Raw genomic sequence first — 72,089 nt, 5'->3', positions numbered from 1 at the left:
TGTTTTGAGGACAGATTTGGAGTCTGCAACTTTTACAATGTGGGTTCTGTCAGTGAGCCGGTTGGCAACCCATCTTGTGACATAGGGATTTATACCTAGTTTAGTGAGTTTAGCTATAATTCCAGAATGGGGAATAGTGTCAAAAGCCTTGGCGAGGTCAAGATAGGCTGTGTGAATCACCTTACCCTCATCTATGGCTTTGGTGACTGCCTCAAAGAAGTCGATCAGGTTCAGGAGGCATGATCTGCCCTTCACAAACCCGAACTGGGTGGGATCCAGAGTTTAGAGGTTACCAATGTCTTTGTTTATGAGTTCCATGATGATACGTTCCATGGCCTTGCAGATCAGGCTCATCAGGCTAATAGGTCGATAGTTCAGTGATTGATCAGTGGTGGCTCCCCCTTTGTGGAGTGGGATAACTGTTGCTGTGCACCATTCAGTGGGCAGAAAGCCTGATGCAAGGCTATTATTGAATATGGTGCTTAAGTGGGGAGCCAGTTCATTTTGAAGTTCATGTAAAACGCACCCTGGGATGTTGTCCAGTCCCATGGATGCTGTGTTTTTGGCTTTAGTGAATGCAGCTTTTACCTGTGTAGTTGTGATTACAGGGACTCTGCATTCTTCCTGTATAGATATGGGCCCTTTAGGGGGTGGGGGGGTAAAGTTAGCACTGAACCTATCTGCCAGGATGTTGGCAATGTCAGTTGGTTCTGTAATTTTTGTGCCGTTGTGCTGTACTCAGAGCAAATCTGGGTGTTGCCATCGAGATTCTTGACATAGCTATAGAATGCTTTGTGGTTGTCCTTAGAATTAGTGGCACGTTTATTTTCATAGCTAGCTTTGGAGGATCTTATAAGGGATCTCAGCTTCTTACTGAGGCTGACCAGGGAGCTCATCCACTCATGGGATTTTGTTCTCTTTTGCAACAATTTCTTCCTTCTGTTGTAGAGTTTGCTTATGGCAGGGGACCACCAGATTGGCTTCCTTTTTTGGAGGATAACGTCTTGGTTCTGTTTGGGATAGCATGATCCATGCACTCGTGTAAGTGCCTATAGAGTGCATTTGTGTAGGATTCAACATTTGTAACTGTATTGTCCATCTGAATGGGTGTCATGAAGTTCACCACTTCTGTCTTAAGAAGCATGAAATTGGCTTTGAAGAATTTTTTTACTGTGGTTTCCTTAATGGGGGCAGTGGGCAGGATGTGGATATCAAGGGTGATTAGCTTATGGTCGGATCGGAACAACGAGGAGTTGACTTCCGGTTTAGAACACCGGTCACTCATGTTGGTAATGACTAGGTCTCGGATATTGTTGCCCTTGGTGGGGGTGTGGATAAGTTGATCCAGGGCATTGGAGTTTATGAATTCCAGAAAGCGTTGCGCTAAGGAGTTGGTACACGAGTAGTTTTCCCAGTTAATGGTTGGGTAGTTGAAGTCACCCATTATTAGGGTGTTTGGTTGAACCCTAATATTTTCCAGTACATCAAGAAAAGAGGAGTGGGAATCCTGGAGCATGGTGGGGGATCTGTAGCAAGCTACAATTTGGATTGCAGTTTTGCCCAGAGTTAGTTGCACTTGGATAACCTCAGATGCATTATGCTGAGCAACTAGCCTGGAGGTGTGGATGTCCTTAATGAATATGGACACACCTCTGCCTTTGGTGTTTTGGTCCAGGTTACATGGTGTGGTATGAGTTATAGCCTGGTAGTGCAGGGGTGCTCTCTGGAGCCTTGAACCAGGTCTCTGTCACTGCACAGATATCAATGTTCTCCATTTTAAGGAGTGCCTCGACTGAGCGCATTTTGAGATTTAGACTTCTAGCATTGAGTAGCATTACCCTCAGTTTTTGCTTGCCTGTTCCTGTTATGGTGGTGAATTTGTTATCTGAACCTTGCCTAAGAAAGGCACTATAGGGGCAGCAAGAGCCTTAGCCAGTATCCGGAATCCCAGGGGTGACAGGTGCAGGCCATCTGTGGCAAAGCATCGTGGTCTGTCAACCATGTCATCCCAAGCAGACAGATACTGGATCCCCTTAGAATGACACCAGAAGCTTAGCCAATTGTTGAAGTCAATCATTTTGTCCTTGTACTGTGGTATCATTCTGGGGGATGGCAGAATGCTACTCAGTGCTAGGGTCATACCTGCCTGGGCTACAAGATCAGAGAGCTCTTCCATGTCTCTTTTCATGTAGTCCAGGGAGGTACATCTCAGGTCATTCACACCAACATGGACAATGACAGAGTCATATTTGTACTTGTTGTGGAGTAACCTGAGTGCGTGGGTTATGTGGCACCCGGACAGGTAGCTGACAGTAACCTTCTCCTTGTTTAGCCTGGTGAGTGGGACATCAGTGTGCCTGACTATAGAGTCACCTATGACTAGTGTGTTGGGTACGTTGTTTTGCCTTATTGGCTGTGGTTGAGTGGCACACTGAGTCTGTGGGCTATGTGTCATTTGGGTTGTGTTGGGGGATGGAGGTTGCTTGCATTTCTGTTTTGGAGGTCTCTGTTGCTTAGACAGATTATTATTGAGAGCCTCTGTGAATGTTTTTGTGTTACTATGTGTGGATTTTGGTGGTGGAGATTTAATGAGACTATGTGATGAGTGTGGTGTGGTGCAAATGTTTACCTTCTCCTCATGACTGTCAAGTTCAGTCTTGGTTGGAGAGAGCTTTACCTCCAGTTTGGCTGGATAAGTGCATCTCTCTCAGGTTGTAGTGTTGGGTGGTAGGAGGAGAGAGTTGTCTGTGTACATGAGGCAATTTTTACATTGCCTCAAGATGCCCAGATTCATCAGATAGACAGGAGAGAACACTGTGAGCTGACCCTTGGACATACCTGAATAAAAAACTATTTTCCTCTAGATAAGTGAGTACAAGAGCTGTTTTTCTCTAAGCAAGTGAGGAAAAGTAAGTACAACTGTTTTCCTCTAGGTAATGAGGAAGGTTGTGTGCTGTAGTAATTAGTAGCTTATTTAGTGCTTACAAGTTCTGAACAAGTGCTGAGCATGAATAAGCAAATTTGTATGCTAAAACTAAGAATCTGTATCTGCACTAGACAAGTTACAGGACATAAACAAGTGCAAATGCAGGCTTTCAAATCAGAAATTTGAGAGAGATGGAAGAGATTGCCCAAATGGCCAAAAACTACAATTTCTGGGCCAGAACCACTCCTTATGTGGTAGACATGTTACCTAGTGCTTACCACTCACACTGATAAGCTAGAAGGATTCCCTCCAACAGAGAAAGACTTGGGGGGCTCAGAAGCTTACATACAGTCCCAGATACGGCAAATCTGTATCTGGAACACTAGTTACAGGAAAAGTAGGAAAACAGGCTTGCAGTTTTTTTTACAGAAAAGTAGCAAAACAGTAGTAAAAACAATTCACATGCAGTGCAAGCTAGCACATTTGAGTATGTAGCAATATTAGAGCAAAAATATTTTTAAAAATGCAATTAAATTAAAAATGACTAAAAGCAAGTGCAGAAAGAGTTTATTAGATAGAATGTGGTAAATAGATGGGACTGGGGGAGTGTCCCAGATCAAATCTACAGTGGGGCGGGCAACTGCAAAAGCCACCAAATTTAAACTACAAGCCAGAAATAGGGAGGGTGGGTAGGACAAAACAGTGTCAACAGAGATCTAAGCAACAATTAACAAACTCTAAAACCAAAAAAAAAATACTCATCTCTGTATATTTGCAGCTAGATTGGAAAGCAGTCTCTCAGAACAGGGAGACAATAGTTTCCACAGAAATCTAAGCAACAATTAAACTCTAAAACCAAAAAAATATACTCAGCTCTGTATATTTGCAGATAGATTGGAAAGCAGTCTCTCAGAACAGGGAGACAATAGTTTCAACACAGATCTAAGCAACAATTAACAAACTCTAAAACCAAAAAATATACTCAGCTCTGTATATTAGCGTGTATATAAAGACAATGTCAGTTTAGATGTTATGAGAGATCTGATGAAGCTACTTGCGAAAGCGCTTATCTGTGTCACAATAAATATTCCTGGATTTTCTGGATGTGGATCTACTTGACTTTTATTTTCACAAACGTGGAATACTTGTCTTTGCTTTGTTCCGTTCATTTTAATTTTACATTTGTTATTATATTTCAAGGTAACGAGCATATTCCAGGTCAGCAGCAGTTCTTTTGGATTGTTTTTTACTCTGTATATTTGCAGATAGATTGGAAAACAGTCTCTCAGAACAGGGAGACAATAGTTTCAACGGAGATCTAAGCAACAATTAAACCCTAAAACCAAAAAATATACTCAGCTCTGTATATTTGCAGATAGATTAGAAAGCAGTCTCTCAGAACAGGGAGACAATGGTTTCAACAGAGATCTAAGCAACAATTAAACTCTAAAACCCCCAAAAAAAAAATACTCAGCTCTGTATATTTGCAGATAGATTGATTGGAAAGCAGTCTCTTAGAACAGGGAGACAATAGTTTCAACAGAGATCTAAGCAACAATTAAACTCTAAAACCAAAAAATATACTCAGCTCTGTATATTTGCAGATAGATTGGAAAGCAGTCTCTCAGAACAGGGAGCCAATAGTTTCAACAGAGATCTAAGCAACAATTAACAAACTCTAAAACCAAAAAAATATACTGAACTCTGTATATTTGCAGATAGATTGGAAAGCAGTCTCTCAGAACATGGAGACAGTAGTTTCCACAGAGATCTAACAACAATTAAACTCTAAAACCAAAAAAATATATACTCAGCTCTGTATATTTGCAGATAGATTGGAAAGCAGTCTCTCAGAACAGGGAGACAATAGTTTCAACACAGATCTAAGCAACAATTAACAAACTCTAAAACCAAAAAATATATACTCAGCTCTGTATATTTGAAGATAGATTGGAAAGCAGTCTCTCAGAACAGGGAGACAATAGTTTCAACAGAGATCTAAACAACAATTAACAGACTCTAAAACCAAAAAAGTATACTCAGCTGTGTATATTTGCAGATAGATTGGAAAGCAGTCTCTCAGATCAGAGAGAAAATAGTTTCAACAGAGCACTAAGCAACAATTAACAAACTCTAAAACCAAAAAAATATACTCAAATCTGTATATTTGCAGATAGATTATAAAGCAGTCTCTCAGAACAGGTAGGCAACAGTTTCAACAGAGATCTAAGCAACAATTAAAAAACTCTAAAACCAAAATGATATACTCAGTTCTGTATATTTGCAGATAGATTCAAAAGCAGTCTCTCAGAACAGGGAGACAATAGTTTCAACAGTGATCTAAGCAACAATTAAACTCTAAAACCAAAAAATATACTCAGCTCTGTATATTTGCAGATAGATTGGAAAGCAGTCGCTCAGAATAGGGAGACAATAGTTTCAACAGAGATCTAAGCAACAGTTTAACTCTAAAACCAAAACAATATACTCAGCTCTGTATATTTGCAGATAGATTGGAAAGCAGTCTCTCAGAACAGGGAGGCAATAGTTTCAACAGAGCTCTAAGCAACAATTAACAAACTCTAAAACCAAAAAAATATACTCAGTTCTGTATATTTGCAGATAGATTGGAAAGCAGTATCTCAGAACAGGGAGACAAATGTTTCAACAGAGATCTAAGCAACAGTTAAACTCTAAAACCAAAAAATATACTCAGTTATGTATATTTGCAGATAGATTGGAAAGCAGTCTCTCAGAACAGGGAAACATTTTTTTTCAACAGAGATCTAAGCCACATTTAAATTCTAAAACCAAAAAATATATACTGAGCTCTGTATATTTGCAGATAGATTAGAAATCAGTCTCTCAGAACAGGGAGACAATAGTTTTAACAGAGATCTAAGCAAAAATTAACAAACTCTAAAACTAAAATATATATATATATATATATACTCAGCTCTGTATATTTGCTGATAGACTGGAAAGTACTCTCTCAGAACAGGGAGACAATAGTTTCAGCAGAGATCTAAGCAACAATTAAACTCTAAAATAAAAAAATATACTCAGCTCTGTATATTTGCAGATAGATTGGAAAGCAGTCGCTCAGAACAGGGAAACAATAGTTTTAACAGAGATCTAAGCAACAATTAACAAACTCTAAAACCAAAAAAATATACTGAACTCTGTATATTTGCAGATAGATTGGAAAGCAGTCTCTCAGAACATGGAGACAATAGTTTCCACAGAGATCTAACAACAATTAAACTCTAAAACCAAAAAAATATATATACTCAGCTCTGTATATTTGCAGATAGATTGGAAAGCAGTCTCTCAGAACAGGGAGACAGCAGTTTCAACACAGATCTAAGCAACAATTAACAAACTCTAAAACCAAAAAATATATACTCAGCTCTGTATATTTGAAGATAGATTGGAAAGCAGTCTCTCAGAACAAGGAGACAATAGTGTCAACAGAGATCTAAGCAACAATTAACAAACTCTAAAACCAAAAAAGTATACTCAGCTGTGTATATTTGCAGATAGATTGGAAAGCAGTCTCTCAGATCAGAGAGAAAATAGTTTCAACAGAGCGCTAAGCAACAATTAACAAACTCTAAAATCAAAAAAATATACTCAACTCTGTATATTTGCAGATAGATTATAAAGCAGTCTCTCAGAACAGGTAGGCAACAGTTTCAACAGAGATCTAAGCAACAATTAAGAAACTCTAAAACCAAAATGATATACTCAGTTCTGTATATTTGCAGATAGACTGGAAAGTACTCTCTCAGAACAGGGAGCCAATAGTTTCAGCAGAGATCTAAGCAACAATTAAACTCTAAAATAAAAAAATATACTCAGCTCTGTATATTTGCAGATAGATTGGAAAGCAGTCGCTCAGAACAGGGAGACAATAGTTTCAACAGTGATCTAAGCAACAATTAAACTCTAAAATCAAAAAATATACTCAGCTCTGTATATTTGCAGATAGATTGGAAAGCAGTCTCTCAGAACAGGGAGACAATAGTTTCAACAGAGATCTAAGCAACAGTTTAACTCTAAAACCAAAACAATATACTCAGCTCTGTATATTTGCAGATAGATTGGAAAGCAGTCTCTCAGAACAGGGAGGCAATAGTTTCAAAAGAGATCTAAGCAACAATTAACAAACTCTAAAACCAAAAAAATATGCTCAGTTCTGTATATTTGCAGATAGATGGGAAAACAGTCTCTCAGAACAGGGAGACAAAAGTTTCAACAGAGATCTAAGCAACAATTAAACTCTAAAACCAAAAAATATACTCAGTTCTGTATATTTGCAGATAGAGTGGAAAGCAGTCTCTCAGAACAGGGAGACATTTTTTTTCAACAGAGATCTAAGCCGCATTTAAATTCTAAAACCAAAAAATATATACTCAGCTCTGTATATTTGCAGATAGATTAGAAAGCAGTCTCTCAGAACAGGGAAACAATAGTTTAAACAGTGATCTAAGCAACAATTAACAAACTCTAAAACCAAAATATATATATATACTCAGCTCTGTATATTTGCTGATAGATTGGAAAGTACTCTCTCAGAACAGGGAGATAATAGTTTCAGCAGAGATCTAAGCAACCATTAAACTCTAAAATAAAAAAATATACTCAGCTCTGTATATTTGCAGATAGATTGGAAAGCAGTCTCTCAGAACAGGAAAGCAATAGTTTCAACAGAGCTCTAAGCAACAATTAACAAACTCTAAAACCAAAAAAATATATACTCAGCTCGGCATATTTACAGATAGTTTGGAAAGCAGTCTCTCAGAACAGGAAGACAATAGTTTCAACAGAGATCTAAGCAAGAATTAAACTCTAAATCCAAAAAAATATACTCAGCTCTGTATATTTACAGATAGATTGGAAAGCAGTCTCTCAGAACAGGGAGACAACAGCTTCAACAGAGATCTAAGCAACAATTAACAAATTCTAAAACCAAAAAAATATACTCAGCTTTGTATATTTGCAGATAGATTGGAAGGCAGTCTCTCAGAACACAGCTTCAAGCAATCATAATCATGATCCCGTATACCATAGCTGCATCATTCAGCCAATCATTCGCTAGGTTTCAGTCTTATGAAATTTATTTTATCTCTTCTGAAATGAGACTCAGCCACTAAGGAAAAAATATAAAACATCAAAATGATCCACCCTCTCAAAACACTCAGTTTGGAAAATTGCTTTTAATGTTCAAAATGTAGGTAATACATTAAAATATATTTAATCTTATTATCAAAGAGCTTCAATTTTCCAATTACTAATTTATTAAAAATGATGCAGCCATCTCTTTGGTTTAAAGGGTAAAACTCTGTCTGTAGCACTAACACTCCATGTTCAATTACCTATGTGGAAATATCTGAGAACTGCAGAAGCAAGAAGGTGGGAAGAATGGTGAACCTTCACCTCATTGTTTCGCTCATGGAAAAGGGATGGTTTGCATGTGTTCAGGGTGTTCTCCCAGTAGGGCAATCCATAGCGGAGACTGGAAATGACAAGAACACCTGTGCAAGGTTTGGGCAGACCTCAAGAGGAAGTCAAATGCAAAGGAAGGCAATATCCTTCACAAGGGCTTAATGCACATCCCACCCCCTTGAATCATAGTCTGTATGCTGAGGGATGAAGGGACATATCAGCAGTGTCTCTGCCTTACACCAACAGCAGTAACAGCTCTCAGGCTATCTCTTCTATCTGTCTCCTGAACCTGAGACAGACCTACCCAGCAACCCTCGAGTAGGGCAAGGTTAAGCTGAACACAAAGACTCAGTATGGAGGTAGAGTAAAGGCTTAGAGAGCAACATGTTATTGAGAAAGTAACTCAATGAATGGCTTCTAAGTGGTGAAAAAAGTAACTAATTTGTAAAGACGGTAACTTGAAGCTAATTTTCTCCAATACTTATGTATATATACTGGGACTTAGGAAAATCACTACAAGAGTTAAAAGCAAAAATTAGTCAAGCTCTTATTTCATGCGCAAGTCACATAAGCAACAAATCTTTTAACAACTTTTTAAACTAATATAAGTTACATTTCCAATGTACCAACATTTTAGTTTATATTAGAACTGCTTAACCTGTTCAGTCCTGAGCAGCAGGATGTTAATTCATTCCCTTTTTTCCTGAGGTCTTCTAAGCTATGAAACCATTTGCTTCCTATTGCTTTCTAAGAACTTTTCTTCAAAATCCTCTCCTGAAAACATACTTGATAAGATCTTAACGTCTGGTAAATGATGCGTGTCACAAACAAAATTAAAATGTGAAAACAAAAGCTTTTCTACAAACAACAGGCTACACACTGTTGTTAGTATAAAAGGTCTGTCTGTGGATGCTCATTTTATATCGCAGATTTATGACACATATATTAAAAAGTCTGTAATGTTATGGTCAGACAAAGGGTTATATATCTGTAAGTGTGCAAGAAAGATTCAAAATATCAGCAGGAGAATTGTATGCCCATTCAAGAGCTTTCCAGTGACGAACAATAAGAGGAGGTAGCACATTGCTGATTTGTGATATTGTAGAATCTGTGCAAATTATGTATGTAATGTTTTCACAATATTTCAGAACATTGATCTATAAAACAATGCAGGATAAATGGCAAGTACCAGGGTCAGTATTGATTACCTTCTAAAACTGGCCATCTAAGACTGCTGAAGCATTTGTGCTCCTCTCACACCCTTTCGACTTATATAGACTAACTTTGAGATCAGTGTACCTTGGAGTAAGGAGAGTGCAACAAGGTATCAGACTGGTATGTATTTCACAGAATTGCATTTTTAGCCTTGTTTTTCAGAAGTTTGCAATAACAGTTCTTGGAATGTCAACAGCAACCCTGCAAAGCATAAGCAGGACACAGAGATCAACAAGATTCTTATATGGAAATGTGCCTGTGTAAAACAAGGAGAATCAATTTATGAAGACGCTTTCTGTTCCTGATTTTTATCCAAGGATTAGGATTTAATGAAATCTGTACAGATACACAGTAAAAGTAAGTCAAAAACCTTCCTTTATGCACATTTTACAGAGATGATGACTCCATTTTTTTAACTAAAAAAGTTGTGATTCGTTAGTATTTTTGTTTTCATTCATATGTAATATATAAAACTATCTTAAACATTAACAAATTGTTATGTTTGAGAATATAGTGTATAGAGATAAAGCCTTAACTCTAATCCAGACAAAATGAGTTTAAATAACAACTTGAGCACTGGAACAGCTGGGAAAGGAGGGTGGGATTGAGCAGCTTTTGCTGGCACGTCAATTATGGGTTAGGAGGGAGATGGTAAGCCCAATCAGACCCTCACCCACATACAGGCAGAGGCTTGCAAGTTACTACAGGCTATAAGATCAATTGATATATGCTTGTCAATCCCTAGACAGTGATATTAGCCCTAAAATGTCAAGTGTGTGGGAATGTGTACATGAAGGGGGAGCATGGGATGCTTCTGTGGTGATACAGGTGCACACACAAGTCACAAGGGCTAAGGTCATGTTTTAAAAAAATACCATCATTGCTAGGATGCGGGGGGAGCACAAAAACTGCCATAGCTGTCTGCATGAAGCCTAGTCCATTCTTGTCCTCTACAGGAAATACTTAGGATGGAAGAATGAATGAATAGGGCTGATAAGGGGAGGCATGAAATGCAGCAGTCACAGCAAGAAAAAATGCATAAAAAATAACAAAACTTTAATGCAGCTGCAAAGCCATAAAGCTATACACACAGGAAGCATGAACAGCACTGTGTACTCTAACAAATATAAAGCTATATTGGAGTATATTCATGTACAGAATAAACCTAAATCATTTCCAGTAATAAGAATCCGTTTTAAAGATAAACATCTCCACAAACTAAATAAAATAAGGCAGATAAACACTTTTAACTAAAAATTTCATACAAAGTGCAATAGTAATAATTCATCTGTGTGAGTGTATGTATGTGTGTGTGTTGCAAATATCTAATAATCCTTAAAGTAAACCAGCCATCATCTAAAGCATCTTTGTTCGACGTTAAATTTCATTTCCATTGATACATTAGATGCTGAGATACAAATAGTTCTATAAAAGTTGTAGTTTTGATGCTTTTGCTTCTCTTCTCTTATCTGCATAGCCTTTTTATGGCCACACCCATAACATTTTATTATGATTGCCTTAAGCAGTGATTTACATAAGATTAGCTTCTTGTCTAGAAGATCACTGATTTACTTACATTGTGGTTTCAGTGTTACTGCATCACCTATGCAAATTTTCAGTTAAATATATTCAACTTTCAAAATCTGACTGACAAATTTCCAAGGAATAAGTGCCTCCTCTCGCTGTAGTTATCTTAGAAGTAAATTAGCTTATACATTAATTTAAGTAGTGAAGTAAAGTGGATTCAGTTAAAATCTGAAATTCCTATTTTAAGAAAAGCTTCTGTGGTTTCCCTTACTAACAAAATTAAAAAAAAAAAATGTTTGCATTAAAAGATATATAATTAACTACCGTATATTGCAATGGCTCTACTTCATGAGCTTCTTGTTTGCAGTTTCTGCAAACACAACTGGTTAAGTCACTTCAAACTTTCAAATATCTTAAGCACTCATGAAAGAATACAGCATATTAAATAGAACCAAAAATGTTTCACAGGTGGTCAAATATATGGCAGCATATATTAAATACAAAGTAATATATCTTGGAAGAAAAACAAATGGAACTATTCTGTAATAGGTGACAGATGTGCAATCTTTCCAACACAAGTACAGAGGGCAATCATTTTTAGCTACACTGACTTGCATGTAGAGGAACTCATTGTGAAAGGTGTTACAATAAGTTGAAGGTATCATGGTATGCATGGAGGAGCATCACTAACAGAAAAAAAGGGGCAGATTTATGAGCACCTACTCTAAGTGCTGCTAGCATGTAAGTGTCACGGCACACTGGGCACATGAAAAGCACACTAGTTTGTAGTCATTAAACAGTTCTACACTTAGTGTAGGGCCTTAAAACAAGGGTACATGGCAGAATATGCTAACTAAAGGATAAATAGCTGCATTACATGATAATTAACCAATCCAGCATGGTGGAGCTATTCAGGAAGATATAAAATAATTGTGTACACTTAGTTTAGCCATTCGCTCTGAAATCCAAAACTCTTTGGAATACAGCCATGATTACACTTTGAAAAAAATAGGGGTTGCTGCTGCTATCATTAACTAGTATACACAAAAAAGTTTTAATGTTGGTGCTCCTCCCAGACCTTGGCTAAGAACTAGAAGAGTGTTTAGACCCTGTTTGACTTATCTTGGTCTGCATGACACAGAAATTGTACAGCAATGCTGGGTGGACAGGGGAACTCTAAAGGGAATATGCAACCTTTGCTGCCCTCACCTTATGCCCCAAGGGAATCATAGACATCCTATCCCAGTGGAAACAAAGGTACACGTACCATTATGTTTATTAACTACAGGTACTTTCCAGAGACCCACGGGGGATATATTAGGGGTGTCAAAAACCTCAGCTCCTAGAATATTACATAATTTTTACATACAATATGACAACATGCACAGAATCACATCTGTTTCCCTTGCACCCTGCATGAGAGAGCAAGAACCATACAGGAACTGCAATACCACACTTCTCTGAAGTTCTGAGAGCCATAGATTACACAAAGATAGAAATAAATGACCTTCCTGGTGAACAGGAATGGAAATACATTAACAGAAAAAGGATAGCGTTCCATAAACTGTCAGGTTGTCTGTAATGCCCACGGGAACATATACAATGTTTGTACAGGTAACCCAGGCTGTTTTCACAACTCACACATATATCACACCTTTGAGCTGTATATAAGGTTTGCTGGGGGAACTTTCCTCATATGCATCTAGTGGGGGGGATGCTGGCTATGTACTGGAAACCTGGCTCATGACACCTATGAGAAATCCATACAACCCAACTGGGCAAGGATACAGTGATGTCCATCTAAAACTAGGAATATTGCAGAAAGTATATTTGGCTTGCTCAAATTGAAGTTCTGGGGTCTAGACACATCAGGAGGTGCCCTGCAGTATACTCCAGCCACCTCTGCCCAGATATTCACAGTCTGTGCCATGTTGCACAATATAATTATCGAGAAACAGCTTCAAGAAGGGCAACAAGGGGCAAGACCAGTTTCTAGGACCACAGATAAGGCCAGCAGATACAGATGAGGAGTCTGAAGGAGAACCACCAGCTCTGGATGGTGCCAGTGGATGTAGGTGTACACAATATGCCATGGTTCTGGCTAAGAAGCAAAGCATAACACAAACAATTACTACCTACATGAAAACCTAACATCCTAAGCACATACAAATATTAAAACTGATGCCTGGAAAAGTCCATAACCTTTTCTTAGCTATGTAATGGTTGTGTTCTCTTAGCATCAGACAGAAAAAGAGAAAATTCCCAAGGACACATCTTGTAGCTACAGTAGTAAAGGAAAACTCCATCTTAGATCTAAAACATCTGTTTTCACTTTATCTCTGTTTTCTGAGTTATTTTAACATCTGAAAATCACTCTGATTGCTTCTTACAGAATTTTAATATGTTTTCTGCAAAATGGTTGTCAATGGGGCTTGACATATCAACGTAATCTTATTTTTCTTCAAGCCTTTCTCTTTCCCATAATCCATTTCAAGTTTGCTTTATATGAGTCATTGTAGACATAAGGAAGTGATGATGTATTCCTATTCCATTGACAAATAATGGGATTAGTGTCAGTCACTGTCATCTTATATACTGTCTCTAACAGGACTGCTTCTTTTATTTCTTCAATGGCCCTCATTTGTGTGTGTCTCAGGGCTTTTTTATAGTATACTAAGGAATTATACATCTGCAACCAAAATAGTTGCTAAATTGTAGGCCTTTGTTCAAAATATTTTTTTTGTAGTTCAAGATGAATTGACAACCCCTCTCCCTACACTTTGGTAAATGTGCTGATGCTTTGCAAGAATAGGTTCATAGGTGTTTATTAGGCTAACAACCACTAGAGCCTTTTTAAGCTTAGCCATGCATCCCAAATCTCTGACAAGTTCTGATACCCTTGATAAGTGTAAGCATGGGCCTGTGAGATGAATCATTTATAGGTTACATGTTTCCATTAGAGACACAGGTGCCAAGCCAGGGATGAATTACTAGTTTCCCATCCAATTGTCCAAGTTGCACTTGAATTGGGTTAGGGAGGGACTCTGCTTCACATGGATGGGGAACCTGTTGTGTAGACGGGGTAGTCTCTGGGATACATACCTATCTCTGCAGAAGGTCCTATTTATATCACAGGCAAGGTTTAAGTCTTTAGAATGGGTAATTCTGGTACTGTTTATTCTGTGTATTGCAGGATGCCCATCAGAGTGGGGTCAGACAATGACCTGTATGCCAGGCATAGATCTCCACTCAAAAGCCTGTAGGAGACAGAATACAGGGATAGAGCCTTGAGGCGGTCTGCATAAGACATATGACTTACTCCCTGTATTCTTTTAGTGAGGAACCTCTGTGGATCTTCCAATTGTGGGATATGCCTGGTTAGGTACATGCCAAAGAGGGCATTGTACTCAGTGATTGGTCTGATTAATGCCAAATATGGCGGAACAATGACTTCCTTGGACATAGATGCCATACCTTTTGTGATGCCCGTGCCCTGGCCCAGCAATCAAGGAGCCTCAATCATCACCACTAACACCAGTGAGGGGCATCTCATATAGGAGGAAAGGATAACAAATACACACAGTAAAGTGTAATTGCCTTTAAGAGCACACATAGATCACAGTCAGTCCGAGGCTGGTCACGGCCTTGCTCTCCAGGTCCCTGGTAAGACTCCCCACTGGCACAACTATAGGGTCCAGATCTCAGCCTAGTGGGTAAGCTAAAACCTCCAGCACCCTCTCTGTCCAGCCAGTGTTTTGTGTCCCAGCCTAAGTAGCTGACACACACACACACACACACACACACACACACACACACACACACACACACACACACACACACACATTTTGAGAAGAGGTTATATAACCACACAGACACTCCTGGGGAAGGCTGGCTCAGGTTCTCCAGCTGTGCCCCCTTTTCCCAGACTATACAGTAGTACCAGCTGCCACTACCCACTAATATTTATCAGCTAATCAAAGGACCTTAAAAGGGTGTCCAATTACTACTGTGCAATATTATTATCCAATTGGTAGTATAACACAGGGCTAAAGCTATTAGAGTGGCTTTGTACAATTTTACCAAAGGCATGCAAATACTCTAAAGAGCTTAAATTATCTCTACAAAAACAGCCACAGTTGGGAAGGTTTAAAAATATTTAATAACAAATAGTCAGAACACAAGACAATACTTTTTACTACACAGTGCTAGTCAAGAGTTCAGAGATCACAGAGAAATACTTAAAATAATTCAGTAGTACAGTTCTGACATCACAGAAAGACACTTAGTCTAATCTTTCTAGTTTCTAGCTATTTCTAAGAGAAAACAGAAATCTAAGATAAACTTACATATAGAGTAAGACAGTGCTGGTGAGCTGGATGGTCAAAACAAAAATGCTTAATGCTATCTGAGTCTCTCTGTTTTTTAAATCACATTCCTGGTTCACATTACATAATTCTTCACACCTGGGTTCCCAGGCTAACAGAAACTACATTTACATTCTTCACCTCTGGGCAGAAACCAGAGAATTAAAGGACATGTATGCATGCAAATTCTGGCCATTAACTCTGGCCTTAAAACAATAGCAAGAATTCCTTCATCTAGACTTTTCATCACTGTGTTTAGATCAAAGGGTCACAACAGGCTTTACTTGGTCAGCAGAGTGCACTGTTGTTACATTTTTGCAGTTCCACATGTAACACTATTTTTACCATTTAAGACAACAATCCTGTAGTTTACATTAGTATTTACAGATGACAGAATTATCTCCAAAATTCTATCTGGCTAGGCTGGCAGCCTTCATCTATCTTCACCCAATCTTCACATATTGTCACACATCTCCCCCTTGGAGAACTCAAGCTATATTTTCAAGTGACCCTTGAGAAATGCTGCTTGAGAGGGTTAGGTCTATCTGAGTATACCTTATCCCATTCCCTGTCTTGACAGCCTATCTGCATTGGCATTGCTAATCCCACTGTGGTGTTGCACTGACATATCATATGCTTGCAACCCCAGGCAGCTCCATCTTAGCAACTTGGCATTTTGCTGGCAGGCTCTGTTTAACCATGTTAGGGGGTTGTGATCTGTCATAACAGTGAATTTCCTTCCATACAGATAAGGCTGAAGTTTCTGCAGAGCCCACACTATAGCTAGACATTCCTTTTCTACAGCTGCATAGCATTCCTCCCTGGGTTGGAGCCTATCACTGAGATAAATCACTGGGTGTTCTTCCACTTCTGAAGAAATCTGACTAAGTACAACTCCCACCCCATGGTTCAAAGCATCCATCTGCACAACAGATTCTTTGCTGTAATTTGGACTGGCTAACATGGGGGGTCCTCCCAAAGTTTCTTTAAGCATCTGTACTGTCTGCTCACATGCTGGGGTCCACATTACCTTATCTGGCCTGTTCTTCCTTGTCAGGTTTGTGAAGGAAGCAGCTATGGTACTATAACTAGGGATGAACTTTCTGTAGTACCCTGCTGTCCCTAAAAATGCACTCACCTGCTTTTTAGTAACAGGTGCAGGCCACGCTTGAATGGCTTCCACTTTGGCAGGTTCTGGCTTTATCTTACCACTCCCCACTCTATGTCCTAGGTAGAAAATCTCTACAATACCCACCTGACATTTGCTCGGCTTAATGGTCAACCCTGCCCTCTGCAGTCTGCCCAGCACCTTCCTGACATGCTGAAAGTGCTTTGGCCTAGAATGGCTGTAGATGGCAATATCATCTAGGTAAGCAAGGGCAGACCCTCCTGCTCCTGCTAGGATATGATCTACCAGCCTCTGGAAAGTCACTGGGGCATTCTTCATCCCAAAGGGCATCTTTGTGAACTCATACAAGCCAAAAGGAGTCACAAAGGCTGACTTCTCTCTAGCACTGGAGTCAAGGTCACCTGCCAGTAACCCTTGGTAATATCAATGGCTGTAAGATACTTAGCCCCATCCAGCTGATCTAGGGCCTCATCTGTCCTAGGCAGGGGGGTAAGCATCCAACTCTGTGTACTATTTAATTTCATGTAGTCCACACAGAACCTGGTGCTGCCATTCTTCTTTGGCACCAGCACCACTGGGGAGGCCCCGGGACTGCTGGACTATTGAATCACCCTTAGTTCCAACATCTCCTGTACCTCCTCTCTCAGAGTCTGTTTGACTCTTTCAAGCACTCTATAAGGGGCCTGCCTAATAGACCTTTGGGGTCCTGTGTTCACCTGGTGCTGCCCCTAGTGGGTGCACCCAGGTTTCCCAGTGAACATATCCCCAAATTCCTGCAACACTGTTCGGATTTCTCAAACCTGGGTAGGAGTTAGCTGCTGGGACATTGCTACCCCTTCCACTGAAGTGTCAGCCCGTGTCTCACTGAGGAGATCAGTCCCCAGATCTCCCTCAGACTCCTCCTGCAATCCACTGCAAATGCTCAGCACAAGGGCCTCCCTAGCATGGTAAGGTTTCATCGTGTTAACATGGTACAATTTGTGCCCCTGCTGTCTGCCTAGCAGTTCCACCATGTAGTTAACCTCACTTATCCTTCTTAACCACCTTGAAGGGTCCCTCCCAAGCTGCATGCAGTTTGTTGTGTCTGACAGGAATGAGAACCATTACCTGCTGCCCCACAGCATACCCTCTAGCTCGAGCATTCCTTCATACCACACATTTTTCTGTTGTTGGGCTTCTGCCAGGTTCTCCTGGGCCAAGCCCATGAGTTCCCTGAGCCTTGTCCTGAGGTTTAGGATGTATGTCACAACAGACTCCTTGTGAGACTCACACTCACCTTCCCACTTATCTTGAATTAAATCTAGAGGTCCCCTCACCCTGTGCCCATACAGCAACTCAAAGGGTGAAAAAACTGTGGATTCCTGGGAAACCTCTTTGTAAGCAAACAACAGATGGGGCAAATATTTGTCCCACTCCCTCTTAAACTGATCTGCAAATGCCCATAGCATGGACTTGATTGTAGAGTTTAACCTCTGAACAAGACCATTAGTCTGGGGATGGTAGGGGTGGTCTTTATGTGCTTCACCCCACAGGACTTCCACAGACAAGCCATCAAGTCTAACATGAAATTGGCACCTCTGTCAGTTAGTATTTCTTTTGGGAAACCTACCCTGCTGAAAATCTCTAACAAAGCATTTGCCACCTTCTCTGCCTCAATGGAGGACAAAGCCTCCACCTCAGGGTATTGTGTAGCATAATCTACTACCACTAGGATATACTTTTTCCCTGTGGAACTTGGGGTACTCACAGGACCCACAATATCCATAGCTACCCTCTGAAATGGCTCCTCAATCACAGGCAAAGTCATCAAAGGAGCTCTCACCTTGTCTCCTACCTTGCCTACCTTTTGGCACTGCTCACAGGTCCTGCAGTACCCTGTTACATCTCTGGAAATTCCAAGCCAATGGAAGTTCTGCATAATACACCTCTTTGTACATTTTATGCCCATATGACCTGCAAAGGGAATATCATGGGCTATCGCTAGAAGCGCCAGATGGTAAGCTCTAGGAGCTATCAACTGCTGTACTCTCTCACCTTCCAGCCCTCGCTCAGGTGTCCACTCTCTGTATAGTAAACCTTTGTACCAGTATACAGATTCCCCCTTTCCTTGAGAATCAGGTACCTCCCTAGCTACCTGCCTCAGGTCTTGTAATATAGGGTCTGAGAGCTGAGCCTGTCTCAACTCTCTCCTTGTGACCCTTCCCAGCTCCCCTTCCACAGGATGTCTGGCATGCTCTGGCAGTGGTGCCTCACTGTCAGCTTGGGTATTACTACTCACCTCTACCTTTGCAGTCACTCTGTCCAAGGGACCATCAGTACCACCAAGCAGCTGTGGCTTACCTTCAGTCTCACTGCCACAGGGTAGTTCCCTTCCAGAAGTAACTACCTCACCAGTCTTGGCTGCAAGTATACAGTCTGTCTGGGTCTCCCCAGGCTACCAGACCCACATGCTTGTCTCCTAGCCTGATCGCGTGTAATTGCATAAGTACATGGTACTATCTCATCCAAATCCTTCCCTATCAGGACATCTGCAGGATGGTAGTTCAGTACCCCTGTTGTCTCAAGACAGCCTACTATTGGCATTATGTCTTTCCCACTTACTGGCTCCCTCATCTTTTGTTCCCCACCTTGCCTCCATGGACACCTGTATGCCACATGGCCCCACTGGTTGCATTCAAAACATTTAACCCTAGCTCCTGGATGTGCACCTGGACTAGTGGGTTCCCCTGCTACTGGCAGATTCTGTTGGGGCAGTCTGTACTGCCCACCATGGGTTCCTCTAGACCCATGAGCAGTACTGGGGGGGTCCCTTTCCTGTGCAGGGCTGCTCTGCTTGCCATGTATAGGTCTCCCTTCTTCCCCAACTCATCTGAGGTAGCACATTGTCTATCAGCTAACCAGATCCTCATGTCCTCAAGCAAAGTGCTAAGGCCTTGTTCCCTCATCAAAACATCTGCCAGCCCTTCAAAAGTGGTGACCTGACATCCACTCACCCACCTATGGAAATAAGTGAACAGTTCAGCAACATATTCACACACACTTTCATCTGCCTTGTGTCTATGCTCACGAAACTTTTCCCTATATGTTTCATGTGTTCGCTTAAACAATTCTAACAAGTGATTTTTAACAGCAGTATAATCAAAACATGCAATGTCAGAGACATTTTGACAAAACAGTTACAGCTTTTCCATGGAGTAAGGGGGTCAGGAACCATACCCAGAGCCTTTGGTCAACACCATACTGTTTGCATACCCTCTCAAACATATGAATGAAACTATCAAAATTATCCCCCTCTTTAAACTGTGGAAGAAATTTACTAACCTGTTGTGCTTCTGGGGTCCAGTTACTCCCTTCCCCATTACCTCCATGACTCTGGCAAAGAGTCAGCATCTCCTTCTCATGCTGCCTCTGGTTCTCCTTTTCCTCAGATTCTAGACGTAGCAGTTTCTCATTCTCCTCAGCCTGCAAACGTCTCAGTCTCTCATTGTCCTCACTCTCTAGATGCCTCAGTGTCTCAGTCGCTTCTATTTCCACACGCCTGGCCTCCAACTCAAGTCTCTTTAGGTCCAGATGGATTTTTAAGTCCTCTGCAAAAAGGCTGAGCTGTCCATTCTCTAAGGGTATTATATTTCCACTGCCAGTCTGATTGTCCTCCTTGTTGCTGTTTTCTGATGCAGCTGTAACCAAGGTTGCAATCAGGTCTGCCTTAGTCAGGTTTCCATGCACCAGTCCCCTAGCCTGGCACATCTCCGCCCGCTGGCTCCTTGTCAGCTTTCCATATCCCACCACTACCAAACAATTAATATGTGATGTCCATGCCCTGGCCCATCAATCAAGGAGCCTCAATCCTCACCAATAACACCAGTGAGGGACATCTCATATAGGAGGAAAGGATAACAAATACACACAGTAAAGTGTAATTGCCCTTAGGAGCACACAGAGATCACAGTCAGTCTGGGGCTGGTTGCTCCCTCAGTCTCCAGGTCCAGAGTAAGACTCCCCAGTGGCACAGCTATAGGGTCCAGATCTCAGCCTAGCGGTAAAGTTAAAACCGCCAGCACCCTCTTTGTCCAGCCAGTGCTTCATGTCTTTGCCTAAGTAGCTGACACACACACACACACACACACACACACACACACACACACACACACACACACACACACACACACACACACACACACACACACACGCACAAACACTTTGAGAATAAGTTATATAACCACACAGACACTCCTGGGGAAGGCTGGCACAGGTTCTCCAGCTGTGCCCTCTTTTCCCAGACTGTATGGTAGTACCAGCTGCCACCACACACTAATATCTATCAGCTACTCAAAGACCCTTAAAAGGGTGTCCAATTATTACTGTACAATAGTATTATCCAATTGGTAGTATAGCCCAGGACTAAAGCTATTAGAGTGGCTTTGTGCAATTGTACCAAAAGCATGCAAGTACTCTAAAGAGCTTAATCTGTCTCTAGACAAACAGCCACAGTTGAGAAGGTTAAAAATATTTAATAGCAAATAGTCAAAACACAAGACAATACTTTTTACTACACAGTGCTAGTCAAGAGTTCAGAGATCACAGAGAAATACTTAAAATAATTCATTAGTACAGTTCTGACATCACAGAAAAACACTTAGTCTAATCTTTCGAGTTTCTAGCTATTTCTATGAGAAAACACAAATCTAAGATAAACTTACATATAGAGCAAGACAGTGTTGGTGAGTTGGATGGTCAAGACAAAAATGCTTAATGCTCTCTGATTCTCTCTGTTTTTAAAAATCACATTCCTGGTTCACATTACATCATTCTTCACACTTCCCAGAAATTACATTTACATTTTTCACCTCTGGGCAGAATCCAGACCAATAAAGGACATTTATGCATGCAAATTCTGGCCATTAACTCTGGCCTTAAAACAATAGTAAGAATTCCTTCATCTAGACTTTTCAGCACTGTGTTTAGATCAAAGGGTCACAACAGGCTTTACTTGGTCAGCAGAGCGCACTGTTGTTATATTTTTGCAGTTTCACATGTAACACTATTTTTTATCATTTAAGACAACAAGCCTGTGGTTTATATTAATATTTACAGATGATAGAATTATCTCCAAAATTCTATCTGGTTAAGCTGGCAGCCTTCATCTATCTTCACCCAATCTTCACATATCGTCACACCTTTGTTTAAAAGTTGCGGAACACAGAATGATTTCCTCACCACTGTAGTCACATGATTATCAAAGGCTAGATTACTGTCTATGTGTGTCCCTAAGTCTCTGACTACTGGGTCAACTCTAATGATGTGTTGTCAATATGATAGTTACCAGGGATGGATGACTTCCCAAAGGATACTATTATGCCTTTCTTGTCATTACTAGCTATCAGTCCCAATACAGGTGTAGGCTAATTATCCCAAATAAAGCAACATCCCTCCACACACCCAACCACAAGCAACATACTCACTTATACCCATACCACTACCAATCCATCCTTATGTACCACTTACCTAAGGAGCTCCCAACTTATAGACACCTGCCCACTACTTTAAGATATATAAACATCATAAACAAGTTACTTAAACTTCAGTTACAACTGCAAACAACACTCTTATGTTGTGGGGACATACACCCCAACCCAGGTCCATCAATTCCAAGCCCACCAACCTCCAAAACAACTTTTACCCTCCCCCACAGACCCAATAACTCACTTCTAACCATCAATCTTAATGTTAGAAGCATCTTAAACAAAGTGCATGACCTCCATGCCCTACTAGGCTTCCATCAGTCAGACATAGTAATATTAACTGAAACCTGGCTAAACCAGAAATCCATGATAACAAAATTACTGCACCTGGCTACAATAAAATTTGCAATGACAGAATAGGAAAGAAGGGAGGGGGTGTTGCCATACTACATAAAAATCACCTCACCTTAGAAAAGCTAGACATCACATCCCCTGAACTAGGAAACATGGAATTCATCCCAACCAAACTAAAGCTTAGCCCAAACAAACATTTAAACATCATAGGATGCTATATTTCCCCAGGGAACAATATCCCCACCACCGAAAAACTACTTGACTGGACATCTAGTTTACTCTCCCAAGAAAACATAATATTAGGAGACCTGAATATTGACTGGCTCAACTGCTCCAGTCAAAACCCTCTATCTCACATCAACCTTCATGGCCTAACCCAACTCATTTCTTCCCCCACCAGAACAGACAAGAGAAGCAAACATCAATCCATACTAGACTGGATACTTGTATCTCACCCCTCCGAATAACCCAATAATGATGTCTGCCAGATGCCCTCAGTGACCACCAAGCAACATTCTTACTTAGAATCAAAACTTCCCAACTGTCCCAAGTAACTGTCCAAGACATTAGGAACAAAAAACAGTTTAACCCAACTAAATTTAACACTAATCTAAAGAAATGTAACTGATTCCCCCTATAAACATTACCCCTTGATGAATCAGTCCATCACTTTAATACCACCTTTATAAATATACTAAACCAACACACCCCCCAGAACCACTAGAATCAAGACCAAACATGCCCCATGGCTAACCATAGAAACTAAAACACTACTCAAAAATAGAAACAAAGCTTGGACAAACTATCACAAAACCAGGAGCCAGTTAGTTAAACAAAAGTACCTAGAACTATTCAAAGTATAATAGATTCATAGATTAGTACTAAGCTAACTGCCCTTGTGAGCCATTTAAGCCTAGCCAATTATCCCTTGTGAGACTCAAGCCTGCACCTTGTGTTTGTAAGGCAAACACCTTAACCATTAGGGCCACCCTCCCACAAAGCCAAACAGCATATTAAAACTGACAAAATCTCCTACTACCAAAAGATACAGAATAAACATATAAACCACCCAAAGAAATTCTGGGCTGCAATCAACTCTGTCTTTCAACCAGGGGAGACAACCACCCCCACTCCCAAAACAGGGAATAGCCAAACAATATACCCACACTGTTCAACAAATTTTTCACAGAAACTATACAAACCTTAGCTAGCAACCAACCAAACCACAATATCCCCACTCGAACAACATTATCTTTTCCAACTAAAACAAATAGCAAAACCCACAACTTTAGCTTTAACCCAGTCCCAACCAAAGTCATAGAAAAACTACTCTCGAAACTGAAACCAACATCCACAGCAGCTGACAACTTACCGTCTGAATATCTTCAAGTAGCTGCTGAAGCTATAGCCTACCCAGTGTCCATCCTAATAAACAGATCTATCTCTGAGAGCAAAGTACCCCAGCTTTGGAAAATATCACGTGTAACACCATTAAACAAAGGGGGCAGCTCTCTCGAACTCAATAACTACTGACCAATAGCCATACTACCACCCTTAGCAAAAATCCTAGAAAGAGCTGTCCACATGCAATTAATGAAGTACCCCCTAGATAACCAACTTCTAGCCCCACAGCAACATGGTTTTAGACCCTTCCACAGCACATCCACTGCCCTTACATGATTCACTAACACCGTTAATAACCATAGAAACAATGGATTACTCGTGTCTGCTACACTCTTAGATCTTTCTAAAGCCTTTGACATGGTTAATCACCAAAAATTGATTAACTCTCTGTCCACCCTAAACCTCAACCCCCCAGCTATCTCATGGTTCAAGAGTTATCTAGATGGCAGACAGCAAGCAGTAAAATGGCAAAACCAACTCTCTCTCCTACTACCTGTAACCTTAGGAGTTTCCCAAGTCTCCATCCTTGGGCCTTTGCTCTTTACCCTATTTTCTAACCAACTCCCAGCCAATATTCCCAGCGCATCAGTAGTCCAATACACAGATGATACCCCCATACTATGTACTGCCAACAGCCTTAACCTTCTCTACTCCCACACACAAGAATGTTTCTCTTTAGCTGAAGCCTGGATCACTAACCACAACCTCATTCTCAATCCCGCTAAAACCAAACTTCTAATCTTTAGCCCCCACAGAAACGCACCACCCTCGTATAACCTCACAATATCTTTACAAAACAACACTACCATATCCACCACCAATCAAGCCAAACTATTAGGTATGGAAATTGACAGTCACCTAAGATTTGACATACACATCTCCCAAACCATAAAAAAGTACATAAAAAATTAGGGCTACTCTATCGGAACAAACAATTCCTCTCTAACCACTCCAAAATCACTATAGCCAGAACACACTTATTATCCACATTGCTTTCTACATCCCCCATGCTGACCACCCTCTGCAAAACAGACCTAAACAAACTTATCAACTGTTATAACAAGATAGCTAGATTTGCCACATAATCCTCCCCAAGAACACACCATTGTGACAGCCTTATTAAATCACAATGGCTAGAATTCCCACTACTACTCCGGTACAACCAGCTAACACTCACCCATAAATTGCTCTACCATTCAGAAAAAAAAACATCCCTTCAACAACTTATTCAGCCCTATAACCCCACCACATCCTTAAGGTCAAGTACCCAACACCTCCTTAAGCTAACCAGGATTAACAATGAGGCAGGAAATCCATCTATAGTCATTGCATCTCCAAATCCTGGAACTCTCTCCCTGCCCAAATTACAGCTACAAACTCACTAACCCAATTTAAAAAAACTGCTCAAAACATATTTCTCCAATAACAGACTATGCTCTTGTAACAACCCAGGATAGCTGTATATTTTGTTTCTAAATGTATGGTTATAGTCATTTACTATCTATAGAAACTGTATTATGAATAATTAACTATGTTTATGTATAAAACAAAGACCTGGATTGTCACCTATGTCTAAATGAATTACATGTATGTCTTTAATGCAACTCTTATTGTTTTATCATTTACTGTAATGTTGTTCATGGAGCTTTTCTCCCCGGGCCTCCACTGAAAATGGACTTTTATCCAGTTGGACTCTCCCGGTTAACAAATGTAAAATAAAATAAAAATAAATAAATTTAGTTTTAGTCCATGGCTCTGACACCAGTTGTTTGTCTGTGTCAGCCCCTCCGGAGAATATCTTGTGTCAGTGTGAGATTCAATGACAGCTCCTAATTTGCAATCATCTGCAAATGTTGTCAGCCAGAGACCACTGACATTGCCCTTGACTTCTGAGAAGTAAATGCCAAAAAGGCGGGGTCCAAGGACTCATCCCTGAGGGACTCTACGTGTGACTGGCCTCTTTGTAGAGGTGTAATCCCCAAGTCTAACTTCCTGGGTCCTGTCTGTGAGTCAGTTGACTATTGGATTTGTACCTAACCTTTTGAGTTTGTCAACAATGCCCGAGTGAGGTATTGTGTCAAATGCCTTGGCCAGTCAAGATAGGCAGTATGAATGATTTTGCCCTCATCCGTTGCTTTGGTGGCTTTCTCAAAGAAGGCCACCAGGATAAGTAGGCATGATCTGCCCTTGATGAAGCCAAAATGGGTCGGGTCCAGTGTCTGGAGGTTTACTATATCTCTATTGATCATCTCCATGATATTTTTATTCCATGACTTTACATGTAAGACTAGTGAGACTTATGGGTCTGTAGTTTCCAGGGTCTATAGATGGCCCACCTTTCTGCAGAGGGATGACTGCTGCCTTTCTTCATTCATGAGGCATGAATCCTGTTTGGAGGATACAGTTAAATAGTAATTCCAAAGGACCTGATAGGTCATGTTTCATTCTATTTAGAAGGCATCCTGGGATATTGTCTGGGCCCATTGACACAGTGCTCTTGGTCTTAGAGAAAGCATTAAGCACCTGTTCCCTAGTGATAGTAGGGGGGAGTTATTTTTGATCATATTTCCTGAGGGAAGGTTGAGGCAGAGACAGGAGTAAAGTTGGAGCTGAATTTATCAACCAGGAGGTTTGCTATATCTTCTGACTCAGTATAGGTAGCTCCATTTACAATGAGCTCTGCACACAATTGTGTATTGCCTTCGAGGCAGTGGACATAGCTAAAGAATGCTTTGTGGTTGTCCTTCGCCTGGGAGGCTTTAAGCTTTAAATGTTTATTACAAGAAAAATATTTTCTGACTTTTCTCTAACTGTCACAGACATTTTTGGTAATACATTTAAGTAATCTTAAAATGTAAAGCAGTACTTTTGAGACTTTAAGTATTTTTCCTCTGTTTATTTGCTAAGTTTTTCTGCATAGCCGCCTATTTTGAGCATTTTCTGGCTTGTTACATTTGATTTCTGCATTAGTAACTGTATTTAGAGCACAACCTAGAGCTGTTTACTGAATTTCCTGTTTGCACTTATTTTTAAAATCGTTTTTTTCTCAAAACTTGCATTTTATCTGTCTTTGGCCTAGCACTCTTGTGTGGGGTCATTTACTGCACTGTTATAACTTGTTGATACTTGTTAATCACTGCTATCTCTGAAAAAACAAAAAAACAAAAAAAAAATCTTGCTTTTTTCCCCATTTTTCTGAGATTTAAAAAAGTTCAGTTACAGGCTTGCTGTTCTTGAACTGTTTGTAAGTTTCTGTGAGGCCATTTTTGCTTGGGCTAAAGGAAAGTCTCTCTGTTGATCAGTGGCAGTGAAAAACATTGAGCAGCCTGCCTGTCCCTGTGGGAGTGGTTACTGACTTGAAACTGTAGTTTTATTGGCCATTTTGGGTCAATTCCAAAACTCCTTCATCTTCCTCTCTTAAAACCTGGTTGCCTCGTGGTTTTGGCATCTTTTCAGGCTTGTTGGCTGTTGGTGAAGCACCCACCAAGAGGAGAAAACGCTGAGAGAAGAAAGGAGCCACTTTTGAGACTTTAAGTATTTTTCCTCTGTTTATTTGCTAAGTTTTTCTGCATAGCTGCCTATTTTGAGCATTTTCTGGCTTGTTAAATTTGATTTCTGCATTAGTAACTGTATTTAGAGCACAACCTAGAGCTGTTTACTGAATTTCCTGTTTGCACTTATTTTTAAAATCGTTTTTTTCTCAAAACTTGCATTTTATCTGTCTTTGGCCTAGCACTCTTGTGCGGGGTCATTTACTGCACTGTTATAACTTGTTGATACTTGTTAACCTCTGCTATCTCTGAAAAAACAAAAAAAAAACAAAAAAATCTGCCTTTTTCCCACTTTTCTGAGATTTAAAAAAGTTCAGTTACAGGCTTGCTGTTCTTGAACTGTTTGTAAGTTTCTGTGAGGCCATTTTTTGCTTGGGCTAAAGGAAAGTCTCTCTGTTGATCAGTGGCAGTGAAAAACATTGAGCAGCCTGCCCCTGTGGGAGTGGTTACTGACTTGAAACTGTAGTTTTATTGGCCATTTTGGGTCAATTCCAAAACTCCTTCATCTTCCTCTCTTGAAACCTGGTTGCCTCGTGGTTTTGGCATCTTTTCAGGCTTGTTGGCTGTTGGTGAAGCACCCACCAAGAGGAGAAAACGCTGAGAGAAGAAATGAGCCACTTTTGAGACTTTAAGTATTTTTCCTCTGTTTATTTGCTAAGTTTTTCTGCATAGCCGCCTATTTTGAGCATTTTCTGGCTTGTTAAATTTGATTTCTGCATTAGTAACTGTATTTAGAGCACAACCTAGAGCTGTTTACTGAATTTCCTGTTTGCACTTATTTTTAAAATTGTTTTTCTCAAAACTTGCATTTTATCTGTCTTTGGCCTAGCACTCTTGTGTGGGGTCATTTACTGCACTGTTATAACTTGTTGATACTTGTTAACCTCTGCTATCTCTGAAAAAATAAAAACAAAAAAAAAAAATCTTGCTTTTTTCCCACTTTTCTGAGATTTAAAAAAGTTCAGTTACAGGCTTGCTGTTCTTGAACTGTTTGTAAGTTTCTGTGAGGCCATTTTTGCTAGGGCTAAAGGAAAGTCTCTCTGTTGATCAGTGGCAGTGAAAACATTGAGCAGCCTGCCTGCCCCTGTGGGAGTGGTTACTGACTTGAAACTGTAGTTTTATTGGCCATTTTGGGTCAATTCCAAAACTCCTTCATCTTCCTCTCTTAAAACCCTCTTTTGCGCGGTTTTGCGTGTTTTTGAGCATAGCGCAACAGCGGGCAGCGCCACCTAATTGGGTTTAAACTATTCCTGGCTCCACAAAGTCTGATCTTCACTTTTTCCCTTAGAACTGCTCTATCTCTCAATTTAAACAACATATTCTCATTCTAAGGCCCTTCACTGGTCCAATTAAGTAATCCTACAAGTTAGCACTATTAAACCATACGCACTACTTACTCTTATACTCTCTACGATTACCCTGTCCTCTATTGATCTGTCTTAAATTCAGTTTCCCTATTACTCTAGCATGTCCAAAGGTCAGTCAAGGGTTTCCTCTCCAGTCCAGCTGGTGAATCTCGGAATTTTGAGGCAATGTTACAACTGTCTCATGTACACTGACAACCCTCTCCTCCTCCAAACAGGTTCAAATATATGTGAGAGATGCAACTATTTAGCCAAACTGGAGGCTGAGCTATCTCATCTCAAAACTGGTGTAACCAGTCAGGAGGAGAAGGTAACCTCACACAACACAATTCCAGTATCGCATAGTCCCACCACATCAGCGAACCAAACACATAAATACACAAAAACATACTCGGAGGCTCTAAATAAAAATCTACCTAAGCAACAGAGACCTCCAAAGCAGACATCCAAGCAAACGCTACCTCAAAACAAAACACACACAACACATAACCCACAAAGTCAGTGTGCCAAGCAGCCACAGCCCTTAAGGCTGAATCACACACCTGATACTCTTGTTATAGGTGACTCTACTGTCAGACACACTGATGTCCTGCTCACCAGGCTGAATAAAGAGAAGGTCACAGTGAGCTGCCTGTCGGGAGCTAGGATCCGACACATAACGCAAGCACTCAGGTCACTCCAAAGCAAATACAAATATGACTCAGTCATTGTACATGCTGGTGTGAATGACCTGAGACGTACCTCCCTGGACTACATGAAAAGAGACATAGAGGAGCTCTCTGATCATGTAGCCCAGGCTGGTATGACCCTGACCTTGAGCAGCATCTTACCCTCACCTAGAATGATGCCACAGTACAAAGACAAAATGATCGATTTTAACAATTGGCTAAAATTTTGGTGTCATTCAAAGGGGATCCAGTGTCTGTCAGCCTGGGATGACATGCTCGACAAGCCACGTTGCTTAGCTAGGGACGGCTTGCACCTGTCACCACTGGGCTTTTGGATATTGGCAAAGGCTCTTGCCACCCCCATAGTGCCTTTTTAGGCAAGGCTCAAAAGTCAAACCCACCCCACAGACAGCACAAGGAACAAGAAACCAAGGGTAATGCTGCTAAACGCCAGAAGTCTTAACCTCAAGATGCACGCACTTGAAGCTCTCCTCAGTATGGAGAATATCGATATCTGTGCAGTGACAGAAACCTGGTTCAAGGCTCCAGAGAGCACCCCAGCACTACCAGGCTATACCTCATATCATGCTTTTTGGCCCCAAAACCCGGACCGAACCACAAAGGAGGGGAGTTTCCATATTTATCAAGGATATCCACACCTCCAGGTTAGTGGCATTGCACGAAGTATCGGAGACCATCCATGTACAATTAACAGTGGGCAAGACTGCTTTTCAGTTTATAGCATCCTACAGACCACCCTCTCAAAGTCAGGAATCCCATTCGGCCTTCCTGAAAACATTGGAGAACATGAAGATCTCTCCGAACACCATTATATTGGGTGACTTCAACTACCCAAACATTGACTGGGAGCAATACTCAAGCCCCAGCACCTTAGCCCAAAGATTCCTGGAAATTATAAACTCAAATGCTATGGAACAACTAGTCACCACTCCCACAAGAGGGGACAACATACTAGACCTGATCATTACCAACATGGGGACTTTATGCTCCACACCAGAAGTATATCCCTCATTGGTAAGATCAGACCATAAATTAATTTCACTGGATGTCCACATCCCAACCCCACCCCCAGCCCAGAAAACCATAGTGAAAAACTTCTCAAAAGCAAACTTCTCACTTCTCAAAACTGAAGTGGAATCCTTCAAGGCCCCAGGGCCAGTGGAAACTACAGCCCAAACTGTAGAATCCTATATAAATGCATTCTACAGACATCTCCAGGAATGCATGGATCATGCTATCCCAAACAAAACCAAGACCCAATCATCCAAAGGCAGGCATCCAGTCTGGTTGACCCCTGCCATAAATAAACTGTACAACAGAAGGAGGAAGCTACTACATGATAGAGCAAAATCCCTAATAGGGAAGGCATCTCTGATCAGTACTAGCAAAAATTATGATCCCTCATAAAATCCTCCAAGGCCAGCTTCGAGAGAAAAATTGCACAGGACACCAAAGACAATCATAAGACTTTTTTAAGTTATGTTAGAAACCTGGGATGCAACTCCCAGACTTGTTCTGAGTTGATTCTAAACGACAAAAAATACACTGAACCCACAGACATCACCAATATCCTGGCAGACAGGTTCAGTGCAAACTTCTCCACCCCCAAAAGAGCAAGTATCTATCCCGGCAGAGGGCTGCCTCCCAAACATCTCAGATGCTCAGGTGAAGGCTGCCCTCTCCAAAGCAAAAAACACTGATTCCATGGGACCAGATGGTGTCCCAGGTTGCGTCGTACATGAACTACAAGAAGAACTAATCCCTCAAATAAAACAGCTACACAATCTCAGCCTCACTACAGGATATGTGCCCACAGAATGGCGTACAGCAACAGTGGTCCCACTCCACAAGGGTGGAGCCTCTACGGACCCTGGAAACTATCGCCCCATAAGCCTGACTAGCTTAGTCTGCAAGGCTATGGAGAGGATCATCATGGAGCTCATAAACAAAGACATTGGGGACCTACAGACACTAGATCCTACCCAGTTCGACTTTGTCAAGGGCAGATCCTGCCTTTTGAACCTGGCTGACTTCTTTGAAACAGTCACCAAAGCCATAGATGAAGGGAAGGTAGTCCACACAGCCTATCTGGACCTTGCAAAGGCATTTGACATAATAACCCACTCGGGCATCATAGATAAGCTATCCAGCTTAAATATAAACCCCTATGTCACAAGATGGGTCACAAACTGGCTCAAAGACAGAACCCACAGAGTGAGAGTTGCTAGAGCCATGTCAGACTTGAAACCGGTCACAAGTGGCATCCCACGGGGTTCTGTCCTGGGACCACTCTTGTTCGGTATATACTTTTCCGAGGTACAGGCAAACGTGGGAGGACTATGGCTCACCAAGTTCGCAGACGACTGCAAACTGGGCACCATAATCAACTCTCCAGCTGACACAAACATCCTTCAAAAAGGTCTCACAGAGAAAGATAACTGGTGCCAGCGCCATGGTTTAAAGCTAAATGCCAAAAAATGTATAGTCATACCCTTTGGCAAAAACAATGTGCCCACAAATTACCACATAGGCAGAAACCCATTAATTACAGAGAAAGTTATTAGGGACCTGGGGACCCAAGTTGATAGCAATCTCTCCTTTGAAAACCACATTGCCAAAGTGGTTAGAAAGACCTTCTACATAGCCCACCTCATCACGAAGGGTTTCACATCTAGATCAAGAGAGGTAATCGTGCCCTTTATTCATCCCTCATCAGGCCCATCATAGAATACAATGCCCCTTTTGGGATGTACCTTACCCGACACCTGCAGCAATTAGAAAGACCCCAAAAGTATCTCACCAAGAGGATCAAGGGTCTCAAACAGATGCCATATACTGCTCGGTTAAAAAAACTCCAGCTCTACTCAGTTGCATACCGCCTACTTCGAGGCGATCTATGCCTGACATACAAAGCTATGTCAAATCCAGAATTAATGGACATGCTCCACCTCAGTAAATCTAAACCCTTAGAGCCACACGCTCGAGGGACTTGAACCTCAGCACAGAAATAAATAGTACTTGCTGGAGGGACACGTTCATAACCCAGAGGCTCCCTTCGCTCTGGAATAGAATTCCAGTTCATGTGAGGCAGAGCACCTCACTGAATCTCTTCAAGAAGAATCTCGATAAGTGGATGGGGGATCGTAGGTTTGTCCCAGGGATTACTCCTGTGTCACTATTAGACAGAGGCACAGTAAACTAAACCTTAAAAAGGGCACAGTATACTCAAATCAAGGGGTGGCGTAAGCCATACAGAATCAGGCTAGGCTTATAATTGCCCCAGGGCAGATAGCCTAGTATGAACCTATGAACCTATAAACAACAGCATTTCAATACTGTGATGCTACTTATGTAAATTTGTCAAAAGAGGTGCCGAATGCCTTTGAACCATTGACTGATCTAATTGCTCTGTTTTGCTATGAAAGCATGGCTACATTGAAAGCAGCTGTGAATCAGTGTAAGTTCTCTTTCTGTCTGCAATAAAGACAAAGGAAAACAGTTTCATACCTCTCTGTCTTATTTACAGCATCCTGAGTTCCTGACTACAACATTTTCTGTGTCTGATGTATGTCATGGATATGTAGACAAATTCCTCTGTAACTTATGTACTAACTTGAAAGACTCACCCAGACTCTGCTACAGTTTGCTGTGAGGAAAAAGTTAGTTTGTTTTTTATTTGTTGTATTTTTTATTACTTTATTGCCTTTTTCTATTTTGCATACTGTGATTTGTTTTCTTTATACTGTGTGTTACTTGTATTTTGCTTTTAACTGCATATTAAAACTTGAAAAGAGACCACAGCTCTCTCTCTTGTGAGTCAGACAGAAATTACCACTGTCTTTCTAGTTGCCTGCCCTTTATGTTAATTTGACCATATATCTCATTTCCTCTTTTGCTCTGCTTTTACTGGCTGGTGTGAGTAAGCACAAAATTATCATTTTGTGAAATCACTCCCCTTCAACTATTTAAATGTATTGGCCATCCTACTGTATTCCATAGTACCAGAATACAAAAGTGACCATCCCCTTTCAATCTATCTTGCTGTTTTAAAAATAGTGACTCTCCACTAAAACTTAACTTTCTAGATAGGTAAAACTTAAGTTATCTACTTTCACATCTAACTCCTCTAGTGCACACTGCAGTGTTTAGGATAAACCATTTTTTCATCTTACCTTTAAGCATCTATTGCAAGACCACCAGTTATTGGAGAGTGCACATTCTGCCTCACAGTAGTAATCTTGGAATTAGTGCTTCTGTTTTCCCCTGGTGAGAGAAGGAGTACAGGGACATTATTTCCTGGAAACTACTGATCACCCAAAAGTTTAATAACTGCTTTACTGCTTTATAGGTTACAGCTTGGAATCTGCGCTTATATTCTGATCCTGGTGAGAGTAGGAGCAGACTGCATTGATTCTTGACTCTTTCTGGTTGGAGAGTTAGTGTCTGTGTGATTGGACTGGTTGCTATCCGAGGCATCTATCAGAAAAAGGCTACAAGCCTGTAGACCTTTGCATCATCTGGGACAAGACCGGGGATCACTAAACAGGCCGTGGCCTGCTTTTCTTCTTGGGATTGGTGCTAACATTTTGCTTCTGGTGAGAGAAGAAGCAAAGGAGGATTGTATCCCAACAGAGTGAAGCTGTTCTGAGACCAGCATTGGTAGTAGCCATGCAGTAGCCGACTCCCCTCTTTTCATCACTCTTGACAAGCTAATTCTTTATTTTTCAGTAAGTACTGCTTGATTTCTTTCTAACTTCAGATTATCTCTCTAAATACTTCATCCTTAAAATTTCAGGGTCAACTTATTAGTTTCACCTCAAGTGCTTGGCAGTGCTCTGTACAGACTCAGACACCTTGAGTGACATTTTCCCTGTAAAATGACTATATAAAGAAACAGCTGCAGTATTTAGTAATAATGACCATCTCTCCTGGTATGTCTAAAGGTCAGTTCCCTATGCTTTCTCCTATTAACCTGGTGAACTTGGGCATTCTGAGGCAGTGTAGCAACTGCCTCATGTACACAGACAACCCACTCCTCTTACCTCCCAACACAGAAATGTGAGAGATGCACTTACACATCCAAATTGGAAGCCATGCACTCTCAAGCCAAGACTGGAATAGCTGATCAAGAGGAGAAGGTCAACACCTGCACTACACCACATGCAACACATAGCCCTCCAGCACACCCACCATCACAGCTCTCACATAAAAACACAAACCACACACCCACCTTCACGGAAGCTCTCAATAGAAATCTACCCAGACAGCAGAGACTTCCAAGGCAGAAATGCACTCAACCATCACAACACAGCACAAACCACAAGACACATAGCTCACCTGCACAGTGTGCCCCTCAACCTAAGCCCCTAAGGCAAAACAGTTTGCCCAATACACTAATCATTTGTAACTTGATAGTGAGGCACACTGAAGTCCCACTCACTAGGTTGAATAAGGAGAAGGTAACACTCAGCTGTCTATCAGGTGCCAGAATCCGACACATAACACATGCAATCAGGTCACTCCACAACAAGTACAAGTATGACTCTGTCACTGTCCATGTGGGTGTGAATGACCTGAGATGCACCTCCCTGGACTACATGAAGAGAGACATGGAGGAGCTCTCAGATTATGTGGCCCAGGCAGGTATGACCCTAGCCCTGAGCAGCATCCTACCATTGCCCAGAATGATACCACAGTACAAGCAGAAAATGATTGACTTCAACAATTGGCTAAGCTTCTGGTGTCATTCTAAGGGGATCCAGTATCTGTCTGCTTGGGATGACATGATTTACAGACCTCGATGCTTTGCCACAGATGGTCAGCATCTTTCATCCCTGGGTTTCTGGATACTGGCTAAGGCTCTTGCCACCCCTATAGTGCCTTTTTTAAGTGATGCTCCAAAGACCAAATTACCACAGTAATAGATATAAATAAATGCAGTCTGAGGGTCATGCTGCTCAATGCTAGAAGTCTAAATCTCAAGATGCACTTGCTCAAAGAAATCCTCAAAATAGAGAACACTGACATTTGCACTGTAATGGAGACCTGGTTTAAAGCAACAGAAAGCAACCCTGCACTACCAGGCTATAACTCATTCCACAGATTTCGGCCCCACAACATGGACCAAAGCTCCAAAGGTGGTGGTGTCTCCATATTCATAAAGGATATGCACACCTTCAGACTAGTAGACCAGCATAATGCATCTGAGATACTTCAGGTACAACTAACACTGGGTAAGACAGCGATTCAGGTCGTAGCATGCTATAGGTCCCCAACCATGTCCCAAGACTCTCACTCTACATTCCTAAGCACCCTGGAAACTATTAGGGTCAAACGCAACACTCTCATGCTAGGTGACTTCATCTACCCCTCCATCAACTGGGAAAACTACTCATGCGCCAATATGCTGGATCAACGCATCCTGGAATTCATCAATTCCAATGCCTTGGACCAACTCATTCTTACCCCCACTAGAGGAAGCAACATCCTTAACCTGGTTATTACTAACATGAGCAATTGTTGCTCTAAACCAATAGTCAATTCCTCCCTGGTTAGATCTGACCACAAACTAATCACCATGGAAATCCACATCTCACCCACACCCCCCACAAAAGTAACCACCATGAAAAACTTCTCCAAAGCTGACTTTGGGCTCCTAAAAACAGAGGTGGCTAATTGCACGGCACTCATGTCAATGGAAAATAGATGCATGACTGCCGAATCATATATCAATGCACTGTACGAACACGTACATAAATCCATGGAACTAGGCATACCCAACAGAACCAAGACGCTCTCCCCCCAAAAAAGGAAGCCAATCTGGTCATCCCCTGCCATTAATAAACTATACAATAGAAGGAAGAAACTGTTGCAGAAAAATGTGAAGTCCCAAGACTGGAAAAACTCCCTTATTAGCCTCAACAAAAAGTTAAGATCCCTCATCAAAACCTCTAAAGCCAGCTATGAAGGCAGAATTGTGGTAGACACTAACAACAACCACAAAGCCTTCTGTAGTTATATCAATAATTTCCATGGCAATACCCAGGTTTGCTCTGAGTTACTGCACAATGGTACCTCCTATACTGAGCCAATGGATATTGGCAAAATATTGGCCAACAGATTCAGTGACAACTTTACCCCTCTCTCCCCGCCTAAAGGACCAATCACAATACTGCATTACTGCAGCACAGGTTAAAGCTGCATTGTCCAAAGTCAAGAATACATCTTCCATGGGACTCAACAATATCCCTGGATGTGTTCTACATGAATTACAAAGTGAACTAGCACCACATCTGTGTGCCCTGTTCAATCACAGCCTCATCTCAGGCTTTGTCCCATCTGAATGGTGCACTGCTACAGTCATCCCTCTCCATAAAGGGGGAGTGACTACAGACCCTGGGAATTATCTCCCCATTAACCTGATAAGTCTGATATGTAAGGCTGTAGAGCGCATTATCAAGGATCTAATTAACAAGCATAGAGGGACTCTCCAAACTCTAGATCCCACTCAATTTGGTGTTGTGAAAGGTAGATCATGCCTGCTCAACCTGATTGACTTGTTTGAGTCAGTCACCAGAGATGTGGATGAGGGCAAGGCAGTTCATACAGCCTACCTTGATCTGGCCAAGGACTTTGATACCATTCTCCACTCAAGAATTATTGATAAACTCACAAAACTAGGCATCAAACCCTATATCACTAGGTGGGTTACAAACTGGCTCACAGATAGAAACCACAGTTTGAAAGTAGCAGACTCCAAGTCAGACTGCTGACCAGTCACTAGTGGAGTCCCACAGGGATCGGTTATGGGTCCTCTCCTGTTTGGCATCTACTTTTCAGACGTCCAGGCCAACATGGAGGGACTCCGGCTGACCTAGTTTGCAGACAACTGTAAGCTGGGAGCCATTATTAACTCCCCTAGTGATGTAGACATCCTACAGAAAGGTCTCACTGAGACCAATAACTGGTGCAAAACCATGGCCTTAAGCTTAATGCCAAAACATGGGTTGTCACCCTCTTTGGGAAAAACTCAGTTCCCACTAATTACCACATTGATGGGAGCCCACTGAACACTGAAGGTGTTATAAGAGATTTGGGGACACAGGTTGACATTGCCACTGTGGTCAGAAAGTCCTTCTATGTGGCACATCTCATTTCCAAGGGTTTTGCATCCAGGAAAAAGAGGTCATCATCTCTCTCTACTCTTCCCTCATTAGGCCAATCATCAAGTATAATGCCCCATTTGGCATGCACCTCACCAGACACATGCAAAAGCTGGAAAGGCCACAAAAGTACCTCACAAAGAGGATCCTCAACCTTAAACACGTCCTACACAGACAGACTCAAAAAACTCCAGCTATTCTCTGTATCATATCATCTACTAAGAGGCGATCTCTGCTTGACTTACAAAGCCATGTCTGACCCAGCTCTGTTAAAAATTCTGCATCTAAAGAAATCCCAATCCCGCTGCACCACATGCTCCAGAGACCTCAACCTCATTACCACAATCAATAAAACATGCTGGAGGACAGGTTCATAACCCAGAGACTGCTCATGCTCTGGAATAGACTTCTCATGCATGTCAAGCAGAGCATTTCACTGGCCCTCTTCAGGAGAAATCTTGATGAGTGCATGGGAAATCGAAAGTTCACCCCAGGGATCACTCCAGTGGCTCTACTTGATAGAGGGACTGGGAACTAATGTCTGGTGTCACGATGCCATGGCATTTCTATGGGCTAGGCTTGTAAAGGCTCCAGGGCCATTAGCCTAGTAAACACCTATGAACCTATAAGTTAGTCTTAAAAAAAGTGGGTGGTCTTTCCCTTCCTTTGATACCAAAGTGAGGAAATGAAACTTTTCTAAAGTACAAGCAGGTTTCAGGTACCTACACAGTACTGGACTCGTACTGTAGGGAGAAAAGCAACTTAAGAGTTGAGTTAAACTGTAGGAGAAGGTGGAGTTTTCCTTTAACAAGGCAAGTGTAAAATCTTTATGGAAAGACAACAAAGACGTATATTACTGATAACTCCCATATGCAAATATTTATATGTTCCAAAGCTGAAATGTCTCAAGTGTACAATAATGTCAGTAATAGCGTATGACTAGTGTCTGCAATATACATCTATGGACTTTGTCAAATAATGTGCATCAAGCATTTCAGTTTCCCACTCATATATACAACCATAAGTAAAAAAAATGTGCAAAGGGCAGGGCACAGTTATCATCACTGGTACAGCGTGGGGAAATACATGAGGGCAAAGCTGACACCAAAAAAGTGAATGTGAATTATTTAACTGTATTGCATACTTGGAAGTTCTGCAGTATACACACTTGGGTTGTCCTCCATGTCAGAACCACCATCAACAATTCTGTATGAACCCTCTGCTGAGGTGTCTGCGATATCTGGCAGTGGACAAGGACTCCTCTGTTTCAGTCATTAGTGATCTAGTAGCAGGACCTCCCCCATAGCCATATTTTCCCAGGCAATTGCAGACACCCTACACACTGCCTGTGTTATGTCATTGTTCCTGTGTCAGATTTCCTGACATGCATAGCCATAACCTCCTACACTATTTACATAATTTACCATCTGCTATGAGATATAGTCGTGGACAGACTTATCACCTTTGCATCTGTCTAAGAGGAATGAGTCAAGTCAATGTAGTGTCTGGATGATAACTTCATTCTCTGTATCACTGTATGGCAGTTTACAAGGTGCAGATGTCTTGGGCGCCATAGTCCTATATGAGATGAGACATAAAAGAACTGAAAAATAGAAAATTAAGACACAAGTGATTGTTAACAAAACAAATATGTATGAACATATACAGTCACCGTGCACAAAATAATTGAAAAAGTAAAACTCCCTATGAGTACACACAAATTAATACAGATCACCCCCCTCAAAAAAATAAAGGAAATGAGAAGAAGTCTAAAAGTTATGTAAGAAGGAGAACAGCAGCGCAACTCTGTAGTATATTGTAGTATTAACAAAACCAATGTATGCTTTTAAATAAATTACAAATAGCTAAAACTGTTGTTTGCTTAACACATTTTGTGGACTACAAATGTAAAATGCCTGACCTTGCTACTAAATGATGCAACACTCTTCTGCAATAATGTTCAGATTCCCAGAGAAAAGTTTCCATAATGTCATGTTACATTCTTTACAAACATTTGCAATGAAAAAATAGCTGATATGAGTCTATATTAGATGAGCGACCGTTCCGATGTTCGAATCATAGATGGTCGACATCATATGATCGAACGTCGGAAAGGTCGAAGGTGAAAGTCAACGGCTTTTCACTCGCAGAATGGGAAATTTTCCCTTTGTGCACTGAAGTCCGTTCTCGGAGTTGGTATATTTAAAAAGCGGGGGGTGCTTGCCCCCCTGCTCAGAGCGGTAAGATAAGTTTTATTTTTAATTTCATTATATAGTCAATGTTTCAAACTTCGCTCATATGAGTTCGCTCATGTGAGGTTTGAAGTTTGAAACTTCGACTATATAATATAGACCCACTGATATACATGAGTATGCCAACAGCAAAGGACAAACAATGTAGACAGCAAAGCAATGGATGTACTTTGAAAGACAATCCATTAATAAGGTTGAAATACAGAATTTTGTTAAAAAAAACAGCAGCATACTTTTGTACCAAGTCAGTTGTGAAAGTAGAAATATGTTTTGCAAGCAAATAGCAGTGTGGAGCTCTTTGGATCTAAACAGTTTCCCTTACCACAATACAAGTTCTTTACTTACACGATTACCTTGATATAGTGCACATACAGCCCTTTGAGCACTATGAATATTCAAATGAGATGTGAACTAATTAGCATTCATGAATTCCACAATCTGCATTAAGTACAGGGAATGTAAATGTGGTGCAAATATCTACACGATTGCATGCACATGCCCTAGCACTACAAGGATAAGCACTGAGAAGTGTTACTTGTTAACAGCTTGCAAGTGAATGATCAGTCTGACTTCAAAAACAATCAGTGTTTCACAGTCTGTTCTCTTTGATGTACACCTACCGAGGGTGTCAGGGAGAAAAGAGTTACCAGAAATTCTGGGATTACATTGACTGAGTTAACAGGACAATATTCTTAACATTTTTATGAATTGTTTATGACCACACTTTGTGCCTCTGAGTTACAATTCTTCTGCAAAGTCTAAAAAAATACATTACTCATCGAAACAGATATCAATGCAAATGAGATAGCATTGTTGTTAGAAAAGCATTAATATGGTAACGCTCACAAAATGAAAAGAAGAAAACAGCTGCAGCATTGCAAATATTTGTTTTATAGTGCGTGCAAGTGACTATTAGCTTAACTTTTGCTAAGATCACATTCATCCCCACATCTACTAACAAATTACAAAGGCCAGCTTTTAGAGCTTGCTTCTGTTGTACCTTTAAAGTGAATTGATGCAATCTCACGTCTTCATTATATGTAATGCACCATATCTTCTTCCTAGTATATGTCTGTGGCAAATACTAATACTAATCTCAATTTTGTGCTTTTTATTCACTGGTTTGATGGTTCAAGTCCAGACAGTGCTGTTTTTGTGAAATTAATGATGTTTAAGTAGCAATGTTACAACACAGCAAAGTGGAGGTAACATCACAAATGTACAGAGTAACTACTTTTTCCACAATGTTTCCTTTTTATCTTTTTTTTATGTGCAACCATTGTGCATAATTTGGCATTGCACACACTTGACTGGCAGCAGTCTCAAGCAGTGAATGACAGTTCACTTCCTAAGGGAAAAAGGACAGAGTTAATTTAGAATGCCATGAGTAGCTCACTTGAGACTGGTATTGGTAAGCTGTCTGCAACACTCTGAACAGTAATGAGTGAAGAAATTCCACCTATCAGTTAGCTATCTCTGTAGCATAAGGTGTAAGTGAAGTGAGCTTAAATAAATAGGACACATAATGCAGGGCCAAATCCAGTATACACATTTTTTTATGATTGGATCATAAGTATTGACACTCAATTTTATATATGAAATGAACAGGCTAAAGTCTGTGATAAATGCAAAAAATCTTAAATGTAGTCTATGTGACTTGATATTACAAAGGTGTTGTTTCTATAAAGCCACCTCATCTAATTATTAATGACAATATGTGCTGTGGATGTTGTATTATGTGATTTTGTAAAGTGGGATGACACAAAAGCAATAATATGCCTATTGTGGGCATATGTGTCATATATGCTGGTGAACTTATCCATATCACAGATTCATCATGACAGTAATACTTCGAGTTCGAGTAAATGTATGTATATAACTGTATATAGTACTGCACTTTCTTACTCAAATACATTATTTTCTGTTTTACTACTGTACACTCTATATTGTACACTTCTGTAACTTCTCATCTTATTATGCTATGATATACTGTTGTTTGCTCTATTGATTTGTACTCATTTCTGACTTTTGTATTTTTAGCATATATGTGGAGTGTTTGTATTTTTGTATGACTGTCGTGTATGTGGAGCTTTTCTCCCTGGGTCTCTGCTGAAAACGGGCACCTGATTGTCCAGTCAGACCAATCCAGTAATCAAATATAAAATAAATAATAAATAAGTTGCAAACTTTTATGCCATGAGTAATTGTATGTACTGTGGTAAGAATGACCTCATGTCATTATCTGTGTGTCCCCTTTCAGAACAATTTTCACTACGTTAAATCCCGATGATTTATAACCTAAATGCTACTCGTGATGTGGCAAGCCAGTGTTAAAAGGATAAATGTGTCATGCCAGTGCTATAAGTGCTGTGTTCCTTGCTACATATACCTATTAAATGTGTTAGAATTTAATACAAGGTAATTTTTATATGCTGCCTTCTGCATTTGCATTCTACTTGACAATGTCCAAATATGGTTCAAGGCTGAAGGAAAAAATAAATAAAAAATGTAATTTGAGTTGACATCTGTAGTGCAAACAAGCTTGCTGCTGTGCATGACCATCAACACTCTGGGCAGTACCCAGTGAAGACAATACACCTGTCAAGTAACTTTCCCTGTGGCAGAAGGTGTTAGTGCAGTGAGCTTAAAGAAAGAGGACAGCTGATACAGAGTTTGAATCCAGTTTACAAATAATTGTACAGAAGGGTGTGTGAAAATTGATACCTTTTGGTTGTGTTGGAATCTCAGCTATTTGCAGTATTGCTAACAACATGTGAGCTGTTGTCTGTCCCATTTCCCATTATTTGGTTTACCTAAAGTCCTGATAATGTGTGCCAGACATTAAAGTTCTGATGTAGCAAGGAGATGTGAGAAAGACAAATGTTTCACTATGATGCACTTTTTGCTCCAGTCATTGCTAGATATATTCTTTGATTGTATTAATTTTGCATTTAATTGTTTTTTTTTTCGTTTTTTTTTATAATGCCTTTTGCATTTGCACTCCACAATGCACAATCATAGTTCAAAGCCAAAGAAAAAGTGAAGATTTTCATTTAGTCTGCCTTCTGTAGCGCAAACAAGCCTGGAACCAGTATGCAGCCATCAGCACTCTGGATAGTAGTCAGCGAAGAAAATGCATTTGTTGGGTGAGTTTCCTTGTGGCACTAGATGTAAGTTCAGTGAGCTTAGAGGAAAAGGACAGTGGATGCAGGGTCTGAATCCCATTTACCAATACTTTTACAAAGGGTATCAGAATGCCATTTGTCAGAAATTATTGATTATGAAGGTAACCCTAAATACAAATAAGTACCATAACTATGTTTATTGAAAAAAAGTATCAATAATGCTTGTTATATAAGGCCAATATAATGTGTGTAAATTATGTTAAACATGGCAATGATGACATTTAATTTCAAATGTACCTGCAGAAGTTTGATATGCATAATAACTTTATCATGATTATGATTCATCACATAACATATGTGTTTAAGACAGTATGTCTTCTGAAGTATGTATGTAACATTCCCCACCATGTGTTACTCAGGTCATGCAACTCCATGTGTCTAAAATGTATTTACAACCACAATTACTGATTTTTACATGGAAATGCAGTCCCATGCCAACTTAAAGTAACACACATATAGGCATTTCTAAAATATATCTCTGTTCATTCTTAAATTATATCTCTAATTTGTACCTTAAAAAGCAAGTTTTCCTCTGTTACTGACAGTTAATAAGCAAAGTTTAACATCTTGTCCTTTCTTTTCTCATGGGTTTGAATCCCAGGTCATGCCACTCAATCGTGCTAGTGTTTAAGTCCCAACAACTCAATATGTCGCAAGTCATACCATTTTCATCCATTTTGACGCACTTGATTTGATTCAGTTGGCTATAGAGCATTATTCTGTTGTTCTCACCCATCCCTGCTGTGGTGACTCAGCAAAGTCATGAAAGTCTGTGCAAAATTCTACTTTTATGTTGTGAAGAAGTGAATAGGTATGGTGCTCCCTTCCCACCATCTTGCAAATTCCTGTATTCCTTCTCATGCCCTACCCTCTGCTTTCTCTCCATTTTCACCACTGTCCTATTAACCCCCTTTCCCCACACTTAATCTGGTAAAAAAAAAGAAACATACAGAACATACATGGTCAGAAATGACCCATCAAAAAGTCTTCACTTTTTGTCCTCAGCATTTGGATGAAAGTTGGCACTGTGCACCAATGCTGAGTTGTCATCACCCACACTACTCTGGTTAATTTTGTGCAAATGTGCTTATATCCCATGCATTATGGGGATACACAGTAAATGCAGTGTAAAGGCACTACCTTGAAACAGCTACTCTAACAGCTCTTAGGCTGCTGGATGTAATGATCTAGAAGTTCATGTATGGTGTGTTGAGATAATTCCCGTCTGTAGACTGATGTTTTTTGCACAGTGTCAAGGGTTTGATTACAACTGTATGTCAAATTATTATGTCATGTAATTTTATATTCTATCATATGTTTAACTACAATTGTCTGTATTTATCTCCAGTTACATTTACTGAACATAGCATTTGAATAATGCAACAAAAACATTTGCAAAAACAGTCTGTTCCCATCTGGGAACTTAGTAAACCACTCTTATCCTGCTTATGTCTTAATCATGTTTATACTATTCTACCCTTTCTTGTTCCATATAGCAAACACTTTATTGTACAGAGTATGACAGAGTAAAACTGTGGAAACAACTAAGAGTAACACATCATAAACCTGGTCCTAAATATCCCACAAACATATTTCTTGGTATTTCTCTATCCATCTCTCTCTCCTTGCCCTTCTGATTCAGTAAGTTGTCACTGTCCCTTCAATTGTGTTATGTAAACTATGTCAATTAGGCATTCCTTTGTGATGTACTGAGATCATTTGAAGATCTATAGACTGATTTTTGCATACTTTCAAGGGTTCTAATCAAGACATGTCAAACTCTTATTCGGTGTTTTTATTAAACTATTTTATGTGCAGCTATCACCTACATAATAAACAAGGATATAGGGAATCTCAAAATTCTGGATCCTACACAATTTGGCTTTGTGAAGGGTAGATCATGCCTGCTCAACTTGGTTGACTTCTTTGAGTCAGTCACCAAAGCTGTGGATGAAGGCAAGGTGATTCATACAGCCTACCTTGATCTGGCAAAAGCCTTTGATACCATTCCCCACTCAGGAATCATAGAAAAACTCACTCAGCCCCTATATCACTAGGTGGGTTGCAAACTGGCTCACAGATAGAACCCGCAGTGTGAAAGTAACTGACTCCAAGTCAAACTGCTGACCAGTCATGAATGGAATCCCACAGGGTTCGGTCCTGGGTCCTCTCCTGTTTGGTATCTACTTCTCTGAAGTCCAAGCCAACACAAAGGCACTCTGGATGACAAAGTTCACAGATGATTGCAAGTTGGGATCTATTATTAACTCCCCAATGGATGTTGACATCCTACAAAAAGGCCTCAATGACCCCAATGACTAGTGTCAGAACCATGGCCTTAAGCTCAATACCAAAAAATGTGTTGTCATCCCCCTTGGAAAAAAAACAGTTGATGGTAGACCACTGAACACAGAAGGTGTTATAAGAGAGCTAGGAACACAGGTTGTCAGCAGCCTCTCTTTTGACCACCCTGTTGCCACTTTTGTCACAAAGTCCTTCTATGTGACACATCTCATTACTAAGGGTTTTGCATCCAGGAAGAAAGAGGTCATTGTCTCCCTCTAGTCTTCCCTCATTAAGCCAAGCATCAAGTACAATGCCCATTTGGCATGTACCTCGCTAGACACCTGCAACAACTGGAGAGGCCACAAAAGTACCTCACAAAGAGGATCCTAGGCCTTAAACACTTGTCCTATATGAACATACTCAAAAAACTCCAAATATTCTCTGTCTCATATTGCCTATTTAGAGGCGATCTCTGCTTGACTTACAAAGCCATGTCTGACCCAGCTCTGTTAGAAATGCTATATCTAAAGAAATCCCAATCCCTCCACACCACATGCTCCAGAGACCTCAACCTCATTACCGCAATCAGCAGAACATGCTGCAGGGACAGGTTCATAAACCAGAGACTTCCCATGCTATGGAATAGACTTCCCATACATGTCAAACAGAGCACCTCACTGGAACCTCTTCAAGAAAAATCTTGATGAGTAGATGGGAAATAGAAAATTCACCCCGGGGATCACTCTAGTGGCTCTACTCGACAGAGGCATTAGGAACTAAGGTCGGGTGCCATGATGCTAGGCTTGTAAAGGTTCCAGGACCATTAGCCTAGTACACACCTATGAACCTATATAAACCACAAAACTACTGGCAAACCTTGGGATAAAAGTTCCGTGGCACAAAATCAAAAACACAATTAGTAAAGTCAAATAACTGTTCACGGAGCTACCAGGCCAAATAAATCTCTCGTCACAACTGCAACAGCATATAACAGTCCATAGGAATGAAGCAGAAATTCTGTATATAAAAAACTCAGATTTATTCATCGATGGTAAGCGCTTTCACTTAGGAGCTTCTTCAGACCAAGTAATCCATAAAAACAAAAAACACATGTATATATAGGCAAAACAACATCAATCATTCAATTAACTAATATTAAAGCTACAGACCCAGCACAAACCTATAACTTGCATGCCTATATGCACCTAAAATATATAATTTAAAACAGAAATAATAATTTAATATTTTAATATCTTAATATCTAACATCAACATAATATGACACAAAGTTTCTAAAAACATATAAGAACATAAAATACATATAAAAAATAGCATATAACAACAACAACCACAATGTTTATTTATTTATGCAACCTCCTCCTTTTTAAGGCAGGTCAAATGGATGCCCTCTCATTTAAGCCCTTACCCCTATCTGCTTTCAAAATAATGATCCAACATGTTTCTCTATATTCGGTATATGTTCTAACATCTCCCTCCCTTACACTTAACCCTATTGCCTCCACAACCCTAAATCTAAAAATATGTTGTACTCCTTGTTCCATAACATGTTTAGCATTTATTAGGCGACTTCTTCTTTATATTATATAAATGTTCCCTCATTCTATCACGTAGTGGTCTATTGGTTTTTCCTACATAAAAAGCCCCACATGATTCACACTCCGCTAGATAAACCACATGGGGGTCATACAATTATGTACACCTCTAAACCAAAAATCTTTATCTAAATATGGATGATGGAACACCTCTATAGTATTTATACAACAGCAGAAGTTACAGGAGCCACATGGTTTAGTATGACCAAAATCTATCTTCTCCAAGGCCCTGTTACCAGCACATAAAAGTCTCTTCAGATTCTTATGATTTCTGAACCTAAACCTTGGAACATTACCTACTATTTCCCCAATGTCATCATTAACTAACAAAATAGGCCAGTATTGTTGGAACAATTTTGTGACATACCCTGTATCACTGGAATAATGTAAGGGGATCTTAGTAATATTAATATCACTTTTCCTTGAACCTTCGACTGAGTTAGACGGACCACAACATGGTTTCGCTTTAGTCTCTCTCAAGTTAGGCAAGTCCTCCCATTGTCTTTCTAGCTCTATTTGGGTATACTCTCTATCTAACAAATTCTTTTCAATGTTAGCTAGCTCCGCATGAAACCCAGCCTCTGAGGGATTCATCCTAGAGGCTCTCATACCTTGTCCTCTGACAAGATTTTTAAAGATATAACCTGGATGCATGCTTGACCTAAAAAGAAAAGCATTTCTATGACAGGTTTTACGAAAAACCCCTGTATTAATCATCCCTTCGTCGAGCTTTTCAACATATACATCCAAATATTCTATAAAGGTGTGAGAAAACTGATATGTGAATTTTAAGCATTCCATTAAACTATTCATGACATTAAAAATGCTGGTAAATTCATCCATTACTCCTTAGACTCTGTTGTGTTAGTATGACTGCAAATGTGCATGCAGGTAACAATGCTGTCATCCAGATATCTACCGTATATATGTAGAGTTGGGGATTCCTCTTACAAGAACTGCTGCTCATTTTTCACAGAGAAATGCTTTATTTGATATTTTTTATGTCATTTCATGAAATTTGGCTTTCCTAAGAGATGTAGTAAGGCTTCCCCTGTGGCATGAAGAAAATGAGACAATGTTCTGTCTGTTATTGCCTTAGTAAGCCACGTGTTCAAATCTGTAATTATATACACTTGTGCATGATTGCCATTCTACCGTCACAGTAATGACTGCATTATGCTTCACATGTTTCAGTATTCCTAGCATCAGGCAATGTTGTGTGGCAAATAAACATATAGCAACACTCTTTTAAACAAATTACAGGCACACATATCCCTTGCAGAAATAACATGATGCCATGCCTTCAAATACCCAAATATCTCAAAAATGTAACAATAAATGACATGTGGTGCATTCATTTTTCACAATATCATGTAGCTGTTGTCACATGGTCAGGTGTTCAAAACCCACATTGACTGACTGTAAGCATTGTGTGTCCTTATACTTTTATGCATGAATGACATCCACCACAGTTATAATGTGTACAATTACACTGGGAGAGGGCTCCCAGTTCCTGTTATCTCATACAAATTGTTTGCAACACAATCATATGATGCAATGACTTCACAGAGCTGGAGTGAGTCTCACACTTTTGTTAAGACTTCCACTGTGATGTATTTCATACACATTGTTAGTGGGAGTATTTAAATATCTTCTTGTTCAATTCCTGTAAAGAGCAACATTATATGAATGTACTGATGTGATGCAAACAACACTGTAGTAAGTTATTATTATCCATTTTCAAATTGGACAAATGTAAAAGTATTTTGTAATTTCGTGGCAGTAACACATTTGTTGTGGGAAAGTTGTGGTGTGAGTGCTCTTGTGGCACATGCAATGAGTATTGACTTATGTAGCATATCTGCACAGAGTGTGGTTCAGTTCAGGGACAGTGTGTGTACAAAGCAACAGAAAAAGCTTCCTTGGCCAAGAAACATTTATATTAGACTGCTTACAGTTGTTTGAACATTAACATAGGTACCTTCTTGTCATCATTCTTACAAATTAATATTGTACAAATTATCATCAAAAGTCCTTCTTAACACATTAATTTCATTTATTTGTGATAAGCTCCACTGCTGTCTCCTGTGGCAGACACAGTCAATGTACCGGTCTGTAGAATGTGTTGTACGATAGATAGGCAGGGGGTTGAATTTGATAAGATCTCTCTGTCAGATAACTATGTCAATCAGGTGGGGGGTTAGGCAAAGGAAGTAGTTTTGGAAATTTCAAAAGGCCAAATTTTTAAACTCTTATACTCCAAGGTAGGGGATCTATACCATTACAATAGGATAGTGATGTAAGCCCTTCAAGGGTGATCTTAATAACAAACAGTTTGCCTACTTCTGTGGCATCAGTGGTTAATACACTTTCTAATGTGTTAGGACACTTTCTTCTGTGTTTGTGTTGATTACGTACTGTTATGACAGTGTTTGCTGTAATATATTATATTATGAACATGCCCAGTACAATCATGTAGTAGCTGAGCTCCATTTACTACCGAAGACCTTGAACTAATGACATGTCATCAGATCTGTGTTGTCATTTGCCACTTGTGGTCAGCACAAATAAATTCCATGTATATACATCTCATGTGTAATAACTGCAATCTGAGCAAATATCCCCCAGTGTATCTACTGTCATTGATAACTGTTATCTCAACTGCGCATTTCATTAACATTTATATCATATTTACTCTCCTTTGTTACACTGTAGCTTTGTGTCCCTCACACATCCTTTGTTAGAATGTCCATTTTTATTTACGTACATGGGTCAATAATTGTGAACAGGACTAATTATTATTATTATGTAAATGTGGAAGTATTTCTGTTAAAACTGTTCTTTGTGAGTTAAACATATTTGAATACATTCTCTGAGAACATTTTGCCCATTTACCTTCCCCTCTTATATCTACACGAATCCCATTGCATTCTGTGTACATTCTCTCCATTAAAGTTTCATTTCATCTTAATTACTTCAATCAACTTGCCCTTACTTTATGTAAGCTGCCCCCTAGTCCTGGCATTACAGGTTTGCCTACAGGTAAGCTGTTTTGTTTACATTGTGTGCTCAAGCTTTCCTGCACCTCTTCATTCCCACCAACACTTCTGCTAGAGAGAAAAGGTGCTTAGAAAGGTGTAAGTGAGATGAACAGCATGCATATTCAGTGTGCACTGCTGCTCATCGCACTAACACATTTACATTGTGTAGGCTTCACACCTGAAGCCTACATTATTCTTAATGAGTCTCAGGGGGAATTTATCATTCCTCTATACAAACAAAAGGCAAAACTCCACTTTGAAGGAGTTGAATCTGATAACATGTTTAGTTCTGGAGTACCAGCCCTAAAAGGACATTAACAGGACTTAGGCTGTCAGGATTGCGGTCTAGGGAACAGTCTCCCAGAGAAGGTCGGTTTAGTAAATGGGAGGATTCTAAGAGGCATGGGATACATATCAACACTGATTGTAAAGGAAGAGGAGTAATCTGAATACAAGTTAAGTTACACTGGTGGCTTGTTGGCCATTGTTTACTTTAGAACACACCACTGAAATTCATACAGATGTGGGTGGGGCCAACTTGACTGACATTTGATGGGTTTGTCAGTTAAGAGAGGTGGTCGGGATGTTGTTTAAATGTTAGTTTTATTCTGTGAACTGTAAAAAGTTTAAGAAGGTTTAAGTAAAAAAGTTTGAATCTCTAGTATCTGACAATACTGACTTAATGAGAGTGAAAGACTGCACACATCCAGCAAGGTGGCTGCTGCCTCCCCTGCACCCCTTGCTATATATAATTTTATGTTATACTGGCTTGTAGTAATATGGTGTGGGGGTTTGGGGGGGTGAAGTCCTCAGATGGATGTTAAGCTGTCTGTATTTTTAATCTGTCACTTTGTTAAGAACAACTAATAATTATATGATTTCAGCCCACTTCACATAAGGGCAGGTCTTGCTACTGTGCATCCTGCTGTGTCCTAATATAAACATTTGCCGACTCTTGTAGGGTAGACAATGGACAGAGTAGGTGGGCAGCCATACAAACCAAACAGACCCTTTGTCACTCAATGCAAATGATGTTCCTCCATATCAGTAAATCCAGCAATACAGCTGGTGACAGTCTAGTCTCAAACTGTGTCTTTAAAGCACGGAACACCATATTTCTATAAACAGAACAACATCTCAAACATTTTAAACAGAAGTTACATTTTTTGGATGCAGAATCTATGGCTCCACCACTGCACTAACCCTGGATAAGTACCCCTAGACTAAATTATAATTCCACACTTCTTCCTACCCTTTAACTACTTCCCTCTCATTTCTGTCTCATAGCCTTTCTTCTCTATACTCCCACTCACCATAACTGACTACTACTCCCATTTTCCCACTCATTTCTTCGTTTTTGCATTCACTTATAGAATCTTCTTTTCCCTTTCATCTACTCCTACTTCCTATTTTCAATCACCTCTTTCAATCAGCCTTTATTCTTCTACACCAGCTGCTGACTTGTGCAAAAAAAATCATAAAGGGATGCTGCTTTGTTTGTTTTATGTTTTTATTATGAAACTGTTTACTGTAGTATGCAATGTAACTGGTCTACCGAAATTTATGTCTGTTTTGAATTATGTTCATCATCTTCCTTTGCTCAAAACATTAATCTATATCTAGGCATTATTGTACTATCCGCAGTGACTCCATTACTTTGCAGACTTTTCATAATACTATTGAATGACTTTTCCATACCATGCATAAACTTTGGTGATTGTTTATTTTAGGACACACCGTCGAAATTTGCATATTTGTGGGTGTTGCTTACTTGACTGACATCCCAATGGGGATGTCAGTTAAGTGTTTACGTTTTTTTTTTTAAGTTTTAAAAAAGATTTAAAAAATTGAAACTCTATTGTATGGCATTACTGACATAATGCCAGTGAAAAACAGCCACACATACACATCTAGCAGGGAGGGCTGCCACTCCCCCTACACCCTCTGCTGTACACCGTTTTAAGTGTCTTGCTGTCCTTTTGTGGACATTACACTATTTTTAGTAAATGATTCACATGAACATTAATTTCTTAAAAGTAGAAGTTCTGGTGTGATATGGTCAGCTTATTTCACATCACACCTGGGGTAGCACCTTCTACTGTGCATCCTGGTATGTCTTAATATAAAAAATTGCCTAAATTTTTACAAAATGTCTTTATTCAATAGCCTATGTATACCCTTATAAAATGCTGTTTTTTTCTTTACTATTCACTAGACAACGTGTACACTTGTAAAATGTTGTTTTTTTTTCATCATACACTGTGTATAAATCTTTATCAAATATGCATCATCTGGAGCTTTTCTTTCTTCAGACCACCACTAAAAAGGGGGCGTTAACCAGTCCGACTTTCCCAGTCAACAAATGCAATAAATAAATGCAGGTGTTTTTGGTGTATTATCTGCACAGCAGACAAACCCAGGGTATAGAAACATTCCATTTGTTCAAGAAATGACATCTGGTCTACTGCATTAAAAGTCAGAACATGTTCACCTTTCTATTTTAAGCATTTGTTTGTTAGCTGGTAAGTGAAGTGGCCCTTTACATAACCTTTTCAGTCATGATGTAATACAGAAACAGCAAATATAAGCATATGTGTGGTGTGTGTGTGTGTGTAGTTTAGAGTAGAAATCAGCTAGCATGTTTATTTTTAGGAGTATACTAATGTTCCCTATAGAAACCCCAATCAGTCTCAGGAAGAACATGGAAACCCCATATAAACAGTATTGAGAGGTTAGAACTGAATGCCTTCCTGGACTGGCACTGGAGAGACAGCAACCTTAACCACAAAACAATTCCAATCAGCAGAATATTAGTGACACAGCTACATGCCCAAATCCCTGAAAATGTTCAAAATACCTTTAAAAAATATTAATGATGTTTTGTTTTTGATAATAGCAGGACACACACAAAAGCAAATGAGAAAAAAAAATACTCAGAAAAAGTGTCCATTTTAGCATTTTATAAAGCAAAATTAAAAGAAATATATTAGAACACCTTTACAAACAGCTTAATAAGTGCATCGTAACTGCAATTAAAATTCATACAAACCTCTTTATATATGCAGTACTGTATGTAATCTAAAATGATCCCTAATAATGATGAATTCTTTAGTGACCTGCTTATCCCAGCAAATATTTTATTATATCAATCTTACTTTTACAAGAATACAGATGGGACAGGACACTGGCTGTTGAAAGAAGGGGATAAAAAGTGCTGTGCAGTTTACATTAAAAGCCATGCAGGAAGAGCATGAAGAACTTTATATGATACTCTTAAAAAACAAAGAGTTAGTCTGCATGTTAAATAAAATAAACTTAAGCAGTCATTATGGGTATCATTTTATTATTAGTAAAAGAGCAAATTATGGGAACAAAAACACAGAAAGAATTTGAATATACAAGGGCAGAAAGGTGGAGATGTATTTACTTTATTTTTCATAGAAAATGCAATGTCAAAAATTTAGGGAAGTCAAGAACTGCAGATGCAAGTCAATTATTTAAAGGAAAAATAAAATTTAAACTGGCAGTATGCTGGCTCTTCAGAATATTTGGGCAAAATGGTTTTCACTTCCAGTTAGTTTTTTTTTTTGTTTTGTTACAATCATAGAAAATGCCAAACTTAACATATAACTAAAAATCACATATTTATCCTTAAATATTCAAGCTATACATTACTTCATTGCTTTAAAGTAATGAGTGTAAATTCACTCAAACAAAATGCAGTTAAACTTATTACAAATGTGAAGGACATGCCACAAAAGTGGACATCTCACTTAACTATAGTAGGAATAACATATTTTTTTTAAAGAATAGAATCAATGCTTCCATTGTTATGTGCAACGTTATGACACTTGCTTTCCATGACTTTAGGCAAAAGTAGATTTTACAAACTCCTCTCCCCATACTGGTGAAATGCTTCTATTGATAGTACTGGCATTATGGCAAAGAAAATAGTAAAATAAACCGCCACAGTCTTCAGTTTGTTGAGACTGATTTGCATAGTTATACCTCTCAAGTGTGCCTTATTATGAGGAGCATTATTCACTGTGACTCTTAAAAAGTCCGTTTTCCTCACAGTTTCACAGTGAAAAGGTCTATCGTACAGAGGGTTAAGACTTTTAGCTGATATTCATAGTAACACTGTCATATTAATTACTCAAAAACAATGCTTTATTGAATATAAATATATGTTAAACCATACTGTGAGCTTCCTGGTTGAAGATGCTTGTAAGTAGTAAATGGTCCACATTTTGTAATTTGTTCCACATTATGACAGGCACTGATGGAAGGATGCCAGCTATGTACATAGTATCAGATGCCACAAACACTTAACAATTTCTGTAAAGCGCATAACCCGAAACCAGAGTATGGAATATAGTGGAATACGTGGATGCTGTGGAATATGCACTATGTGCCAGTTCTCCAATCTCTGATATGCTGTCCAATATTCTTTTCATTGTTCATTCTTTGTGTGTGTGTGTGTGTGGGGGGGGGGTTATGCACAGTCCTTTTACAAATTTACAAGCAAAAAGTGTATTAGAAGGCCCTAAGAAAAGTTAGTTTACTAATCGTGTCTAGTGCTTTCTAAACAGCTGACATTTCTAGTGCAAATGAGAGACGTTTAAAAATTCTTAAACGAAAAACGGTCAATCTCCGTAGCTAAGCAATGGTATATACATCACGGAACAAACACTACTGTTACGATGAATTACCAGGGTCCACTGTGCTTGCCCCATCAGATGCCCCTCCATCAGTTGTGGAATAAACCGGTGGCATGCTGAATCTTCTGAAAGCGCTGACAGAAGCGCCGAGGCTGCGGTACTGCTGTGCCGCTTTCCATCCCTTTGGTGTTACAAGGGTTGCCAGTTTCTGCACAGGTTGGGTATCAGACTCCTGGCGTTGCAAAAAATGTGTGCTTTTAGTAACAGAGGGCTGTACATCTTTAGGATGCTTAAACTCTTCTCTGTTGAGTGGCGCGACACCAAGTTGAGGAACACTCGTATACAGCGACACTGTTGAGGCAGAAGTGGCGTTTACGTTCCTAACATTTTCAAAGTCTTTGTCGTAGGAGGAGACTCTTGAATAACCTTGTATTCGAGGTGCTGATGTTACCGGAACAAAATCCGAACCCTCGACACTCACAGACTGTGCCTTTCGTGGTCCGACAGGCCAAGCACGTAGTACCGGGGGCGTGGGGGTTACATTTGTGTTATGGAGATCCACACCCTGCTGTATGCTACAAGTGTTGACATCTGGACAAGAGTCCTGCTGCTGTTGTAGAGTTACAGGTGGGGCAGTAGTAAGTTTCGCGCCTCCAGCACCCACAAACTCACTGCCTGAAGAACTTACTCCCGCGTGCGTTTTCCATGGGCGTGAAGCCACCAAGGCAGGGCCGTTATCATCTTCAGGCTGGATCTCTTCACTTGCATTCTCCGTGATGTATGGGCTTTCGAGGTTGACATCAGATACACTTGTGCTCTTCAAGGAAACGTCCACGTTTGACTTAAGGCTCTGCATGGGTTCGCTTTTAGATAAGGAGTCCTCGACCACGCCTTGGGTCTTCTGCTCCCTCTCACATCTCCACGCTGTGCCCACCTGCCGGCATGTCCCGTCTGCGGACATGGCCGCTACAAGGGCATGAAGAGTCGTTTCCCAAGACTATAACTTTAAACAAGACCCCGACCCTTTGGGAGTTGTCGGTATTCGATACCCCTAGTGAACCGGTAGTGACAAGTTCCTGTACGTGTACACTGAGGATGTGCCAAAATATTTACAAAGATTTGTTAAAGAACGTCAGCCTTGCAAGAGGTGCTAACTGTCTACTTCCTCTAATAGAAGTTATATTATTCAGACAGCACAGTAACAATGTGAATCACTGTCTCGAGGAGGTCGCATGATTATTTGTCATCATCTCTTCTAATGCAAAGAGGAAGGAAATATTCTCCCCAACACAGAGGTGTCTATCCCCTTTCAGTCATTACAGTATGATACGCGTTTGTATTTCCTAGCAAGTGTGTAGCTAGGTATACTCAGTGTACTCAAATGGGTAAATTTTTTCAGATCATCATTTTGATTATTTTCTACATGTAACAGCCCAAGATATTTAGGTTCATAGGTTTATACTAGGCTATCTGCCCTAAGGCATTTATAAGCCTAGCCCAAATTTTTGTGGCTTACGCCACCCCTTATATGAAAAAATACTGTGCCCATTAGTTTGTTGTGCCTCTGTCCAGCAGTGACACGGAGATGATTCCCGGGGTAAACCTACAGTCGATCTCCCATCCACAGGTCAAGATTTCTCTTGAACAGAGCCAGCGAGGTGCTCTGCCTCACATGGACCGGGACTCTATTCCACAGCATAGGGAGTTTCTGAGTGATAAATCTATCCCTCCAGCACGTCCTATTTATATCCGTGCTAAGGTTTATTTGGGACCATCTAAATTAGTGTGTATCACCATTTAAAACATGCTTACATGATAGGAAGAGTACCTCTTAAAATATTCTTATTATGCTTATAAGTGGCAACAGCTAAAAATATTGTACCCCTTTCTGCAGTGTATAGGGGCAACATTTTGAGGGCTGAGTACATTTTTTAATTGATAGGTGGGTAGTGGGGGCAACAAAATAAGATTTCAGTACCAGATGTGAATTTCTAGCTACATCACTGTTTCCTAGCAAAAATAACGACAAAACAAGTTCATTATTTGTATTATTTTAGGTATTTGTCCTTATTTGTTGGACTACAAAGCTTTTGCAGATCCCTTTTCTGCAATGGTTTAATTAAATATCACATCCCCAAATTTCAGAGAATTGATGAGAAATAATAAATAATCTGATGTGAAAAATAAGCCAACACTATGCAGAGCAAATGAAACAAGAACACTGTGTGCCAAATATTTACAAAAAGCTGCTGATGTCATAGCTTACCCCATCTCGATACTCCTCAATCGTACCTTGGCCGAAGCCAAAATCCCCTCAATATGGAAGATATCCTATGTAATACCACTCCATAAAGGAGGCTCATCGACGGAACTGTCAAATTACAGGCCCATAGCTATATTGTCACCATTGGCCAAAATCATGGAGAAATGTATACACAGACAGCTTCTTTACTATCTTATCCAGAACAACCTACTCTCCAGTTCTCAACATGGCTTTAGACCACACCATAGTACAACCACTGCCCTTCTCTCTTTTACTGACACAATTAACCACAACCGGAATAACAAAAAAATATCGTCAGCTCTCTTTCTGGACCTATCAAAGGCCTTTGATATGATGAACCATCAACTACTTCAAAATACCCTAAAAAATCTCCATCTAGACAACCAAACTCTAGAGTGGTTTCAGGCCTATCTCTCAGAGAGACAGCAAGCTGTACTCTGGCAGAACAGGCTCTCTAGCCTCCTATCTAATACCATAGGGGTTCCTCAAGGTTCCATATTTGGACCTCTTCTCTTTTCTGTCTTCATAAATGACCTCTATAAAGCCATCCCAGATGCCACCTGTATTCAATATGCTGATGATTCGACATTAGTCTGTTCTGACTCATCTCCAGTTAATTTATTATCAAAAACAATCTTGTTTTACGGCAGTAGAGAATTGGTTACTGGGACGTCAACTTATTCTTAATCCAAACAAAACCAAACTGTTAATCTTCTACCCCACTCACAAGGTCATACCCACACCCTTTTCTATTCAATCCAAAAATGGGACAAACATCTCCCCAGACTCCTACACTAAACTACTGGGAGTTACCATTGACAATAAACTTAAATATGATATCCATATCAATCAGACTATTAAAACCGTCAATAAAAAACTCGGGTCGCTCTATCGAATAAAATCCTTTCTTACCCCAATAGCAAAAATGGCCACTGCCCACTCCCATCTCCTCTCTACCCTCCTATATGCTTCCCCTATTCTTACAAATCTTAACATAACTGAAGTAAACAAACTTACATGTTGTTACAATCATATTGCCAGATTTGCAACTGGCATGCCCTACAGAACCCATCATTGTAGCAACCTACAAAACCTGGGTTGGATCGAATTACCTAACCTTCTCCAGCAGAGCCAACTCATAGTAGCATTTAAAATTCTTAAACAATCTGACAAAACCCCTGCACTGAAAAATTTAATCAAACCTTACAACAATCTCAATAGTTTACGCTCCTCAAACAAGCTACTAGCTCAAACGGTAAAATCCAACAATTCAGGGGGTGACGCTCTCTTTGCCAATGCAATCGACAAAATATGGAACTCCCTTCCACCCAGCCTCACCATCATTTCCTCCATAAAACTCTTCAAAAAGAGGCTAAATCACCACCTCCAGAGACACTGGCTTTGCCAATGCATAAGCCCAGTCTGACTCCACCTAAACCAGATTTCCATCCTCCTTACCAGGTCTAACCTATGTAACCTCTACCTCTCTCGCATCTGTTTCCCTCTTATCTCCTCTTCCATGTAAATCTCTAGTCTTTGCTTCCTATACTAATACCCGATATTACTATCCTAAGGGTCAATCTAAAAGGAGAAAAAGTCTGTTATACTATGTGTATTGTATCTTTTTTATATATCTTGGAGGAATGTGTAGAAATACTTTAAAATGTCTCCTCTTTTTTGTGTAAACTACCTAAGGAGAACAATCTGTATTCTATCAACATATTGTATACCTATTTGCCAATGTTGGAGCTTTTCTCCCCGGGCCTCCACTGAAAATGGACATGTATCCAGTCGGTCCTTCCCGGTCAACAAATGTAAAATAAAATAAAATAAATAAAATAAATTGTGTGTGTGTGTCTGGCTGTGTGCAAGCACCCACGTGTTGGAAATTTGGACACAGACTTAATCACTTCCCTTTATGATTGTGACAACCCTCCACTGGACCAGTAATCAAGGAGCCTCAATCCTCACCACTAGCAACAGTGGGGAACGTTCACTGAAAGGATGACAAGTACGCACACAGTATTTCCAAATGTAGCTCTCTGCATCAAGTGCAGTTTCCCCTTAAGAGCACACAGAGACCACAGTCAGTCCAGGGCTGGTTTCTCCCTCTTCCTCCAGATCTCCAGTAAGACTCCCCAGTGACACAGCTATAGAGTTGAGATCTTAGCTGAGTGACCAAGCCAAGACATCCAGCACCCTCGCTATCCATCCTGTGCTTTGTGTCCCTGCCCAAGTAGCTGACACACACGCACACTCTTTGAGGTTTTATTTACACACACATATGCACACACACACATACACACACACACACACACACACACACACACACACACACACACACACACACACACACACACACACACACACACACACCTGGGAAAGGCTGGCAGAGGTTTACTAGCTATACCTTTTTTCCCAGACTATAAGGTACTTTCCACTGCCACCAGTCACTCCTTATTAGCTACTTTAAGGCCCTTAACAAAAGGTATCCAATCTTACTGTGTAATATTAATACTAATACAAATGGTAGTTTGACCAAGAGTAAGGCTATTAGGAGTGGCCGACACAGTGTCACCAAATAAATATGTAAGTACTCTCAAAACTTAAATATATCTACACAGATCAGCCACAATGAAAGGTTTAAATATATTTAATAATAAATAATAGAAGAACAAGACAATACTAAATATACTAAAAAAAAATAACTAAAAATACTAAATATATAAATGTTCCCAGCACAAAACGGACAGTTCAAACATATAATGTTGATCCCATTGCTTCCATTAGTGCTGATCATTTTTTATTGTTCAGCCCCATGACCAGACAGAGTCCTATGATTTTTTCCAGAGGAAGAAGTCAAGGGAGAGTGAGAGGGAGAAGCAGAACAAGAGGGCAGAGACATTTTTAACTGCTTCTAACAACCCGTTTCCTGACCTTGTATGCACCCAAGACATTTTTTATCTTATAGACATTACTCTTGATGAACACTGTTTAAACTGTTTACGCAAAGGCTTGACATTCATTCCCTCACAAAGGGCTTCTGTTACTAATGTTTTAATTGATCTTAAGCTTTTTTGCAGAAAACAACTTAAAACAGGGCATAAAAAAACAAGAATTTTAATACTTTTATCGATGGTACTGATGTTGACAAAGTAACTAGCTTGGGTATTTTAGCTAACTCTGGTGGGTTGCCTATTGATGCTATTGATTGTGATTCTGGTTCTACATCAACAGACAGTGATAGTACTGACTCAGAAGTTAGTCCAGTGTCTCCTTTAAAAAGGAAGAGCACATTTGATCCCCCTCTTAATCCAGCTTTGAACATTTTTTCTAAGGTTTGTGAGAGAGAAATAAGAGCTACTTTAAGCAGTAAAGCTCCTTTTAAATGGCATAATTTAACTAAAGAAGAGAGGGCAGCAGCTGATAGCCTTAGTGTGAATCTTGACATTAAAATCTTTAAAAGTGACAAGGGAGCTGGCTTTATTATTATGGAAACTAAATGTTATAACAGTAAGATGGAAGCTATATTAGCTGACACTGAGAAATACAAAATAGTTTCCCCTAATTTTGTTTCCAACAGTTTTTTGAGGATTGATAATACCATAGCCAGACTATATCAGGAAGGTAGTATTTCTGAGCTGGAAATGGATTACATGGAAGTTAAATCACCATAGGTGGGCAGATTTTTTGGGATACCGAAAACCCATAAAGACCCTACAGATCCCCCTCTTAGGCACATTGTGGCATCTGGGAAAACCAAAACTGAATTTATTTCAGCCTTGTTGGATTTCTTCCTTAATCCTTTAGTTCAAGATTCTCAGTTTTGCCTACAGGACTCTTGGGTATTTTTAGATGAAATTTACAGGTGCCCACCTCTTGATGGACAATGCACACTAGTCACTTTGGATGTGGTAGCTTTATACCCCAGCATTCCTCACCATGAAGGGTTGGAAAATGTGACCAATTATCTTGTCAAACATACTTCTACTCCCCCTCACAGAGTTATTACTTTCACCACTTTACTTAAGCTGGTTTTGGATAATATTTTTTTTTATGTTTAATGGCATCTTATACCAGCAACTTTAAGGAGTAGCCATGGGAGCAAAGGTAGCTCCAGCATATGCCAATCTAGCACTTTGTGCTTGGGAAGCTGACATTTTATCTAAGGTAGAGGGTTTCATGTTCATCAGTAATTACAAGCATTTTATTGCAATATTTTTTTCTTGTGGAAAGGGTCTCTTATGAAACTAGATTGTTTTCTTCATCAGGTGAGCTGGAGTATGCAGTTTTTGGATTTTACTGTCTCTGGAAAAGGAAATGTAGTAAATTTCTTGGACATTACCCTGGCCTTAGATCCCCTTACTTACAGATTCTCTTCCAACATCCATAGGAAAAGCACTTTTTGTAACAATTACCTTGATTTTTTGAGCCAACATCCTCCCTTTATGAAAAGGAACATAGTCAAGGGGCAGTTTGTACGTCTTAGTCGCATTGTGAGTGATGATGATGTTTTTTCTAATGAAAGTCAGTTTCTGAAACAAAGTTTTGTTGACAAACATTACCCTGAAAATCTGGTTTCTGATGTTTTGAATGAAGTTACTTCATTTAGATACAGTAAATATCCTCCCATTCTTAAATTTGGTTACATTCCCAAGTCTTCAGCTCCTGCTGATGACCTCATCAGATTTCTCCTTCCCATTTCTCTAGATGCAGAGTCCATTAGGAACATTTTGTCTAAGAATTGGGATATTATTACGAATAGCCATAAATTGTCCGGGGTATAGGGTGACACCCCTAGTTTTAGTTACAAGAGAACTAGGTCTTTGAAGAATCTTTTTGAAAAAAACATCCCCTTCTCTTCTTAGTTGCCCTCTTCAAATGACAGGGATGTATAACTGTGGCAAATGTGTTTGCTGCCCTTTTATTGCTTTGGGTGCGAGTTTCCAACTTCCCAATCCCAAGTTTCTGATCCAGTTTAGTGATTCTTTTGATTGTAATAGCACTAACATTGTCTACCTGGGAGCGTGTGATGAATGCTCTGCCTTCTGTGTAGGCAAAATTATTAGAAAACTTAGTGATCACATTAAGGAACACCATCAGGCTATAAAGAAAGGTGACTGGAAAAATGCTTTGGCTAGACACACACTTTCTAGCTCCCAATGCAGCAGATTTTTGTTCCTAGCACTTGATTATGTGTCATTACCTTATGGAGACTGCAATCCTTTACTTGAAATTAAATAGCTTAGATGGCAGATTAGACTTCAGGCTGACATGCCCCCTGGCCTTAATGGGAATCTTAATGTGAGAAGCATTCTCAAATGGATCAGATAGGAGTGGTAGTTCCCTCTCCTACCAATACATTTTTCTGGATCTTTAGAATTTTAGAATGTTAATTCACATCTAGTGTATTTTTGAATTATCCTTTGTATAATTCTGATGATGTTCGATTAGTGAACACTGCATTAACGGACGGAAGCGCTTAATTTAAGTTGTGATATAAATGCTTTTTTTGTTGTCATGGATTTTTGCTGCAAAAATTATTTACAAGGATTTATTAAATATTCTACACTGAAGATTCATTTCCAATTCTTCCTGACTCCATTGGTACTATAGTTTTGTTGTTCGTTTTTGTACCTTACCTCATGGTGGACAGTTTTGGACTGTAATACTAAATATATATTCACAGTGACATCAGAATTCAAAACCACAGGATGTATTTAAAATAACATTGCAGTATAGGATCACACAAATAAAGAAAAACATCCAAACTAAGCTTCACCATATTCCTGACTATATGTAAGAGAATTATACTGTTCCCTAGAAACTTACTTTATTAGAACAAGGCAGATGTGTGGTGAATGGTTCGTCTTGTTGTTGTCAGGTCCAAGACAGAATACAGAATGCTCTGTCTCACTAAAATACTTTTCAAATTAATATCTAAAGTATTACTGCTGGGATAGCTTACAGAGTGACATCATTTCTGGTCATCTAACTTTTAGTTCCCAGGCTAAAGCCGACATTGCTAGAAGCTGGCCTTGTTTAGCATCTACCTGTAAAAATATACAGACAAGGGCTTTTCCTCAGATATTTGGCAGATACTGGAAGTCATAAAACAATTGCATTCCTTCATGCTTCAAAAGAAGCCACTAGTTCACTCCAAGGACAATACAGAAATCTTCTTAGTACAGACTTTGTGTCTCTAGCAGCATTGAAAACTTGAGAAATAGCCTCTTTATTGTGTAGTCTATAAAGTTATTTAATTTCAGCTATTTTTCTAAAGTTTGCTGGACTGAAGTTAACCCTCCAGTTTCCTCTGCTGACATATGCATTTAAACAGTTACAATAGTGCTTGTACATTTCTGTTCTCTTCCAGTAGGGGCATACTGTGGATACATTTTAAGCACAAGCACTTTACAAAATACCTTTTCAACACAAACATCTGCACAGAGCAGTTTGATTTCATGTCATACAGTTCTAATACATTTATAACACAAGCATCTTATATAAATCATTTTGATATTCACCAATGACATATAATTATTTACAGAATTCCAGCTAGATATGCTGGAAGTTATCTCCTTTCATTACAATGATGAACAGTTTGTTCTACAGAAAGGTTCCTATCTCCCCAGCAGTACCTCTCAACTGTTCTTGATTTTGCAGAATGTCACTGATTTTAACTTTTAGTTTTCCTTTTTGTAAACATTTATTTATTGTTGAAATTTCTGGTAAGTCAATAATGCCAGACATTACTGCATACCTCTCAACTGTCCAGATGTTTGCAGAATGTCCAGATTTTTTGCCTCATATTTCGATTTGTTCCCCATAAAATGTGTGTTTTTCTGGAAAATCACTGAAGACTGAAGTCATTAAATAGTGACAGACATTTGATTTTCAGACTTCATATACACCAGAAAACACACAATAACACACAACCTGTTATTCTAGCAACTTTTTACATTTATAAGACCAATATTTAAAATATGTCCTTATTTTGGGTCTTTGTCCCACCATTATTTTTGGTGTTGTCAGTATATTTTTGTGCTAAGAGGTCGAGAGGTATGCATTAGAGTTTCATACTTCTTGTTGCATAGAAAATGCAGTTGTGCACGAAACTTGTTTTAGTGAACTAGAGTAATGTTTAAATATTCAAACCAACACCAACACAACAAAAAATAGTAAGAACAGCAACTCCAACACATGAATCCAGCACTTTTACCAGTTTCTACTTTAATGTTTAAACAATCTGGTACCTTGGCCTTTCGCCTTCAATGGATCACAATACGTGTCTTCTTCAACGGATATATATACACATATTAATTTAATAACAATTGGCACAGACAACTTCATTAATCAATTAATATACTTAACATTTAAAGTGATCATTCTTACAAAAAAATTCAACTTTAAAAATCATTTAACTGTGTAAGACTGTCTCAGAAAAAGTTGTCTGTGCTAATTGTTATTAAATTAATATGTGTATATATATCCGTTGAAGAAGACACATATTGTGATCCATTGAAGGCGAAAGGCCGAGGTACCAGATCATTTAAGCATTAAAGTAGAAACTGGTAAAAGTGCTGGATTCGTGTGTTGGAGTTGCTGTTCTTACTATTTTTTGTTGTGTTGGTGTAATGTTTAAATATTGTCTGTAATTTTGGACCTTTGTACCACCATTACTTTTTGCTTTGTCCAGAATTTTTGAGCAAAGAAGTTGAGAGGTTTGCTCCCAAAAAATACATCTCAGCAACACACATAATGTTTATTTAATTAAAATAATACTAGGTAAGAACTAGGTTAGCTGTCTCTGTGGCTCATTTTAAGCCTAGACAATTTTACTTAGAGGTGAAAATCATTCATTTAGAACAGAAATGGATACATACAGTATTTTCAGATGCAGATCTGTGCACCAACCACAATTTCCCTTAACAGCACACAGGGAGCACACTCCAGACCTGGAGCTAGACTTCATCTCCAGGTCCTAGATAAGACTCCACCTTTCTCTCTACATAAATCAGTGCTCTGTGTCCCTGTTCCAAGTAGCTGACATACACACTGTTTGAGATTTGATTTTCACACACACACACACTTGGGAAAGGCTGCCACAGATTTACCCGCTTTGCCACCTCTACACAGACTATAAGGTAGATTCATTGCCATCAGCCAGCTACTTTAAGGCTCTTACCAGGGTATCCAATTACTCTTAGTAAAATTAATACGTATACAAATGATAGTATTAACCAAGCAGCAAGACTTTTAGGAGCATGAAGCCACAGTGCCACCAAATTCAAAGGTTAAACTATTTTCTAAAAGACCAGCCACAATGAAAGATTTTAGATATATTTAATAATAAATAATAAAATAGAAAACATGAAACTACTGAATATCTATTTATAATAAACATAGTTTCAATTCACAGGAAATATGAAAAATAATACAGATGGAACCATTCAGACAGATACAGAAAACAATATTTATCTAGTCTCACTATATTTTCCTAACTAACTGAAGAATTACTATTCCCTAGTTACTTACTAAAGCAAGGCAAAAATGAAGTGGGTGAGCAGTCTTGCCATTTCCACAACAGAGTGCTTAGTGTCATCTGTATATCTATCACTAGTATCTAAATACAGTTTCAGTGCTGGCTGCAGAATGACATTACATCTGGTCACCTGATTCTGTGGTTCCCACACTACCCCCTGACTGCAAAACAATTCCAACCCTTTCATCCTTCCTGAAGAGACTAACCAGCCATTCCCTGGCACCCCAGTGTATCAATTAGTGCACCGCTAAGGACAATAAGAGCAGGATCCCAGCCTAGACATTGCATCTCTGCCTGCATTCAGACCTGTGAGATAAAATCTTTATGACCAAAACCAAGTCATTTACTTTCAAGCTATTTTTCCTAAGGTTAGATGGGCTAAGCTTAACCCCTTGCCTTCCAGGCTTCTCTGTTAACATATATGTATTTCATCAGTTACAATACAGTCAGATATACGTGTATATTTTTTTTCTGTCCTACAGGACCCACTGTTGATATATTTTCAACACAAGCAACTTTACAAATACATTTTAACACAAGCATCTGTGCAAACCAGTTTGATAATCAAACAACATCAAATTCTTTACAAAACTCCAGCTAGTTATGCTGGCGTATGTTACACATGTACTGCCCTACTCTCTCTCTCTCTCTCTCTCTGGCATAGCTGGCACTACCTCACATCATTGCCATTACAAATGAGACTATATTCTCTAAAGGAGAATACAATGAGAGAAAATATGAAAGACACATACAAGTACTGTATTGGAATAAAGTACAAATGTTCGGGTGAAAAACAAGACAGAGATCACATCTGTGTGGTAGTTAAGTAGAACTCTCTACAAGAGGAACTAATGGAAGTTGGAAAATTCATAGTATCCAAAAGTAATCACCAACAGGATCCCCACAACCACACTTCAATTTAGTTTATAATTTATAGTATATAATATGATTTAATCACCTTTTTTTCACCAACTGTACATTAATAGCATCATGGAGCTGAAATAGTCCCATTACCAAGAACACTATACAGTGATGATGCAAAACATTTTGACCAGTATTCATAAATGGTTGGAGCACTGTGTTGCATAGATTAGCAGGGCTAGTGGTCATGCAGAGGGTGGGGGGAATTCTGAAAGAATGCACAACTGCAGAAAGGTCAAAATATCACAGTATGCAATATGTGCTAATGGGTGCACAATGACATGTAAATGAGAAATCCCTTGCAAATAAGCCACATATATTATGCAAATGAAGGAACTCAAAATTGCACACTGATTCAGAAATGCATACACCAGTAACACTGCACAGCAGTGCATGCTTATTTTGAACACTGAGTTTCATGATGGGCATGATGACAACCATGCTAGGAGTAGCAGCAGCTGTAGCACAGCAGCTTAAGTTGGGAGTCACCACTGGATGTTGCAAGCCACGGTCATCTGTATCTCTGAAGGAGGTGCAGGCAGTGCCTGACATATCATCAGCTCACAGATCAACAGATTGTACACCATTTCAGAATGGACAGAGATACTATAAGTGACCTAGTGAAACTGTATCACCCACAAATTAAATCAAAGGGAATACAAGGCATGTCTATTCTGGTGGATACAAAGATGTGTAGTCTTAACTAGCTTAGCTACAAGGGCCTTCCATTAACCTACAGGGGACATAGAGATATTGTAGGCATCAGTCTTGGGAAACCTGAACCAGTTCCTTACCATTGTGCTATAACATGTGTAAGGACATATCATATCCAAGATAGTGGAGGAGAGAACCAACACCATGTGAGCTTTTCATGACATAGCCCATTTCTCTGATGTCTTGGATGTCACAGAATGCAAATGCATTGCTTTCAAGACTCCACCTGATTTTAAAGGCATGAGATGCATTAACAGGACATGTTTCTACTCCCTGAACTGCCAAGTGGGCTGCAATGCCTGGGGCATTATTTATAATGTATCTATGTGACACCTAGACAGTTTACATGATTCACACATTTGGCAGATGTCTCGACTAAACTCATTTTTCCTGCAAGAAGGTATTCCACAGGGTCTTCAAGCTGGGATGTGAATGCCCATGCTAAAAAGACAGGCCTATGCACATAGGTACCATGTAAATAGGGAAATGTCCACATATAATATGCTGCAGGTGATGCTGGATAAGCTGTAGAGCTTTTATTGAAGACCCCCATAAGCAATTCCCAGACAATGCAGGACAGGATTTATAACACTGCTCATGTAGAAATTAGAAACATAGTGGTACACATACTTTGACTACAGAAGGGATGCTCTTGATTTTTAGATATCTTAAGAGGGGTGCTACAATACAGACTACACATAAGCACAAGATACTTGTAGCATGTGGTAGGTTGCACAACATGGCATTGTGCAAAAAATTGGAACAGCAGATGACCATCATTTCAGGGATTTCCATACCAGCAGCAGAAGAGTAAGTTGGAAAATCAGATGCCTGTCATACACTGTTGAGGATGTTGCCCAACTTGTACCTCTGCCTTGTAGTGTTGAAGAGAGTGTTACTGTGTAATTGTTTTGTACCATTTGCATGTTGCCATAATTTTCAGCCACAAGTGCCCTTCTTATTACACAGAATTTGGTGCTGTTCATCACTTCCAGAAGCCTTTCATTGCTTCATTAACCCTGTGTGTGGCCATATCTAAGCACTGAGCTGACAACTAAAACTAAAACATAAAAGACACAGTATAATTTTCCATTTTTTACAAAATAAATTGAAATGTGAACATCTAAAGTTTTAGTGGAAATTAAGTTCAGTTTAAAGTAAAGATGCACTGAAAGATCACTACCACATTTTAAGAATGCTTTGGCTACTTATATGGGGATTCTGAAGAAAGGTGCAACAGACTTCTGAACAAAAGCAAAATAAGTTTTGAATTCAGATACATGGACTAGAAGTGTTATAGTCCCTTATATCTGTCAGCAGAGTCTATATTGATATACCAAGGCAGATAATGTACTTTTCTGGACAGCACAGGGTCATAGGATCATAGGATGTTACAAGGCTAATGGCCCCAGGGTCCTTACAAGCCTAACCACGTTCAACCCATGTTCCCAAGGGTGTCTGGTTCAAGTAGACACTAAAATCAGCACCTATTGTCCTTGTCCAACAGAGACACAGGTGGAACCCCCGGGGTGAATTTCCCATTACCCATCCAATTGTCCAAATTCTGCTTGAATAAGGCCAATGAGGGTCTTTGTTTAAAATGAATAATAAGCTTGTTTCAAATGTGTGGCAACCTCTATGAGACCAATCTCTCTCTCCAGCAAGTTCTGCTGATATCACATACCAGATTAAGGTCATTTGAGCGAGTTTTCCCTGTGCCATTTGACTTGCAAATGTGCAGCATTTCCATTAAAGCTGGCACAGGTCATCTCTGAGCAGACTGTACGACAAAGAGTTAAGTGACAATGATTTCAGTCTATCTGCATAAGACAGATCTTGAAGATCCTGAATTTTCTTTGTAAGGAACCTTTGTGGTTTCTCTAATTGCTGCAAGAGTTTGGAAAGGAACATACCAAAGGGAGCATTGTACTGTCTTATTGGCCTGATGAAGAAAGAGTACAGGAAGGGTTACAAACTCTTTTTTTTCTGGAGGCAATGCACTTACTTATGAGATGAGCAATATTTAAAATGTCCTTCTTACCACTGAGGAGACATGGTGATCGAAGTTAAGGTTGCTGTCAACCTGTGTGCCCACATCTCTCACCACTGACTGTGTGGTTAGGGTATTGCTATTGATGTAGTAGTTTGCAGAAACATCACCCTTGCTGAAAGGTATGATAATGTATTTTTTTGCATTAAGTTTAAGACCATGACTTTGTCACCAGTCTTTAATCTGTGTAAGACCTTCCTCGAAGATGTTGACAATGGTAAGGGTTTCAATGATTGCTCCCAGTTTGCAGTCATCAGCAAACTTTGTCAGCTACAGTCCTTTAGTTTTAGCCTATACTTTGAAGAAGGAGATTCCAAACAGTAGGGTTCCCAAAACCAATCCCTGTGGAACACCACTGGTTATGGGTCTGCTGGAGAAGTTGGAGTCCCCTATTTTGACTGTATGAGCTCTCTCAGTGAGCTAGTTTGCAACCCACCTGACAATATATGGGTTGATACCCAGCTGGGTGAGTTTATCAGTGATGCCTGACTGGTGGATTGAGTCAAATGCCTTGGCTAAGTCTAGGTAGGCCGTATGTGCAGATTTTCCCTCGTCTAGGGCTTTGGTGACTGTCTCAAAAAAGTCCACCAAGTTTAAGAGGCATGATCTCCCCTTAACAACCAAACTGGGTGGGGTAGAGCATTTGGAAATTTCCTGCATCTTTGTTAATAAGGCCCATGATGATTCATTCCATGGCTTTGCAGATAAGGCTGGTCAGGCTAATGGGTATATAGTTCACGGGGTCTGTGGATGCACCCCCTTTGTGCAAAGAGATGACAGTAGCCGTTTTCCATTCCACTGGGATGAAACCAGTGCTTAGGCTGTGGTTGAAAAGTGTGCCCAGTGGTGATGCTAATTCCTGTTTTAACCCATATTGAACACAGCCCAAGAAGTTGTTGGGTGCCATAGAGGCTGTATTTCTGGCCTTGGAGAGGATGTTTAAGACCTGTTCTTCAGAGGTACTAGGTGGGGGACAGGTGTTAGAGATGCTTTGGGGTATATGTGCCAGGGACAGGAGACTGAAGTTTTCACTGAACCTGTCAGCTGGCAGGTTTGTGATAGCCACAGGTTCTGTATATGTTGTACCATAAACTATGAGTTCAGCGCAAATCTGGGCCTTACCTTTGAGGTTATGGACATAGCTAAAGAATGCCTTGTGGTTATCCTTAGTTAGGGAAGCTAATTTGGATTCATAGTTAGCTTTGGAGGACTTCACGGGGAATCTTATTTGCTTGTTTAAGTTGAGGAGGGAGTATTTCCAGTTTTGAGACCATTCCTTTCTACTCTTAGACAGCAATTTCTTTCTCCTATTGTATAGCTTATTAATGGCAGTTGTCCACCAGGTAGGATTGCTTTTCATTGAAGATCTTGCTGTGGTTCTATCAGGTACGGTAGAGTCAACACAACTGTACAGGTGCTCGTATAAAGCTTTGGTGTATAACTCAGCATAGGTGTCTGTTCTATAAGTGGGGGGAGGAGATATGAAGCTATTTATGCCGCCACGTAAGAGGTTGTAATTGGCCTTAGAGAAGTTTTTTTGTGCTATGTTACTTCTAGTGACACTGATTTATGGTCAGATCTCACTGAAGATGGCCACACAGTGGGGGTAGTGCAGCGTACTCCCATTTTGGTGACCACCAGATCCAGAATGTTTGAGTCCCTTGTGGGTGTGTCAACCAGCTATTCCAGGGCATTGGAGTTAACAAAGTCCAGGAATGTTTGGACAAATGAGTTACAACACATATAATTTATCCAGTCAATGGACATGTAATTAAAGTCACCCAAAATCAGGGTGTTTGGCTGTATCTTGACTGACTCTAGTAGATCCAAGTAGACTGAGTGGATGTCCTGATTCATTGGGGGGGGGGGGCTAAAGCTGGCAATGACCTGAAGAGGGGTCTTACCTACAGTCAATTGCACCTGAAATAATTCAAGGGAATCATGCTGTTTAACCAATCTAGAGATATGTTTATCTTTAATGAATATTGGTACACCACCTCCTTTAGTTCTCATGCCTTCAGTTTGTGGTCTGAATGTGCGGAAGGAAAGGTAACCTGGTATAGCTGGGGTGGACTCTGCAGCCATAAACCAGGTCTCAGTGACTTCACAAATGTCAGCATCTTCCAAGGTGAGGATTGCTTCTAGTGAGTGCAGTTTCTGGTTTAGACTCCTAGCATTTAGCAGCACAACCTTGAAGTTACATTTAGAGGGTATTTTTACATCAGGAATTTTTTTCTTGTAACATTGCCTAAAAAAGCACTATGGGGGGTGGCAACAGCCTTAGCCAGTAACCGAAATCCCAGGGGTGACAGATGAAGACCATCTCTAACAAAGCAGAGAGGTCTGTCGACCATGTCAACCCAGGCTGACAGATACTGGATCCCCTTTGAATGACACCAGATACTAAGCCAATTGCTGAAGTCGATCATTTTTTGTTTGCATTGAGGTATCATCCTAGGCAAAGGTAAAATGCTGCTTAAGGCTAGGGACATACCTGCCTGAGACACATAATCAGAAAACTCAGTCATGTCTCTCTTCATATAGTCCAGTGAGGTACGTCTCAAGTCTTTCACACCAATATGGACTATGATGAAGTCATGAAGTCATAACAGTGCCTGTTGTTGAGAGACTTGAGTGCATGTGTGATGTGGCAGATCCTGACAACTGACAGCTGACTGTTAACTTTTCCTTATCCAACCTGATGAGAGGGACATCTGTGTGTCTCAGAACTGAGTCACCTATGACTAAGATGTTTGTTTTGTGTTATGCTTTAGGGGCTTGACTGGTGGGACACTGGTGTGTGATGCATTATGTGTACTATGTTCTGCAGAGGATGTATTATGCTTATGTATGTGTTTGTGCTTGGGAGGTCTCTGATGTTTAGATAATATTCTCGTAAGGACGTCTGCATATGTAGGTCTATGTATTGTTTGTTTGGTAAGT

This window comes from Protopterus annectens, chromosome 10.part0 (assembly GCF_019279795.1).
Source record: "Protopterus annectens isolate FY-2018-M chromosome 10.part0, PAN1.0, whole genome shotgun sequence".
Taxonomy (NCBI): Eukaryota; Metazoa; Chordata; order Ceratodontiformes; family Protopteridae; genus Protopterus; species Protopterus annectens.
Note: the sequence above shows the minus strand (reverse complement) of the source record.